This window comes from Emydura macquarii, unplaced genomic scaffold, assembly GCF_026122565.2.
Source record: "Emydura macquarii macquarii isolate MOO-44397 ecotype Brisbane River unplaced genomic scaffold, CSIRO-AGI_Emac_v2 contig_2768, whole genome shotgun sequence".
Taxonomy (NCBI): domain Eukaryota; kingdom Metazoa; phylum Chordata; order Testudines; family Chelidae; genus Emydura; species Emydura macquarii.
The window spans coordinates 21503891-21575979 of NW_027132905.1; the positions used below are offsets into that span (position 1 = coordinate 21503891).

Sequence of the window (72089 nt, forward strand, 5' to 3'; positions counted from 1 at the left end):
TCAGGCCTCTGAGCCTGGGTGGGTCAGAATGAGCCCTCTACCTATGACGAACTGGTCGCCCTGATGGAGAGACAGTTGGCGGCCCGTGAATTGTCCCTGACTCCCCGGGAGAAGACATGGCGGGCCCAGAGGCTAAGCCCCAACCCCAGTTCTGGGACGATTGGGAGATCCAAGAGGACGGGACCCAAATGCCGAGTCATTGAGGACTGGCCCGAGGATCGAAGGGGACTGGTGAACACAGGTGGCGAGGATGGGGGTGGCCGACCAAATAGCCCAGGACAGAGGGGGGCCACTAACTGGTCATACCGGTGTTATGAATGCGAGGAACTGGGCCACATAGCAGCCCAGTGCTCCAATGGGGATGAACCCATGCAGTGCAATCTGGGAGATCACGGAGGGTGTTGCAGTCTCATCAGCCTGGTAGGGGTGGTAGAGGCCCCCCATGGGTACACCAGGCCGGTAAAAATGAATGGCATCAAAACCATTGCCCTGGTAGATTCAGGGAGTGCGGTCACAATGGTCTCCGGGAAGTTGGTGGCGCGAGACCAGATGACCCGGGCCAAGCACACGGGGATAACCTGTGTGCACGGGACTGTGAATTTTACCCTTCGGTCCCCATGAAGATTGCGATCCAGGGGAACGTTACCCGGGTGACAGCAGGGGTGGTCCCTAAGCTCCCCTACCCGGTCTTGATTGGGAGAGATTTCCCTGGGTTCGAGAACCTACTCCCCCCAGTAGAGCCCGGGGTGGAGGGCAGACCCCTGACGGAGACCGAGGCACAGGCAGCCAGCCCTGCCCCCGCTTTTGCCGAATTTGCTCCCGAACTATTTGCACCCCCCGGAAATCCCAGTGGGAAAGAAGGGTGGCTAAAAGTCTGCGGACACGAATACTAGCTGGAACCCAGAAAGCTGCCTTGGCAAATAGGCGAACCCGTTCAGCACACCAGGAGACTGCCCAAACTAGCGAGGACCCAGAGGCAGGTCTCAGTGCTAGCCGGAGCGGCCCCAGGGGCGAAGGTGAGGTTGGGCCCCTAGGGGAGGGCCAGTTGGGACCCCTGCAGGAAAATTTGGGGCAAGACCAGGCCAACGACCCACTATATGTGAATGTGAGGGAGGAGGTACTGGAAATAGACGGCATGCCCATGGAGGGCCGGAGCAAGGGCCCAGGGCCGTACTATATCCCGTGACGCGACCTACTGTACTGGGTGACACAGATATGGGAGGAGGAGGTGGAGCAGCTCTTGGTGCCCCGAAAACATACCAGGGCAGTATTGGAGCTGGCCCATAGTCATTTATTTGGGGGGCACTTAGGGGTAGATAAGACCTTTGACCGAATTCTGAGAAGGTTTTACTGGCCAGGAATACGGGCTGAGATCCAAAAATACTGCCTCTCCTGCCCGGAGTGCCAGTTACACAGCCCCTGGCCTCACTTGCGAGCCCCATTAGTGCCCCTACCCATCATTGAAGTTCCTTTCGAGAGAATAGCTATGGACCTGGTGGGACCACTAGAATGATCGGCGCAGGGCCATCAAAATGTGCTCGTCATTTTGGACTATGCCACCCGGTACCCTGAAGCCATTCCATTAAGGAACCCCACCTCCAAAGCAATTGCAAAGGAACTACTCCAGGTCTTTGCTAGGGTGGGCATCTCCAAGGAAATCTTGACAGACCAAGGGACCCCTTTATGTCCAGATTAATGAAAGACCTTTGTACCCTGCTCCGCATCCAGGCCCTGCGGACCTCAGTATATCTTCCACAAACGGATGGCCTGGTCGAGAGGTTTAATCGCACCCTCAAGAGCATGATAAGAAAGGTAGTGGCACAGGACGGGAAGGATTGGGATGCCCTATTACCCTACCTGATGTTTGCAATACGGGAGGTCCCTCAGGCATCCACTGGGTTCTCTCCCTTCGAGCTATTATATGGTCGCCACTCGCGGGGTATATTGGATATAGCCAAAGAAGACTGGGAGGAGCAGCTCAACTAGGGAAGAAATGTCATCGAGCACGTGGCAAAGATGCGAGAGCAGATAGCCCGGGTGACTCCCATCGTGCGGGATCACCTGGAGAAGGCCCAGGAGACCCAGCAGACCTACTATAACCGATGGGCCAAAACACGGAGGTTTCAGCCAGGAGACCGCGTGATGGTGCTGGTGCCAACAGCAGAGAGCAAGCTCCTGGCTAGTTGGCAAGGTCCGTATGAGATCATAGAAGCAGTCGGAGACCTGAACTATAAGGTGAGACAGCCCGTCTGCCGGAAGCTGGTACAGCTGCACCATATTAACCTACTGAAACCCTGGCGGGACCAGGAAGCATGCCTGGTTGCCTGACAAGCGACCCCCCACACGGATGCTCCACAGGGGGAGGTTAGAATATCCTCTGAATTAACCCCCGAACAGCGGACAGAAGCTATCGACATGATCCAGCGGAACCAGGATGTGTTATCCAAGCAGCCCAGTCGGACAACGGTGGTCCACCATCACATCATCACTGACCCTGGGGTGCAGGTGACGATAAGACCATACTGGATCCCAGAGGCCAAGAGGGAAGAGATTAGGAAGGAGGTCAGAAGGATGTTGGAGCTCAGGGTGATTGAAGAGTCCCACAGCCAGTGGTCCAGCCCAATAGTCCTAGTCCCCAAGCCCGACAGTACCATGCGCTTCTGCAATGACTTCAGAAAGCTGAATGAAGTATCTACATTCGATGCCTACCCAATCCCCCGTATCGATGAGCTAGTAGATCAGTTGGGAAAGGCCCGCTACCTGGACCTGACAAAAGGCTACTGGCAGATCCCCCTAGCCAAAGACCGCCTTCTCCACGCCCGACGGCCTATTTCAATATACCGTCCTCCCCTTCAGAGTCCACGGGGCTCCCGCAACCTTTCAGAGGTTGATGGACCACCTACTGCGACCCCACACCAAGTATGTGGCTGCCTGTCTGGATGACGTGGTCATCCATAGCCCCGACTGGGAAACGCACCTGGGGAAAGTGGAGGCGATGCTCGACTCCCTCCGGAAAGCTGGCCTCACCGCAAACCCGCCTAAGTGCGCAATAGGACTGGCTGAGGCCAAATACCTGGGCTATGTGGTAGAGAGAGGCCTAGTAAAGCCCCAGTGGGACAAGGTGGAGGCCATCCAGGCCTGGCCCCGACCAGTCCGCAAGAAACAGGTCAGGGCATTCGTAGGGATTGTGGGGTATTATAGGAGGTTTATTTCCCACTTTTCCGCTAGATCAGGGCCCTTGACTGACTTGATAAAAGCTCGGGGCCCAGATATAGTGAAGTGGACCGACGCGACTGAAAGAGCATTCCTGGACCTAAGGTCAGCCCTTTGTAGCCACCTGGTACTGATAACCCCAGACTTTGAAAAGGACTTCATCCTCCAAACAGATGCCTCAGAGACAGGGCTAGGGGCTGTACTCACACAACTGATTGGTGGTGAGGAGCACCCGATCCTGTATCTCAGCAGGAAACTCCTCCCCAGAGAGCAGAGATACGCACTGGTCGAAAAAGAGTGTCTGGCGATTAAGTGGGCCATGGAAACCCTCAGGTACTATCTCCTGGGGAGAGGTTTCACCTTGGTGACAGACCACGCCCCGCTCCGGTGGATGCACACCAACAAGGAGAAGAATGCACGTGTGACCCGATGGTTCCTCTTCCTGCAGCCTTTCGACTTCCGGGTGCAGCATAGGGCCGGAAGCCAACATGGCAACACTGACGCCCTGTCACGCCAGCACTGCCTTACGTCCCAAGTAGCCCAACCCCATGGTGTTGAGCTGGGGGGTGAGGGGGAGGATGTGTGATATAGCGAAGGCAGAGAGCAGTAGGAGAGTGGTGGATGGGAGATATGTGAGCCCCAGAATGCTCAGGGCCTTGTTCCCTGCTGCCTAACTCAGAACCATTAGGGGGCAATTAGGAGCAGCTGAGGCTGATTAAGGACCAGCCAGGTGTTCCATAAAAGCCCTCTGCTCCAAACAGTCAGTGCACAAGCTGGAGGAAGTAGGAGTGCCATGCTGAGCTGAGCAGTGTTAGGAGAGCTGAGCTGTGCAGAGGAACGGACTGGAGACGGACTGTTGTGGAGCGGCCAGGACGAAGGTAGCGGCTCAAGAAGCCAGAAGGATTGAAGGAGGGGGAAAATTAGCCCAGGGGAAGAGTGTGCAGTCTGGAAAAGTAGTACCAGCAGCACATAGCTGCCCCTCATAGGGCCCCTGGGCTGGGACCTGGAGGAGCGGGTGGGCCCGGGTCTCTACCCCCTCCCCTGGGAAGACGGGGTGACGGGCAACCTCCCGGCCCACTACAAACAGGAGAGTGCGAGACCCACTGGGGGAAGCCGGCCATCTGCCACGGACCCACACATGTTTTAGAATATTTTATAAATAACCATGAACTGTTCATTTTTAAGAATGAAAAGGATCATTTTGAAGCAGCTCAGGACATTCTAACATGATTTCCACTGATGGAGTGAAAAAGAGGAGGACACAGTCTTGCGTCACTAGAAAAGCAGTTTGGCAAGCTTCTAACCAATTACTCCCTTAAGTGTCAGGCAGAAGGCTTATATGGGATGTTGTCTGCATTTTGGGGTCTCCAGATTTATGGGTTGTGACATGCTGTACCCCTTGTACACCCTTATGGTGTGATTTGTGCATCATTCATGTTCACCCATACACTGCAACTGTGTATTGTCTAATGAAAGTATGTCACGCAGGGTGTTTTTGGAATGCTCATGGCATACTGAACATTATTGTTACGGTAGCGTGTTTCCTGCAGTGTCATACGTATGTGCAGAGATGAAACTCTGCTGTGTCTCATCCCCAAATGTGTCTCTCACATAGTTTGAATAGATACAGACAAACACGCCCAGCAGAGGCATACATACAGGAGCAATGGACTGGCCTAAGCACTGTGACTGCACTTTAGTTCAAATGGAAATCATGCCCATTACCGGACATGGCCGATCTCCTGACCCCAGAGGGTCGAAGACACTTTTTAAAAGAAAGAGACATCTTTATCTCAGGGCTTTCCCTTGGAATCCATCATCTAGGCAACACTAGAGACTGAGAATCTGACCATGGGGCGGGAGGCCGGTTGCTAGAGGCATCGCAGCCAGCCTATGTGATAAGCCAATGTCACAAACTGAAAGCTACTGAAATAGTAATCTTAGTTTATCTTTTAGTTAATTATGACCAACTCCTTGACTCATTATTAATCTTTTAATTTATATTAATCTGATTTATATTTACTTAATATCTCATTTGTTTTATCTAAAACAGGGCATGTGGACTGAGTGTGTGCAGAGACCTCAGTGACAGAGTTCGTGCATATTTCTTTGATAAACTGACAGACAAATGTAAATGAGCTTGCAGGGTGCAGTGTACAGCACTGACCCCTGTAAGACGGCAGTTCCTGGGGTTGCATCTGGGACTGGGGGTGTTTGCTGAGAGTCTATCCCATGAGTGGCTGACCAGAAGCATCCTTCACTAGGTCAGGGACCGATTACTCACAGAAGGATGGGCATGGGCTGACCCAGGAGTGGGTGGTTCACACAGCAAAGCAGAGTAAGTTGGAGCCCAGGAGTGAGGAATTGGGGTGATACGGCTACACACCAGTCTAGATTGCAGGCAGGGAATGTCATGTGGGTATTGCACTATGGTTAGCTGTAGGAGTAGGGGTCATGCATTGGAGAAGCAGTAAGGAGCACTGCTGAGTAGGTTACCTCTGGCCCCTCCTCAACTCGACAAGATGTCCCTAGTACTCTTGGCTTGAGTATTACCATTCTGCAGTGCTGTCCAAGAGCAAAGGTTTGCCCTGAGCCATTGAGTTTCTTGGAGAACTTGAATGATCTTGGAATCACAAGTGTGCTATTGTGAAATGGATGCAGGTCATTTTATTTTGTTATCCAGTTCTTTTTTCCTTTGAACTGGCAGCAACCTTTGTGCTGTAAAATGTGGACTGGATATACAATTATATCCACCTCCTGCTCATAATTTTTTGAAAATAATAATAATAATGATGTTAGGAAGAGTTCAGCATTTGATTTATATGGATATAGATAACCAAGCAAAGAGCAATATTATCTTTTATTATGTGACTTTTATATTTATGTATTTACTTACTTCATGTATTTTTAATAAAGCAATTGTTTGTACCACCTTAATGTGACTATTGGTTAATATGATTCACCCAAAGATATCCTTTTGTCTACTTCTAGCACTTGAATGAAATTCAGTCAATTCTTGCTCCCTAGCTGGAAAGCAACCTGACTGAAACACTATTGTACATATTGATGAACTTTCATTGCATTTTATGGCTTCAAGGTTTTGGATCCATTTCACTGACAACCAAAGTCATTCATCTTAAAGAGCAGAGTAAGACAGTTATTCCTTGCATTTTCTACAGAGGATACCTTACCAGCACTTACACTCCCTCATTATGAGATTCAATAACAATTGATTCCAATTTCTAACATGCACTGTGAATACAGTTTACAGATTTTAGGCCTGAGACCTATTAGCTTTCATTAGATCTTAAGGGAAACCCAAGGGACCAAGGGCCAGATTTTTATACTTATTTAGCCTAATGCCCGTATAAATCAATGGGAGTTAGGCACATAAATATCTTTTTAAAATCTGTGCGTAAGTCCTTATAAAAATATTGTTCCTGGGACCTTTGTTACTCCATCAGTAACTGTAACTGTTAAGGTTGCTAGCTGAGGTAGAGATATAGGCTTGTTTTCACTCAGAGTCTGATTCAAAGTCTACTGAATTCAGTGGAAACACTCTTCTGATCCTTTGGATCATACCCTCAATTACATTAAGTTGCTCTTACAAGCTTAGCATGGCTGGTAAAGCTGTGAAGGTATAGATAAAGAAAAACACTAAAATTTTCTTATGGTAATATCTTCAAATTTCTATTTCTTCCTTTTGATGTGGTGAGTAAATATTTATAGATTAGGTCTGTTGGCTTGTCTTGGTAGACTTAACTGCACAAATACTGATGCAGAATGATCCATAGAAGGTATTAAGATTTAGTGTCATTTATCAGGAGCAAATGAAGTAGAAGAAATGAAATCCAACACAATAGAGGCTTGAAGGCATAAGTTTCAATGTCATTTGTGTACCTGTGATTTTTTTCCATGTCCTTAGCAGCAATATTCTCTACCATTCAAACACAGGATGTAAGTAGATTTCTTACACATCAGATGTTTCATATTTGAAGAATAAAGTTTCGCATATAATCACTGTCCACAGAAAAAAGCTAATGGAACGGTGGGCCAAAATCTCAGGTGGTACCAGATGTCCTGTGCCAACGAGCACCACACAAAATGTTGGATTGATATTTGCAAAACAGTTATATACATATTCTAGTTTTGATAGTAAGTTCACAGTGCTTCTTGTTGAAATTTAGGGGTCCAGAGACAGTCTATTTTCTGGTTTATAAGTGACAATATTTACCTCCTAATTCTGTGTTATAATATCTAAGAGTTTCCTTTTGTATCATGTAACATGTTTTCTTTTTAAGTGTTCTCTTATGCCTTATTTTGGCTGCCAACTCTATTTAGCTCTGGACAGTGTTACTAAAATATCTGAAATATATTTATATCTGAAGCCCCACAGCTTTTTAAAAAGTACCAGAGTAATTATATCCCAAGCTCTTTCTACGTCAATGGGCCAGATCCTCAGCTGACAAGTAACAAGCAGTTACACGGATATACATCAGCTACAGATCTAGTCCAATGTACATACTCTGTTATCTTGTAATACCATGTTAGATTTCACAAAGTGTTTTCTAATGCTGCCTGTCCATATGGCATAAATCAAAGAAAGTACCACTAAGGGGTCTTATAAATCCCTTAAGCCGTATTTTTGTTGCAGAGGAGCAACATCTACTTATAGAAAGGTTTTATTAAAAGATGGGGTTCACTAAAGGATACATAGCAAAACAAAGATGTGTAATAAAAAGATAGTGTCGTGTTTTCCTAAAATGCATAGTTACACATATAAGTGTATTAGAAACATTGCCATATCTATTAATGCAATTTAATATCTTATACTATATAATAACTTTTTCTATTCTTTTATGCTGCGATGGGGAAGATTTAAATGTTTTGAATAATTTTAGAGAGTTACATCTTCAAAGGAGATAATTGTGTGAATGGAGAACAGAATAGCCCAAAGAATCTGTAGTAAAGGGAAGAAAATCTTGAGGAATTTATTACTAAGAAGTTAGAAATGTATCTTTAAAAATCATTCGATTTGTGTGTTCCTAGCAGAACATTTCCTGAATTAAATCTGTCAAGTTTCAGTGAAGTTTTGTTTTAAATAATTGTTATATACACCAAAAGTACCCAATGAAATGTGAATCCTGTTACAGGGCAGATTATGAAACCTTTTTCTGTACAGTGTTGCCAACTCTCAGGATTTATCGAATCAGAAATGTAGAGCTGGAAGGGACCTTGACAGGTCATCTAGTCCATCCCCCTGCACTGAGGCAGCATCTTATGTACCTACACCATTCCTGATAGGTGTTTGTCCAACATATGCTTAAAAGCCTCCAATGATGGGGATTCTACAATCTCTTTTGGAAGCGTATTCCAGAGTTTAACTACCCTTATAGTTAGAACGCTTTTCCTAATATCCTACATAAATCTCCCTTCCTGAAGATTACGTCCATCACGACTTGTCCTACCTTTTGTGTACATGGAGAACAATTGATCACAGTTCTCTTTATAACAGCCCTTAGCATATTTGAAGATTGTCAGGTCCCCTCTCAGCATTCTTCTCGCAAGACTAAACTTGGCCAGTTCTTTTTAACGTTTTCTCATTGGTCAGGTTTTCTAAACCTTTTATCATTTTTGTTGCTCACCTCTGAACTCTCTTCAATTTGTCAATACCTTTCCTAAAGTTTGCTGCGTAGAACTGGACACAGTACTCTAGCTGAGGCTTCACCAGTGCCGCGTAGAGCCAGACATATGACATTCCTGTTATTACACTCCAGAATTATATTAGCCTGTTTTGCAACTGCATTATGTTCTTGACTCGTAATCAATTTGTGATTTACTGTAGCCCCCAGATCCTTTTCAGCAGTACAACTTCCCCATTTTGTAGCTGTGCAACTGTTTTTTGTCTTAAGTGTAGTATCTTGTATGTGTCATTATTTAATTTCATCTTGTTGATTTCAGACCAGTTCTCCAAGTTTTCAAGGCAATTTTGAATTCTAATCCTATCCTCCAGAGTGCTTGAAGATCTTCCCCATTTGGAGTCATCCATAAATTCTGTAAGCATACTTGGTTACCCAAATCATTAATGAAAACATTGAAAAGTACTGGATGCAGGATGCACCCATGTGATCATCAACTAGATACATTCTCCCAATTCAATCACAAATCTCATGATATTGGGTTTTTTATTTATTTTAAAACCTAGCTCCTGGAGTTATATGATTGTGAAACTCTCTGCTTTTATTTTGGACAAAGTCAATTTTTAGCCCTCAGGATTCTGGAAATCTTGAACCTTAAAGGTTCAGAAAAACAGAACCCCTCCCCCCCAATTTTTTTTTTTTTACATCTTATGATTCCATAAATTGTAAGACAATCTCATGATTATTTTGGGCCGGACTCTTCATTTTGAAATTTTTAGTGTTGGCAATACTGCTATTGAGCTATTAAGTAATTCCACTAAAGGCTTACTCATGTAAGTGCTCAGCAATGGGAGCAAGGCATTTGCAATCTTTCCCAGAGTGATGTATTCTCTTTCACTCAAAAATTGACTGTAAGATTAGAGGATCTGCCTGCAAAAATAAACCTACCTTCCTCCTCCCCTTGCCATTCTGAGTGATTACATGGCCTCTCTTCATTTTCTGTAGGAGGCATTGAAAACAGAAGGTAGCTATGGAAGTCAATATTCTCGCTTCCAATGTAGAGCAGCTGTTGTAAAGCAAGACCAGCCTGGCTTCTTTTGACTCTGTTTGGGAGCATTTACCACTAGATTGGATGCCAGAGATTTCTCCCTAACAGCCATGTCTACTCTTCTTTCTTTCTCCTCTCATTGGTTAGATCAGAAGACAAAGAGGATGTGATAATACCCTTAAAATGCATCTCTTTAGCATCTGTCTTCTGGGTGAAAATGCTGCATTTTAGGGCTGTATAGTGGGACTTGATATATATTTATCTTTCTTGCCAAAGCTTCCCAAAAATGTACCCACTTGTTTAAATTAGAGTAGCCCTGAGATGCTCTAACTTTGTGTAAGGGACCAGTTCAATCACTGGTAAGCACCAGTACAAGGGGCTGGAGAAAACCCCTCTATGTCCTCATTCCTTATTATGTAGCCATGCATACATTTGGATTGCACTATGTGGTATCTTTTCACTTTGTTTTGTTTGTTCATCATGGAGCAATTTGTAGAGTACAATTTGAAGTTCATTTTGTTGTTCATCCAGAAAGCTTTAGTTGTGAAAAATATTGTTTAAGATGAATAAAGGAAGCATGGTATGTGTCCTTATTTTACGGACAGCACAGCTAGAGGTCTGCCAAAAGAATCTATTATAATTTGGAAAGTGGCAGGTGCTGGGTTCCTGCCAATCTGCAAATAGACTGGGCAGTTTGCTATTCCTGACAACATGTGGGCAATTTAAAATGACTAAAAATAAGTTCTCCATTGGCTTCTTTGGCAACAGCAGATGACATTAGAAATATCAGACAATGGAAGGCCTTGTGAAAGACGCTTACAATACCTTCCACATTTTGGAACTAGAGCTGTATGTTTATACTAAGAAAATAAATCCATCATGTAAGATTTGTAAAGCATTGGGTGTTTTTGCATCAAGGTTTTTATATTTCACTCTATTTCAAAAGACTACTTTGGGTGAGTGAAATTTGACAGTTTTCTCTATAAATATCACACATCCATATGTTTTGCTATTTGCAGCTAAGTTGCCAATCTTTAATATCATTTGTGAAATGCACATCAATGACATGAAAATATTTGGCACAATAAACTTCACCACCCCCGGAGGGTTAAAATGATAACTGCGTAGAGTTCTTCTAAATATTGAGGCTAGATGAAAATGTTGGATGCTAATTGAAGGCCATTCTTATGTTTGAAAATTGGTTTGTACATTTGTTTTATTCAGTGTAAAGTTAACGTGAATATACGGTATCATTTCTCTCTAACACTGGCTCTCAAAATTCCTTCCCATTCTCAGTATAATGCCCGGGTCTCAGTTCTCCACCTAGAGCATTTGATCACTCTAACAGGCCTTAAATATTGTGCTCTTTCCTCCCCAAAGTATTCTTAACTATTAAAGCAATGGGCAGGGAACAGCTGAAAGAGCAACAGGTTGCAGAGGGCTCACATGGATACTACCTTTGATTTTCCACAAAGCCATGTTTCTCCAGTAGCTTTGCAACTCCTGTTCACTTCATCACTTCCCCACCTCCCTACCTCTTTCAGCTACCACACTGACGCTACATTGTGCTTGTTGTCATGCAGATGCACCTCCTGCCCACAGCTCACCACAGTGCTGCAGTGCTTCCCACCCTGTTTCCCATCTTTCTCCTTGAGCAGCTACTGCCCAGTGAACTGCCATTCCCTGCTACCTCATTCCAACTACAGCATCTTTCACAGCAGGTGCTCTAGATGAGGACTTTGCTTTGTCTGCCTTGCCCAAGACTTAGACAAAACAAAGTGAGCAGGGTCCTGAGCAGTGTATTCAGTCTGGATACCCAACATACTGCATTTCTCCTCCGGGGATGGTAGACCCTTGTGGAGAAGAAGAAAGAACTTGACTTTCGTGTGTGTGTGTGTGTGTGTGTGTGTACACATGGATTTGGGATGGAAAATGTATGGGCTGGAGAGGGCTCAATATTGTCAGTGCCAATCCAAAGTGTTCAAAAATCATGGATGAGAGTCTATGCTGCACCTCTAAGAGAGGCTGCTTTGTCATCTCCAGTGTTATTTGGACAGCCAAATAGGCCATCTGAGGGCACTTCTACACTTAAAACGCTGCATTGGTGCATCTGTGATGCTGTAGCGCTTTAATGAAGACACTCTAAGGGGAGAGAGTACACTCCCATCAGCATAATTAATCCACCTCTCTGAGAGATGGTAGCTGTGTTGGTGGGAGACAAAGCACTATCTACACATGAGGGTTAGGTTGGTATAACTATGTTGCTCAAGAGTGTGGATTTTTCATACCCCTGAGCAACGTAGTTATACTAATATAAATCTGTAGTGTAGACCAGACCTAAGTTGGAGCAGCCTCTTTGGACTACCCTCTATGGGACACAGCACAGCCCAGAATATCTGCAACATTGCATTCTGCAGCCCCAGCCTGCCCTGCCCGCCTCCCCCAACTACTATGCTAGGACTTTTAAGGGGAATCTTGGAAGACAGTCTGCAATGTCTCCCTCATTACTTGCATTGGGCAGGTGGGGGATTAAATCTCTGGCTAGAGTTGGTACTTTTAGATCCCTTATCCATTGCTTCAGCTTATTTACCTGATTTAAAGGGGCTGTCAGGAAAGAGGATCTCACATCCCATGAGGCAGGCCCCCCAAAATAAAGAGATTCGCTTCAAAATAATAAAACTTAGGTTTATTTTACTTTATTTTCCTTCTGGTTTGTGAACCTTTAAGGTTCACATTTTCAATCTTTTTTTAAAATCTTGAGGTCTAAAATCTTTTTTTTTAAATGAAAGCTGAGATTCAGATGTGTTTACATGATTCCAAGAGCTGGGATTTTATGAAAAACACTAGGTATTGTAAGACTCATGATATTTATTTTTAAAGTGAGAATTGACAACACTGTGTGAGTGTTTAGGGGGTAAAGAAGAGAGTATCAGTGAGAGGGTGTTTGTGGGTTGAGTAAAAAAAGGAAATCAGGACTGATGGGGAGGAAGAGATTGAAAGGGAGGAGTGACTGAAATAACCCAGGAGATGAGAGAAAAGGGAAGTAATACAACAGAGGAGGAAGAATGGCTAAAAAAAAACCCTTTATATTACTGAAATATAAGTTTGGGCAGGAAGCAAACAAACGAAAAAGACATGCAAAAGAAACCTCATAAATGTAAATTAAAATATGTAGTGGAAAGCCCTGTGTTACATATTAAGTGTTGTCTCTTTTCTTATACGATTAATAATTTTAATAAATCGCACAGGCACACCTGGGCTCCCAATAATCATGTGCAGTAAATATACACGAACATGCCATGTCTAGTTACTTAGATTCAACTACGCTGGTGGGTTTCAGTGGCTTTCACAGCACAGAACAGGCCTCTGGACGGCTCAGGAACTATTTAGAGAGATACTATGTTATTCCTATACTCGTTATTAAGTGAACAGTGATAAAAGTAAAATTGAGCTTGGATGCAGGGGGATGAAGAAGTGGGCTAATGTGCTGATGCTGGATTTGGACTGAAAAAAGCAAGGCCTCAGAACTAACACTTCCAGTTTCAAACAAACTCTGGAAGTAAAAATGTGATCAGAACTGATGAGGATAGAAAGCAGAGACAAGGTAAACTCTTGATCCTCAAAAAGATTGGGTTTAGTTTTTAAATTGTTTGAGGCAGGTAAACCATATCTGTCAGTATTAGGTCTTATTGTGGCTGCTTCGCAAAGGGAGAGGCATCAGATTCTAGACAATTTCACTAAAGCTTGTTAAAAGTGCTATAGACAGTATGTTTGTTTAGAGGGAGTATGTATGGGACTGTCCCCCATACATTTCATCCTTGTGAACAGTTTGTAAAGACAATAAAGGAAAAACATCTTATTAGGAAATGCTCATCTTGCTTGAGGCTGATCAGGAAAATAAAGTGGGCTGAATAGTCACTATCTGAATGGTTAACAAGTATGTGTTTTTCTTAAAAAGCTCAACAAATCATTTTCTTCTATTTAATTTTGAATAGTGTGCATTAAGCAATAATATCAACAGAACGTGACAAGTTATAAACTTAATTAAAGCATTTTAAAAAGTCAGCAAATACCCTCCTAGTATTTCACTCAGCCTACCATTTGGCACATATCTGGTCTTATTGCAATTATATAAATGAAAGCAATTTTGTTAGAGAAATTTTAATTATTGTTTTGTTCTATGAACAATGATCTCCAAGTCTGTGGACTATTAAATATTCCTGAGCACTTACCACTTGTATTTTAGGGGAAATATTTTAGTAGCAATTGGACATCTAACTTAATGAATGCCAGTGAAAATGAGATACGATCACAGGCTAATATTGGGAAAGAACAAGTTAAAAATTACTTAGACAAGGTAGATGTCTTCAAGTCACCAGGGCTTGATGAAATACATCCTAGAATACTCAAGGAGCTGACTGAGGAGATATTTGAGTCATTAGTGATTATCTTTGAAAAGTCATGGAAGATGGGTGGATTTCAGAGGACTAGAAAAATGCAAATATAGTACCAGTTCATAAAAGGGGAATATGGAGAACCCAGGAAATTACAGACCCGTCAGCTTAACTTCAGTACTGGAATGATAATTGAGCAAATAATTAAGCAATCAATTTGCAAACACCTAGAAGATAATAAGGTGATAAGTAACAGTCAGCATGTCAAGAACAAATGTCAAACCAACCTAATAGCTTTCCTTTATAGGGTAACAAGCCTTGTGGATAGGGAGGAAGTGGTAGATGTGGTATATCTTGACTTTAGTAAGGCTTTTTGATATTGTCTCACATGACCTCATAAACAAACTAGGAAAATACAACCTAGATGGAGCTACTATAAAGTGGGTGCATAACTGGTTAGAAAACTGTTGCCAGAGAGTAGTTATCAGTGGTTCACAGTCAAGATGGAAGGGTATAGCGAGTGGGGTCCCTCAGGGATCAATTCTAGGTCTGATTCTGTTCAATATCTTCATCAATGATTTAGATAATAGCATAGAGAGTACTCTTATAAAGTTTGCAGACAATACCTTGCTGGGAGTGGTTGCGAGTGCTTTGGAGGATAGTCCAGATCATTTTAAATTTTAATCCTAACTGGAGAAATGGTCTGAAGTAAATAGGATAAAATTCAAAAAGGACAAATGCAAAGTACTCCACTTAAGAAGGAATAGTGAGTTGCACACATACAAAATGGGACATAACTGCCTAGAAATGAGTACTGTGGAAAGGAATCTAGGGGTTCTAATGGATCACCAACTAAATATGAGTAAACAGTTTAATGCTGTTGCAAAAAGAGCAAACATCATTCAAGGATTTATTAGAAGGAGTCTTGTAGGGAAAACACAAGAAGTAATTTTTCCGTTCTACTCCTCACTGATTAGGCCTTAGCTGGAGTATTGTGTCCAATTCTGAGTGCCAGATTTAAGGAAAGATGTGGACAAATTGGAGAAAGTCTAAAGAAGAGCAATAAAAATAATTAAAGATCTAGAAAATATGACATATGAGGGAAGATTGAAAAAATTGGGTTTATTTAATCTGGAGAAGAGAATACCGAGGGGGGGACATAACAGTTTTCAAGAACATAAAAGGTTGTTACAGAGAGGAGGGAGAGAAAAAAATATCTCTAACCTCTGAGGAAAGGAGAAAAAGCAATGGACTTAAATTGCAGCAGGGGTGGTTTTGGTTGGATATTAGGAAAAACTTCCTAACTGTCAGAATAGTTAAGCACTGCAATAAATTGCCTAGGGAGGCTGTGGAATCACCATCACTGGAGATTTTAAATAGCAGGTTAGAAAAACACATATCAGGGATGGTCTAGATAATACTTAGTCCTGCTTTGAGTTCAGGGGGACTGGACTAGAAGACTTCTTGAGGTCCCTTCTATGATTCTATTAAAGAAAGGTGTTCTATCTACAAGTCATTTAAAAAGAGAACACAGGTAGTGAGGGACTTGGGTCCGAAGCAGCACCTTCTAGAGCAGGCTTTAAAGTCTACTTAAGTAGTTGGACACAGATCGTCTGGCCCGGCACTGTCCTTCTGAGCCAACACAGGATATTGCTCTTAGCACAAGGTCGAGTGCTTCCCCTATGAGGAAGAGAGATGGTCCTCCTTCCTCCAGTCCTCTGAGGAAGAGGACTCACAAAATGAACTGAGGCCACTCCAGAACTCAGAGAGATTCTTCTTAGTCTTCTAAGAAAAGTGCTGACTGACTCTTCTGGTATACGGGTTAGAGCTGAGCCATTAACCTCTTCCCGCTATTGTACCATCATCTGTTGGCCACCATACCTTCAGTGCCAGTTCCGACCATGGGGCATCTGTTGAATCTGGTAATGATAAAATCAGCAACGGCTGTTTCTATGCCTTTAGTGCACTAGGCAGTGTCAGAACTGCTCTGTCTCGCTGTTCCTGATTTCCCAATAATTCAGGAATATTTAGTGGCTGGGGCTGATGCTACTTCATCTGCTGTGCCGTCAGAGTTGCAGAGTTTCCTTATTTGTCAGCTCTGTATTCCACTCTGCCTAAGAGTCAAAGTTCAGCATTGTGGTCAGCATCCTTTTTAATACTGAGGGGCCCATCAGTGCAGATGCTGTCTTTGCACCAGCAATGTTTTTGCTGTAGACCTTGTCTTTGGGATCAGTATTGGCCTCGGCTCTGGGACTGTCATTTGCTCCAAGTGGATCTGTGATGCATTTTTTGGTACTGAAAGCACCAACTGCTTTTTCATCTTTGGTACAGATGCCATCTTCATATTGGTGTTTTGTATAAGGCGGATCATTTGCTTGCCCCGTTGGGGTTGGCTCCTTCACTATAACTTGAAGACTTCTGTGGCTCATGTTCACAAAATATAAGTCCACTCCCAAGGATAAAGAATTTAAGAGGCTGGACTTGATGGGGAGAATCTTCTTCATCACTGCAGATGTGCATTGCAAATGAGCAGGCACTGTGGTCTAGGTATGACTTAGTGGGGGCACCACGTCCAAATTCACTGATAAGTTGCCAGAAATATTCAAGGAAGAGTTTAAGGTATTCATTGAGGAGGACCATCTGCTGGCAAAAAAATTGTTGCAGTTGACCCTGGATGCGGTGGATGCTTCTTTCAGAATAATGGCATCAGCTATGGATATGAGAAGGGCCTCATGGTTGCAGAATTCTTGCATAGATCCTGATGTTCAGCAGAGTATACAGAACTTACCATTCAGTGGTTGGTTTTTGTTTTGAGACAAAACTAATGAGACTTTACATTCCTTTAAGGACTCCTGGGCTACTTTGGCAGAAATACCTCAGGCAGAAAGAGGCATCACTATGGGAGTTAACAGGAACAGCAACAATACCACTCGGAGTCGTGGGTTTTTGTTTTTTTTTATTACATGAGACAGGAAGACTTTTCCAGGAAGTTTCCTAGGTCAGAAGAGGATGGTTATGGTTCCAGTTTTAAGCAGCCGACTTGTATTCCTTCAGTGTTAAGCAAGCAGACATTTTGACTTTCATGTCCACAACAGTATTCCAGTTGTGACCTCCCCATCCCCATCTCCCCAGTTCAGGGACAATCTGTCTTGCTGTTACAGTGCTTGAGATGCAGTAACCATGGAAAATGGGTCCTAAGCACACTGAAATTGGGTATGCAACTCAATTTCTGTGCATCCCTCCTCTTCAGGGACCCCTCTCATGAGCCACTGCTTCTTCAGCAGGTCAAAACTCTGTGCATTTCAGTTTTAGAGGGGGTCCCTCCTAATCACCCACAAAAGGGATTTGATTCCCAGTAATTCCTGGTGCCCAAATCCAAAGGAGGGATGAGACCTCAACAAATTAATCAGATATGTCAGATTTTGTGTGGTCACACTAGCAATGATTTTTCCTGTGTTAAATAACAACAATTTATTTTCTGCTCTGGATCTTCAGGATGCTTACTTCCATGTCATGATTTTCCTGAATCACAGGAAGTTTCTCAGATTTGTTGTGACAGATCAAAAGGAAGCATAGTGTACTGACTGCATACCTCAGGAAAAGAAGAATCCATGTCTTCCCACATCTGGATGATTGGTCAGTGAGAGGCAAATCAAGGGATCAAGTCCTCTCTTAATTAACTTCTCTTGACTGCATACACTTAAGTGGTCCAGCATGCAGGATTTCATCTATGTTCTCTTCGAGCCTGTTTGAAGTTGATCTATGGCCCAAATTGCCAGGTACTGGAGAGGCTGGTCTGAGTGTCTCCAGCAGTTCTGGACTCCCTCAAGTGGTGGACAGTTCAGAGCAATGTATACTAGGGTGTCCTCTTTGCTCATCCCCCTTCAGACAGGAGCATAGTTACTGATGCTTTTAGGTTGGGGAGTGCATCTGGGGGAAATGAAGGTACAGGGTATGTGGCTGGAACAGGAAGCATCTCTTCACATCAATGTTCTGGAGCTTCGGGCCATTTACAATACATGCAAGGTATTTTGACCACAGATTAGCAGTGCAGCAGTTTACGTATGCACCAACAACACAAGAGCAAAATATTACGTGAACAAGCACAGATGAGCCCACTTTGTAAAGAGGCAACAAAATTCTGGCAGTTCTGCATTAAAGAGAACATCATTCCCACAGCTGCTCATTTACCATGGGCCCAGAATCACTAAGCCGATTGGCACAGAAGGAATTTCTCCCAGAATCACCAGTGGGCTTTGAAGAGCTGTGTGCTGAGGTCCATGTCTGGAAAATGGGGCATTCCTGTTGTCAACTTGTTTTTGTAGTGAAGGACAACAAGAAGCGTCATCGGTTTTTTTTTCTCAAGAGAGTCTCAATCCAGGTGCATTGACCTATGTGTTCCATCTGAATTAAAGATCTGTGCTGATGCATGCTTTCCCCTCTGATCTCATTCATTCTTTAGATCATCCTCAAGCTAAGTATGGATCATGACAGACTGATTCTCATCACACCAGCTTTGCCAAGACAGTGTTGGGCTCTGACCTCCTCATTCTTTCTGTTCATCTACCCATTCCTCTTCCTTGTTATCCTTATCTGCTGACTCAGTACTATGGTCAGATTTCACATCTAGTACTGAACAGTCTGCACTTCACTGCATGGATAGATAAGGAAGAGGAGCATTGTTCCAAAGCTGTTTGGCAGGTTCTACTGAATAGTAAAAAGCCCATGATGGATGCTACCTATCTGTGTAAATGGAAACGTTTTTCAAACTAGTCCCAAGCCTAGGGGATTTAACTGATGCAGTCCTAGACTAACTGTCACTCTTCCAGTCCTCTTGTCTGTCTCTTTGTTCACTGAAGGTCTATTTGGTAGCGATTCTTGGCCTTTCATCTTCCAGTCCATGGGAAGTCCGTTTTTATTAACTCCATCATAGATTCCTGAAAGGGGTTACCCACCTCTTTTCACTAGCAAAGAAAGTGATCCTTCAGTGAGACCTTAATACTGCATTGACTGCCCAGGTGATCCCCGTTCAAGTACCTGGCAACTTATTCTCTGTCTCTGCTATGCCAAAAGACATTGTTTCTTGTAGCCATTATTTCAGCAAGAAGAGTTAGTGTGCTGCAGGCCTTAATGGCAACCCTCCATGTACCCAGTTTTTCAAGGACAAGTTTCCCTTAAAACCTCATCCTAAACTTCTCTATAAGGTAGTGTCACAATTTCATCTTAACTAGATAATTCACTTACCTATATTTTTTTCCCAAACCTCATTCCACTGCTGATGAACAGCATCTTCACCACTTGGATGCGAGACAGTGCTTGACATTTTACTGTGAAAGAGCTAAGCCATTTCGTTCATCACCTCGTCTTTTTGTTCCTTTGAGGACTGCAGGAAGGGTCAAGCATTCTCTGCACACACGTCCTGTATCACACTGACTTATAGGATAGCTCAGATTTCACTTCCACAGAGATTAAGAGCCTATTTGACAATGTACAAAGCAATGTACAAAGTATACATTTCTCAGTGACGTTCCAATATTGGAGATTTGCAGGTGTGCTGCTTAGTCTTCCATACATACTTTTACCAAACGTTATGCTGTTACATCTGCATCAGGTCAGATGCAAATTTTTGGAAGGTGGTCTTGTAGTTGCTTTTTAAATAGATTCTGAGCCCCACCTCCTTCTGATACTGTTTGTGAGTCCCCTGAATGCAATACATGTCTGCAACCACTTGAAGAAAAGATGGCTACTTACTTGTACTGTAACTTGTTCTTCAAGATGTGGGTTCTGGTATGTGTTCCATAACCCACCCTCCATCCCTGTGCATTGGAGTCACTACTCCTGCTGCTGAATTCAAAGGAACTGAAAGAGGTTTGGACATTGCTGCCTTTAAATAGCCTGGGGAGAGGCTAGCGGGCTAGAGGGCATGAGTGCCACCCCTGCAGGAACTGTTAGGCAAAGTTCTCCAGTTTTGATGAGCTCAGAGTGTGTGCACACCTGAGTGGAATACGTCTGCACCCACATCGTGAACAACAGTTATCAAAATTTGCTGCCGACAACAACAACAGATTGTTATCAAGATTTGTATCAAAATCCATAATGCATCTGATCATGTAGTCCACAGCTCTGTCCTTCCTATAGTTAGATTATCCGTTTTCACTCATCCATCCACTACTTAAGACTTGATTTAAAGCCGATTTGAATGAGAGTTTTTGGATCTGGGCCTCATTCCTTTTTCTTCCTGTATATATTTGTATGAATTCTTCCCATTCCCTTTGCTATCTTTATATATCATTAGCTCATTCTGATTTTTTTAACTTCCCTTTTCTTTTGAGCTTCAAGCCTTAACAAATTCAGTATTCTCTTTGGTCTCCTGCACTATTCTCATATAATAAAAGCAGGTAGTCCTCCAATAGTTTCCTTAAATAAAATACAAATCTTAGTAGAAAAGAAATCTTCCCTAGAGGCTTGGTTGTACTTTGGAGCTGGCATTGAGGAATCAGATGCCATGAACAATTGACATGGTGAGGTGTGTGAATATAACAGCAACACCACCATAAAAAGACTTTGCTAGTGGCAAGTAAAGTTCAGTACATTTCCTAAGACTCTTGCAAATTCTTTCTAGCAATGTTCTAAAATGTCTGTACGATAAAATTTGCTGCAAAGTTCTCTACCATGCTTAACTAAGTGCAGCACAGTTTTTGTCATTTAGTGTTATTAGGATTTTATTTGTAAGAAACTATCTTACCTCACACTATTGGATCATATCAGTCTAATACATTTGGCCTTTTTGGGAAAAATCTCACTTTTGCTTCTTCAACATTTAAAATTATGCTGAATTAATGGCTAAAATGTTTGTTGTCACTAGGCTTCAGATTTAGCATAGACAAAGGTTTTGTAAACTCTCAAATGCCTTCAAATACTGATAATGTGCAAGCCCTGGAACCGTTGATGCTTTAAACATTGTTATAAGAGATGATACTGTCAGCATTTTGAGAGCCAGGATCACGTTCACTATCGTAAGTGAAGACTGACATAATTGTGAATAAGTCTCTTGCTCTCGTTCTTTCTCTCCCTCCCTCCCACTGTCACACATAGTCTATCTCCCCTTTATTTCCATCAAATGGAAGAAAATGAACTCGGTTAGGAAGTGAGTGGAGGCTGACGTATAGTGGATGCATTGCAGACTAGTATTTTATGTCTGTTATAGTCTAACTTCAAAGCTTTCCCAGATCTTGCTGTGCTTCTCCTAGAAGTGAAACATTAGCTAGTTTAGGCAAGTTTAGAATTAGTTTAACTGTTAGGGGACTTTTGTTGGCAGTCAGATTTTCTCTACCGATTTTAATAGGGATGAATTTGTCCCAAAAGTTTGAGAGGTGGTTAGCTTCAGATGAGCACTGAAAAATAGTAAGGCCTCATCTGTATGTCTTTGTGCAAAATTGTGCTGGGGCTCTCATGGGAGCAGTTTATCTTGGTAGGTTTCTGCTGTTTCTTCTTTCCATACAGGCAGGAAATATCTCAAACTTACTATTTAAACTAATCCATTTCTAGTCGAAAAGAAATATTTTGCCTTCTACTGCTGTTCCTATTATTGCTTCTGTTTGTTCAAAGTTTAAGGATCTTTTAATATCCTTTCCAACTGTCATACATTTTCCAAACACCAGCTGACACCTTGCTTGGCACTAGTATTTATTGCTCACCTTTGATCTGATTAGTTACACTGAGCTGAAAGTTCTAAAAATACACTACACACCACTAATTGTAGTACATTATCATCTTCAAGACATAATTATGAATTAAGAAACATGAAACCTCAGACTCTGAAAAGGCTATAAAAAGAGAATTACAGTTAAGAGCTCATGGCTAATTTGAACACCACTAAACGGTGGCTCTGGAGTTGAGGATTGTATGCCATTACTGTTCACTGACTGAGCTCACATTACTTGAGAAGTACACAAGCAATTTGGCTTGTGCTTGTCAAAGACTGAGTCATTTTCATCTCCAAATGTCTACTACATTAAACAAGCCAACACTAGGTAAGTGCTATTTACTGATTCAGTCTGGAACAAGTTAGAATAAGTCTTTTGGTTAGAATAAGTGTTTTGCAATATGGAAACACATATTAACACTGGACCTCAGATATGAGACAATATCGGAATAGGATAAATACGGGAAAACAGATTATCATTATTAAAGATACCATAAGTTGTAACTGAAACAAAGACAACTGAAATAAACACCATCACTAAGCCAACTAACTGCTAGATAATTTGACATCCAACTTGACAGCAATAGTGATTGGTATGTGCTGAAAGTTAAATATAAGTGACTAAAGCATAAGGAGAAATCTTCTAGACTTCAATCTTTCTACACTGATTTTAAAATTATTTTGGTGACACCTACTCTGAGGAACATGTCCACAGGTAAAGGACAGTGTCTTAAGCAACCATTTAAACACATACATCTGGCTTCCATTGTATTTGTTTGTGAACTATTGCACAAAATGACATTCTGAAAAAAAATAGTTTTGTCTTTCTAAATTTTCATTCCATTTGTGATTTTTAAATATATTTTTAAAATGAAACAAAACATCATTTCAAAATGGAAGATCAAAATGTTAAATTTCAGTTATTCTTCTTAAATTATTTTTTTGTGAAAATCAACATGTTCCACACCAGGTTTCACTTCTGACTAATCAACTTTTGTTGATGGAAAACCATTCTCTTCTCTTGGAAAATCTTTAAATAGTTATACCTACACTGGTAACACTAATATGCCTGTTCAGTGTTGTAAATATATGTTCTAGTTTGTTAAATTCATGGAACAGTTGGTTAAGAAGTCTAATGCCATGAAATTTTACTAGATATTACATAAATGGGCGGTTCCTAAATCAAAATTTATTCTTTGCTATAACTGGGACTTAATCCATAAATTGCTTTGAAATTTAGGACCAAGGCTTTAAACTGGTATTGAAAAATCACTGGGAGCAGTAGAAGGACTTGAGCATGGCTGTGAGGAGCTCAGGTAAAATATAAACTATGAAGAAGACAGGCAGTCACATTTTGTACCAGCGGAGCCTGTGAATTGTCTTCCCATTCAGCAAAGAACTTAAGCATATGCTTAAACCCATGCCTATTTAGCAAAGCATTTAAGAATATGTTTGAAGCTGAGCTCTTGCTTAAGTGCTTTGCTAATTTGGAGGCTTAGTATAAATAAAATTACTCCATTTGTAATGCCTATTTTATAAATATATATAATATATTTAAACTTACCCATGTTTGTATGTGTAAAATGATTTAGGAGCAGCATGGAGAGCAGGAGATGTAGGAAGAGTACAGGGAACAAACTATGATCCCTCAAAGAGCTTAATGAAGGATAGGAGTCTGCCTTTGATGGTAAACTAATTACGATGAGATGTGTGGTGAGTGAGTACCAACCCCCTCCCCTCCCCAACCCCCGAGTTATGGGGAGCCAGAGACTCCGTTAGCCCATTTAGTGGCACCTGGAGGAGAGAGAAATAATTAAGGATTAGACCAGCTGGGGAGAACCAGACTGGTGTTTCCTATAAAGGAAGAACTGCAGAGAAATGTGAGGAGGAAACCCAAGGGAGAGGTAGTTTCCTCTTTCTGGGAAAGGAACCATGGAGGGGCTGCTAGAGGGAGTTTGTACCCTGGGACTGTTCCTGAAGGGAACAGGTAGCTGGGGAGAAGGAGATTCCTAAAGCAGGCTTGGGAGAGACCAGGGGGGAAAAACCCTTAGGGTCAATGGCTTAGGAAGAGGGGCGTCTCCAGGGAGAAAGTCCTAGAAGGCAGCACGCTGTAACAGAGTGAAATAGACAAAACTCTACAAGCCCAGGAGAAGAGAAATGGGTGTGCTGCACACTGAGCCCAGGAAGGGTGAAAAAGATTTTCTTATTGTGGGTTTTGAATTTGGACACTGTTATCCCAGAAGGGGTAGGACTATTAGTGTGACCTGGCTGGAGGACCAAATCACTGTACACACTACCAGAGGAAAGGAGGAGAGAGAAGCAGAGACTGCAATGCTGGGTCTTGCCATAAGAAGGTGCTCTGGGTTGGTGAATTTATGAAAGGATGCATTTAAAAAGAGTATGCAAAAATATGAACTGATACCTTATCAAAATGTGTGAAGAATTCAGTCAAAAATTTGGGATTGCGAGTGCAAAGAGGCAAGTGAAATACTTGAATTTCCAAAATGATCTTGACAAACTTCCACAGAGGTGTATTATGCATGCTGTAAGGATAACAAAAACCACAGAAAAGGCATCATCCTAAAAGAGAGAAGCAAAGGAGATAGTTTCCCCCTTTAGCTGCTTCTGCATCACCCAATATACCAGATACAGTGTATCCATATTGAACTCTTGTGGGATGTTGACAACTAAGAGAGTTTCTGCTGTTTGAATCACCATAAAAATACCCAAATTGTAGCTGTTATCCTGGACTTTCATACAGCCTTTGGAAGAATTGGTTGGAAATGTCAATTCTATGTTACACAGATTTGGCTTTTAAATTGCTTTCTACGAACACTGAAGTAGCAATTGTTATGAAGGTTAGGCTTTCAATTGTCAGTGGTTTGAATTGCTCCAGACGAGCAGTTGTTAGTATTGCTAGATTTTTTTTCAAGGTCCTTCATGATTTTCAAGGATACCAGAGCAGGCTGCTCTGTGTCCCCCACTATTGTCTGGTGTTGCCTTGGAGCTGTTAATTATAGCAAACAGGCAAAGCTGAGATCCAAGTGAGGAAGGCTAGGGAATAGTAGGTTTGTATGGTGCTATTCTCCTGTTTGTTACACATCCACATTACACTGTACCATATCTGTTTAAATTCTTATTGACTTTGGGTGCATATCTAACTATAAAGCTAATTGCAATAAACCTGAATCCACTGTGGGTGCTGTAAATCTCATTAATTCAGATGGAATTTTAGGGAGATAAGTAATAGGATTAGGTATCTGGGTATGAAGCTGCAACAAGTTTAAGGATTTGGTCATTCATGTTCAATATAGGACCCAATCTAGCGATCTCAAAATGGATCCGGAGTACTGGGAACAGCTACAATTGACTGTGCAAAAAGGTAAGTTTCCAAGTGAATGTCCTCTTAGAACCGCTGTAATTAGTGGGATCGAATCTTCAAAGTCTATTTTCTTAAACTTTTAAAAGAAAGATGAAATTATTTTCTATGGGACAAATGCGAGGGGAGAGAGAGAGAGAGAGATATCAATCATACCCTAAAATCACCCTATCATTTGAAGTCACACACTGTTTTCTCATTACCTACTATTTATATACAGTTGAACTTTTTCCTACATCCTAAAATTTCAAAAGATGCCAGATTATTATAAAATCTATTATTGGTATGAGAGAGTTCTTGTTCTTGAATTTTCAGAACTGGTCTAAGGCAAAGGGATATAGCTAAATAAGAAAAAACATGTGGGAGTAGAATGTTATATGGCACAGATTTGTTTTTAATTGTTGTTACTGAATCAAACGCTTCCAGGGAACAGCCTAAATCCATGTGAGAATCTAGATTGCAGGAGTCTGCTTGATGAAATTTTCATTAATCAGTATTTTCATAGGGCTATGCTTTGACTGCTATAATTAATGGACAGAATTTTGGCACTTCACTGGCTATGTGGCTAAGGGGACGCTGTAGAGGTAAAAGTTCACAGAGTAAAGCAGGGTTGCCAACTGTCCATAAATTTATGGATAGTCAGTAAAAAGATATACAATTTTAACACTGCAAACCCATAAATAAATGAAAATATTTCGTGAAATTGTGTAGAAATAAAACGTTTTGTATTTTGACATTGATTGTCATCATTCAGAATCACTTCTTGTATCATAAAACTACACTGACCAGGATCTATAAATTTCCTGTTTTCTATTATTGTACACGCCCAAAGAACCCGATTGATCAATTAACTGCAGCTAAAACAATTGCGTAATTCCAAATTCCTGTGTACAAAATATCGCAAGTGACTATACATTTTTGTGAAATTATTGTATGGTTTATGGTATTTTTAGTGATGTCAGTAAAAAGTTCACCATGTTAGTTTAAAAAAAAAAATCAACTTCAGATCTTCAATAAAAACTAAATGTTGGCAACCCTGGAATAAAGTGATGAGTAGAATAGGGCTATGTTTACACTGGCGGCGGCAAAATTGCCGCCACCAGATCGATCTTTCATGATCGATTGAGCGGTCAGTGAGATCCACTCAATCGATGAGGGAGTCGACTTAATTAGTCCACCTCCTCAACTAGCATAGCACTGAGCCAACGGGAACACTTTTCCGGTTGGCTCAGCGCAATGTGAACAGCGCACAGAAGCAGTCGATGGGAGTTACGCAAACTACTCTGCGTAGTTTGCATAACTTCCGTCGACTGCCGCCAAATTTCCGGGTAAGTGTGAACAAGCCCTAGGTGAGAGACTGGAATTGCATCTAGTGTTTTCTAGTTTACATATTCATGATCTGGAGAAATCAGACCAGGGAGACTAGATCAGGGTTGTGAATGCTTTGGAGACATGGGGTCAAATTATCCCATCAGCTATGGACATGCAGCTCCCATGGTTCTGTCATGGACTTGCTACATGAACCTGGGCAAGTCATTTCACTTCTCTGTGCCTCAGTTTCCTTATCTTTTATACCATTTACCCACTTTCATAAGCTACTTTTGAAATCTTCCAAAGTTAGGCATGTAAATACAAAATACTACTATATGTACTAAACTGGGTCAGCCAATAAACAATATCTAGAGAATCTTAGTATATAGTTAGAGCATAGGAGACAAATGGCTTCTGAATTACAGTTTATACAAGAATAAAAAAAAATGTGGAGGCTGGAGATAGAAACACTCAGAAGAACATATGCTTAACAGACTACAGTTAGCCCTTCTCTTGTTTTGTGTTCTTCTAAGAAGTAAAAGTAGAGAGAACCCTGAAACTGTCAGCAGATTGTATGGCTGCGATCCTAAATGCAAACAGATGATTGTTCAGACAAATCATTCATATGTATCATGTATTGCAAAGTCTTCAGGTTGTGAGAGAGTATTCTAATGTATAAATGACTCATTATTTACTAAACATGCACCCATTTCAGGTTCTGCTGAAGATAATAGCAAAACTCCCATTGTCTGAAGTGGTAACAAGATATGCTAATGATTTGAGGGTTATGGTAGCCTTTAAAGCTGGGTGAAAGAGCAAAAAAGTACCTGCAGCACTTTTGAATAAAACTTGGCAATTCATTTGGCTGGTATTTCCTGCCTCTTAATAACAAACTTTCAGGTGAGTGAGATTTTAATCAACAATTTACAGACATGAAACAATGTGCTGTGTGTGTTTTCCATGGGGCGGTTCTTCATACTCTCTGACCCCAGCCATGGCAGTCAAGCAGGTCAGTGAGTCATAGAGGGATCTAGATGCAGCCTTCACAACCAACGGGGACTGTGTATGACCATGCACACAATTAGCCAGTGGGAACGTAATGAAAAAACAGTATGTGACGTGTTATGCAACCAATAAAAACCTAGCTCATATCTTTCCTTTGCGTCAGGAAGAAACCCAGATATTTTTAAATGTGAAATCCACATGTGTGGTGAAATACAGAGCCAGGTTTGGACAGATATTGGAGTTGAAGCATTGTGGTAAAGAGAGCATGGAAAGGCACTACTTTCTTTGAATGGCTGATACAATGGTTTGTTACTGATTCTGCTTCTATAATGCTCTGCTGGGGGATGCCTGATGTTCAAGGGTTGGGGAGGTTGGGCCCAATCAGAGAGCAGCATGCAGCAGCAGGCTACAACATCTATACAGTTCCCCTGTACCATCAGGCTGTAGAATCGAGAGGCTCCACATTGGCCCCTTTTGAATCAGACATTAAGGATATGTCTACACTGCAAAAACCAAACAAAACCACCCTGTGGCACCAAGTCTCAGAGCTCCATGGGTTAGGCTTGTTCAGGCTCAGGCTGGAGCCTGGCTCTGGGACCCTGTGATGGAGGGAGTGTCTCGGAGCCTGGGCTTCAACTCAAGACTGAACGTCTACACTACAACTTTGTAGCCCTGCAACTGACCCAGGCCTGCTGCAGCAATGCTGCAAGTCTTTTAATGCATCTACATTGGGGTTAAAAAAAACACACACACACCATGGAAGCAAATCTTGGAGCCTGGGTGCAACTGATTCAGGCTCGCAGAGCTCGTGCCATCAGGCTGAAAATAGCAGTGTAGACATTCCTTCTGGGGTCTAGGGAGCTCTGTTAGGAACATCTACACTGCTATTTTTAGCTCCATATGCAAGCATGAGTTAGTTGACACAGGCTCCAAAATTCGCTGTCATGGTTGTTTGTTTGCTGTATATGCATATCCAAAATGTCACAATTTGCCATATTGTTCATTCTTGTGGATAAGAAAAGACTTTACATTTCTGAGAAGTCCTTACTCCAGTTTATGCGTTGTGTTTATGTGCTTATATCCCTCCTAAACATGGATTCCGTTGTCTAACTTTAGGCACCTAAGTTTGCACATTTTCACCACAGCTTGTTTAAGTAGCCATTGGTATTGGTGAGGTCATACAGGATTTCCTGCAAAATAAACTCTCAGAAACCTTTTCTCCTTCACCCAGGAATAACGCAGTTCTTTGAACAGCTGTAGTGGCTTAGTGTATGTACCCTGCCATGCATTAACTGGTCATTTGGACCCTCCTGCTGCACACTGCAAGTTTCTTAGTGTATAAGAAGAAACTTTTCATTCTAGAATTTTTAGGCAAGTGTGCTGTATCTTCATACCCCAGCTTGCCATGCACCAACTAGTTGTGTAGACAAGCCCTTAAATTATCTTCTTTCCAAGGTGAAATGCGAATTTGCGTCCTCGTGGCATGAACACAAGATCACATGCCACCTGTAAATCTGCCACTCTTTGAAAGTGACTGTACTGGGAATCTTCCTTTCCAATGATAAAGCTCTCATTTCGAACTTTGCATGGTTTTGAAATATTGCCTAACCTACACTTAAAGGCAAGGATAATTTGAGAAATTATTCCATAATTTTGAGGTAATGAAGAAAACATTTTTGTGTTGGGTTGTTTTAGAAGACAGAGAGAGAGAGAGAAAAGAAATAGCTACTGCTTGAAGGTGCTCTGAGATCTGGAACATTAGAACAATTACTGTTGGAGATTAATGAGTACAGTACTGCAGAGGCAGTCTAACATGCAATTTATCATATGTCTCTGTGATTAATCACTGCCAAATAGGGAAATGTGGTCTAGGTGAAATTACTGGAAGCTGTGTACAAAACTGGTTGAAAGATTGTATTCAGATAGTAATCAGTGGTTCACTGTCAAACTGGGTGGGAGGGGGTCTAGTGGGGTCCTGCAGCGATTAGTCCTGGGCCCAGTACTAATCAATATTTTCACTAATAATGTGAATAATGGTGTGGAGAGTATGCTTATAAAATTTGCAGGTGAGATCAAGCTGGGGGGAGGGGGAGTTGCAAGCACTTTAGAGGACAGGACTCTAATTCAAAACAATTTTGGCAAATTGGAGAATTGGTCCGAATGCAATAAGATGAAATTCAGTATAGACAAGTTTGAAGTACATCACTTGGGAAGGAAAAATGAGGAATAACTGGCTAGATGGTAATACTGCTGAAAAAGATTTGAGAATTAGAGTGGATCACACATTGAATCTGAGTCAACAATGTGATACAGTTGCAAAAAAGCTAATATCCTTCTGAGGTGTATTCACATGAATGTCATTTGATACATGGGATACAGCTGTCCACCTGTTCTTGGCACTGGGGAGACATCAGTTGGAGTACTGTGTCCAGTTTTAGGAAAGATATGAAGAAGCTGGAGAGAGTCCAGAGGAGAGCAACAAAATGATAAAAGGTTTAGAAAACCAGACCTATAAGGAAAGGTTTTAAAAAAAACCTGGGTATGTTCAGTCTTGATAAAAGAAGAGTGGAGAGTGTGGGAGGGGAGGGGGAGTCCTGATAAGTCTTCAGATGTGTTAAGGACTGTTATAAATAGGACTGTGATCTATTGACAAGAAGTAATGGGCTTTAATCTGCAGTAAGGAAGAATTAAATTAACTATTATGAAAAGCTTTCTAACTGAAGGGTAGTTAAACTCTGGAATAGGCTTCCAATGGAGATTGTGGAATCCCCATCACGGAGGCTTTTAAGTACATGTTGGACAAACTCCTGTCAGGGATGGTCTAGGTTTACTTGGTCCTGCCATCTCAAGGGCTGTATTTTGATGAACCCTCCATGGCCCGTCAGCCCTACATTTCTGTGACTCTACGTATAAATCAGTGCTGCTTGAATATTACTCACTAGATGAAATAATTGTGACTGTTACCATTTTTATTGCATTCAATTAATATTCCAGTTTTACTAGCTCTAGTTTGTGCTTTTATGTGACACACACACACACACACACTTATTGTGTGACATTCTATTCTCAAGCACCAAAAATTGCTGTGAAATAATAATTTTACTTTTTTTTCCCCCTCCTGAAGTAAATGCTATATGCAATCATTTTGTCTCTGGGAGGCCTTTTTTAAGATGAAAGTTATTTTAAATATTTTTTTCTAAAGCTTCAGTTTCCAGAAACCAACCTCATTCTTGTAAATGATTACACTGGGAATGGATATATACAATAAGACTTCCCCAGGCATATCAAATGATTGATGGAAGTCAAAAGGATGCATCCTATCAGAGAGACTGGAATGTCAGCTAAAGATACAAAAAATAGGGTTTTCCCCCATAATCAGTTAGTGCCTATAGCTGTGGATTAAAATGACATTTCAGATATTTCAAATGAACCAGAACTTTCATAAAATGTAATAAGTACTGGACACTTATGCAAATCAGCACATTAGTACCATATAGTATTACATCACATCTCCTGAATAAGCAAATTAAAGTAATCTAGATAGGGATAAAATTGTTGGTGATTTTGCCAAACCCCTTGGAGTGTACAGTTTTAGCTGTAAAACTAAAACAACAGTGGTTCCAATCTAAATCCCATTTGTTTAACTGACCCACAGTATTCCTGAGTGGGAGGAGAAATTCCAGCCTGAGTTCATTTCTTTTTCAGATGGAATGGGAAAATGTGATATAGGTTTGGTTTTGAAAAGATTTAATCTGCTAGACTTTTCTTTTGTTAAATCCAAACCATTGCTGGGTTTGAATTCTATTTATCCAATGCCAGTGTGATTCAGACGTGTGGCTCCATTTCTGATCTCTCACTAGAAAGCTAAATACTTGTCTTTGCCATTTTTATTAACCACAGGTTTAGATAATTTTATTTGTGCTTTTGAGCAAAATCATTAATCTGCAATTAATAGCACTACTAGTTCCAGAGCCATAGGCAGAATTGTAGGAGGATCTCTTCCTGAAAAGAATGGCAAAGCACAATACATGGGGACATATTGTTTATATGTACTTAAAGGTTATCACATCCTATTCACTATATGAATAGCCCCAACTGACATTTTCCTGCTCTTCTCAAGCGATGCATGTCTTGTTCATTGTGCTATGCAGAGTCAGCTGTCAGTCAGTGCATCAGGGGACCAAAACCTATTTTCTTTTGCTGTTTTGTTTGCACTTCCACTAAAAAGCTTTGAATCTTTGAATTTCTTTGAAGTAGAAAAACTAATACATGACCAAGGATAACAACTTTTATCAGCCTCAGAAATTTTGGAGCAAATGATTTCACATTTCAGCAGTACCCTGTGTGATAGCTAGTATAAAAGAAGAGGAGAACTTAGGGAAAAGCTCACCCATTCAAAAGCGTTCATTTTTATTAACAAACACGAGCAAAAAACCCCCAAGAATAACAGTTATCCAAGTTCACCATACTCACAGTATGAGCTTAATTAAAGTCAATGGAGAGTTTAAAAGCAAGGGGAAGCATGTTGTTTCTTAATTATGTTGTTGACTTAATATATAATGGATCTCACCAACTCATTCTACATAAAACAATTAGCATATTTTGCTGTCTGCAGATAGCTTAGTAATGGCACACAGATAATTGACTATATCTGGCACACAGGTGTTTGACTTTTGGTTGGCAGAATAGGCAGAATTTGAAGGGGGTAAGGGTTATTTGTATGTAGTCCTATATATAAAATATTTGAGAATAGGAATAATCCCTTACTCACTTTCTAGAGGCTCCTTCACTAAATAAAATGTCTCAATCTTCCATCTAGAAACTCTGAACTCTGAGGAAACTGAACGTGTATGGCTCACCCACTTAGTGTATCTTCAACAAAATATGGGCATTAAGTGACTTGTGGTATTAATAGAATTTGAGGTTAACATCTCTCTAAATCATTCTAATATAGAACAAGAACAATAAGGTAATCAGTAATATAGTAACTCATTGATAGTACATACACACATTACAATTGAGGCACATGAAATAATGCATCTAATGGGAACACCACTGTCTTACCCCAAATAGATGTTAAGTTTCTGAGGAAGAATTTTAGTTTTGGCTCTAAGTAGAGTACAGAAAAATTTGCTGGCTTGTGTTTCTTTATACTGGTTCAGAAATTGTATAAGGGACACTTAAGCCTGGTCTACACTTTAAATTTAAGTTGACATCGCTATGATCAGGGTTGTGAAAACTTCACACTCCTGAATGCCATAGTTAAGCCAACCTAACCCTCACTATATATGTTGCTAGGTCGACAGAAGAATTCTTCTGTCGATCTATCTACTGCTCCTCAGGGAAGTGGATTATCTACATCAATGGAAAAACCCTTCCATTGCTGTAGGAAGCATCTAAACTACAGTAGCATAGCTGCACCTCTGTAGCTGTGCTGTTGTAGCACCTGCAGTGTAGGCATGGCATAAGTGAAACAAATCTGTGGATGCTAAAGATTTCAGTTTTCACTAGCCTTCAGACCTTAGCAATTCGGAATTTCACAAAGCTATCTGTGTCCCTTGTTACTTGGTTTCAAGTGCGATGAAGGGGCCAGGAAAGCACTTCTTCTTTGCATGTATGTCAGCATTTCCAAAGTACAAAAGTACAAAAATGTGCAAAAAAAAACCCCAAAACAACAACAAAACAAAACAAAACACACAAAAAAAAGCAAAGAGAGCTTCAGGATTGGACCACATTCAATTTTTTAATGAACCTTTGGGTTTTAAAGATGGGTCTGAAATCAAAATCCCGGATCTGAACTTTAGGAAAGTTTGGATCTTCACAAAACTTTACAGCTTTCCTCTTGCTGAAAATCACAGAACCAAAACCTACATTCAAGGAATAACTCCTGACTTTTGGAAGAACTTTGATCCATTCCTGAACTTTTCCAACTGGATCCAAATAGTTCTTCTGTCCCTCTTGCAGCAAAAACAACAAACAGCATTAGCAGAAAACAGGTTTGATTATGAAATTAAATATAAAGGATGATGTACTAAAGGCCTTCTTACTTCATATTTATGTTTCTCATTTTCATTATATTTATCTCAAGCTTGTCAGTGAGTCTCTTGATCTATATTCAAAACTAATATAAATCTCTTTTTCTATCTTTTTGACTTGTCTTGCATGAAAGCCTAGATAGAACTATGTAGATACTAAAATGAAAATACTTAGAGAAATCATTCTGAAAGTGGTATTTGTTGTATGTCACACAAGTCCTATACACTCATCACGATGGACCTCATTCAAATCATATACAATAAGAGCATACGTCTTGAAGGAACAGTGCTGTTCTGAATGACTCTTTTGTCTCATTTTCCCTCAGTTGCTAAGGCCAGGTCTACTCTAGAGACTTTAGCCAATATATCAATGTCCGTTAGGTATGTTTGTTAATGAGAGTTTTATACCTGCAAAAACCATAGTCTCTATGTGCCTATATCAGCAAAAAAGTGATTTTGCCAATATAGCTTATTATGTTAAGGGAAATGGTGTAAGCTATGCTGGCAAAAGTACTCCTTTGCTGGTATAAGCTGTGTCTATACTAGGAGGATTTGCCAGTACCAGGATTTACTGGTATAAAGAAGATGTGGAGTTGAGTGGCTTCTTTTTTTTCTGAAATCAAAAATTAAAAATGTGTTTTGAGGGTTTAACCGTTTGTTGTTCAGCCAGGAATGGACCTTACATGTAACAACAAAAACTAAGAATATTCTGCTTCAGACTTAGGTTTTGGTGTAATGATTCTTAATGATCTTACTCATTTCAGTGCCTTTGGCTCCAAATCTTGCAAAATTTGATCTATCCACCAGCTCAGAGCTTTTACTTGTTTGCCTGATAAGCACATTGAGTATCTGCAATACATATCAGATGAAGCAGCTAAAAAATCCTGTCCTATTCAAATGGAGAATTTTATCTACCCATTTATATTATTTTATATTCTAAAAATAAAAGAGAGAGATCCAGTAACACAATTCTGATGAATAGGAGAAGATTTAAAGTAACTTTAAAAATAAGTACAAATGAACTTTGGCTAAAGTCCCAAGAACCTTTTATTGTAATAAAGAACTACAACTTCAGCTTTGTTAAGTGGGGAACATGCACTTTCATGCTGTCCTCTTTGACGAGGGAAATATAGAGTATCATGCCCATATAAAATAAGCAAAAATAAGTTAATGCTGCATGTTGGTAAACGTAAAACTACAGAATTTCTCATTTATGCATAAATTATCAGTGTAATATAGTTTTTATTAGGGAAAAATAGCTAAGCAAATCTACTCTTTTATCAAGGTTCCCTTTAAATATTTAATTAAATGAATGCTGAGAAATTGTAAGCAGACCTACAACTAATTGTATGAGAAAGTTATATCCTCCTGATCCTACAATCCTTACTCGGGAAAACCTCCCATTGGAATCAATCAGAGTTTTGTATGAGTAAAAGAAGCAGGATCAGCCTGAAACCTTTTCAATAACAACATTGTAAGAGGATATAGAAGTACAGAGTATTATTATTATTATTACAGTCAATTTTCAGTGTACAAAAGACTCCCATCAAATGATTTAGCTTATATTCTGAAAGAGTATTCTTTTCTGATCTGCTGATGGTGTTAGGCAACCTAAATTCCTTAGACTAATGCATGCACGTGCGCACATGCTCACACACAAAATTACTGCCTCGGAAAGACGTAAAATCTTATACAGTACTTATTCTCCAAAATATGCAGTCAAAGTGCAATGTGAAGACTGTTGTTCTGGAATATGAAAGGGAGATGTAACTGATGGTTTTGATTTAAGCAGCTTTTTGTATTCACTTTTTCTAATGGAATGATAAAAGCACACTTTGTGTAGAGTTTTGTTTCAACTCAGTCTGCCACGAAGCTGTTTGAATCAAGGCTCATGCCCACATTATTCAGATTGCCAAAAACATCAAAACAGCAACAAAGGGAAAAGCTAACCTTGAATTTTGAGTATGTATTTCAGCCCTTGTAAACAAGTTACCATGGAGATGGTACCCAAGTGAGCCATATACTTGACTCATAACTGCTGTAGACTTTGGACCAGCAGCAAAATGTGACATGGTATTGGTGCCATTTCTGACAAAAATTGCATTCCAGATACTGCACTTAAATATTTTTCTGCAAAATACCATGTGAAAGCTTGGGAATTGCTTACAAAGCCTTGAATTGCTTAACAAGAAGGCAAGATAGTAGGTCAGAAGTGAAGTTTTACCTGTTAGAATTTTACAAATTAAGTAACATTTTGTTGGGGATGATGTGAGGACACTCTCTCTGTCTTGCTAGCAAGATGAAGGTTGGGAAAGAACTTGTTTGCAACTTTAAATGGTTTTCACCTGCAAATTATTTCCAACAATCTAAGAAAAGACGCTGGAGTTTTTTTCATTGATTTGGGTTTTTTACACAAAACTAGTCTTACAGACTTGTCATTTTTAACCACAGTTCATTTCTTTTGCCATGTTTTGAATAAGGCTGCAATAGTATCTGAGAATCAGGTCAGAAATAAAAATCAGCTGTCATGTTTATTGGCAAGCTTAGCTCTTGTGGACAAAAGGAAAAAAAAAGATAATATGGAAAAATGCAGGTAGGTTTTCTTGTCTTAAGGATTCTGAGAAATCTCCTTTCCTGAGCAGGAGAGGTTTTCATTGCTAGCTCCATCATCCTTGTACTGCAAAAGTGTGAATTCTAATCATCATCTTCAAAAATTAATAATACTTTACACTTTTACCTTTACAAATACAAATTGTTTAAATCACTTTTCTCCACAATAGCCTGTAAGTAAATAAGGAAAATATTTTTTCCCCCCCCAGATTGATAAACTGTGGCACAGAAAAGTTAACTGACCTTCTCAAGGCCATCTAGCAAGTCTGGCAGAAATGAGAACAAAGTCCAATGGGACAGGTTCTGATCTCATTTGTGCTGGTGTAAATACATAATAGCTGCACTGAAGTTGTGATGCAGAATTCTGGCTCTCAGTCCCCTGTTATAACGTGTAGGGTCAACAAAATGAAGAAAAAATTCTAATGTGCCCACTACTTTTGGAAAACAAGCTATTGCCTTGTAGGCTTGATTTTAAGACTTCTTTCCACTCTTGAACTTGGGTCTCATTTACAGGAATAAGGGATATGTGGTGAACCTAAGGTATATTATAATTAATGGAGCTGTGGTATTATGTCAACTATATATCCAGGGGGGTATCAAATGAGATTGCTTCTTTGAGAATGGATATGTTGGCTTAAATTTTAAGTCACTAGTGGTTTGGGGTGCCCAGCCTGAGATGCTGTTAAATTGCCTGATTTTCAAAAGGTGCTGAACTCATTCTCTGCAAATCAAGCCCCTTTAAGGTGTTTCAAGTGAGCCACTCAAAATCTCATACCCAGCTAAACCTTTAAAAGGGCATGCATGCACAGCAGCTGGAGGTGGAATTTCTAGCTGTAGTTGATGTACACACACACTAGCTTTGATTGAACTAAAGCACTAAAAATAGCAGTGTAGTTGGAGTGGCATTGGCAGTGGCACTGACTAGCCATTCTTGTATTTACCTAAAGTCTCTGATAGGATTATGCTCATGTGGCTAGCCCTGGCCATTGCAGCTACTCTGTTATTTTTATCTCCAGTGTAGTTGTATTCTAAGATTGAAGGAATCCAGGATATGGGGTGGTGCATCTTCTATTTGTTCTCAAGTCTGGCAGTACCCAGGGAAGTTTCTTGGCCATAGACTTCCCATGTTCTTTATGTAGTTAGCATATTAAATGTTAGGATAGTCTATTTCCCCAAAAAATCCAGGAAAAAAAAGGTAGGTGTGTTGTTTTTTTTTTTTCTCCCTTCGGCTAGATGCATTAAGGGATAGAAAAGGGAAACTCCATGGTAGTTTCTAGTTTCTGTTTAATCTGTGTAACATCACTTGAGACGTGCTGACCTCTGACAAGAGAAAGGAAGAGGAAAAAGGAAAACAGACTTTCAGTCTATTCTTTGCCCTTCCCTCTGCAAATATCCTGGCATTTTCCATCTTCTTCCTTTTTTCCTGCTTTCCTTATCTCTCATTTTCTCTGCTCTCCCTTTTTAAAAGCTTCTTTCCTATCTCCTTTCTGTTTCTTGCTTCCTTCTTCTATTGACCTTTTATTCAGAAAAAAACGTGTTTTTTAACTAGATTATTCTGGTGCTTGTGTAGGACAAGTCTAAATTGTAGAGGCATTGAAGTGGTCGGCAAAAGTCCTTGATTTTACTAGGACATGGCACTTATTTCTTTTTAGATAACCTTTCCAAAAGCAGTCAGTTCTCATTGAGCAGTTCAAGCAATTTAACCGAACCAGTACTATAGAATAAACTAGTACAGAATTACTCTCTGTCACAGACATCCAAACTTTACATCTGGAAGGTTTCAAAGAAATAAGTATGAGCATAATAAATTGCATCAAACATGATTGTCTCTCAAAATAAAACGACACAAGTGAAATGTTGTTGGAAAAAAATCCTGTATTTCTAAGGTCCTTCATTTTTGGATTTTATCTTGTTTTAAATTTCTGGGGAATTTATCAGCGTTCATGTGAAAAAAAAGAGGGTGAAAATCAGTAAAAACTGAAAACAAAGGACCAGTGGGCAGGTGGTGGGTAGGTGCCCAATACTCCCTCACTGCAAATGCAAATGAATGTGGCTGCCCTGAAGAGCCAGGGTCAGGAGGGGGTTATCACCAATCTTCCTGCCTGTCTCACTCTACAACAGCGCAGCTGCAGCTGGTAACTGGCAGCTACCCTCCTCTGCATAAGTGCTGTGTGTCATCTGGCGGGATACTCTCACGTGACCTTAACAAACTAGGGAAATACAATCTAGATGGAGCTACTCTAAGGTGGGTGCATAACTGGCTGGAAAACCGTACCCAGAGAGAAGTTATCACTAGCTCACAGTCAAGCTGGAAGGGCATATCGTGTCGGGTTCCACAGGGATACGTTCTGGGTCTGGTTCTGTTCAATATCTTCATCAATGATTTAGATAATGGCATAGAAAGTACACTTATAAAGTTTGCCAATGATACCAAACTGGGAGGGGTTGCAAGTGCTTTGGACTATAGGACTGAAATTCAAAATGCCTTGGACAAACTAGAGAAATGGTCTGATGTAAATAGGATGAAATTCAATAAGGACAAATGCAAGGCACTCAACTTGAGAAGGAACAAACAGCTGAACACATACAAAATGGGAAATGACTGCCTAAGAAGGAGTACCGCGAAAAGTGATCTGGAGGTCATAGTGGTTCACAAGCTAAATGGGAATCAACAGTGTAATGCTGTTGCAAAAAAAAAAAAAAAAAAAAGCAAACATTCTGGGATATATTAGCACAGTGGTCCCCAAGCTTTTGGGGTCAAGCTTTTGGAGCTGCAATTGGTAGCCAGGGCTGGGAGTGGGGCCCAAGATGCGGTGGGGGGTCGGGAGCTGGGACCCTAGCTGTGGCTCAGGCTGGATTGGGGACAGGAGCTGCAGCTGCAAGACCAGGGCCCAGAGCTCCAACAGGGCTGTGAGCTGGACCCGGGCCACAGCCAGGAGCTGTGGCCAGTCAGGAGTGGGGCGTGGGGATTGGGTGCAGATCCTGGCCAGGAGCAGAGCATGGGGCCAGGGGGATGGGCCTGGAGTGGAGATGGGGGTAATAATTGGTAGAATGTGAATACTTGCTTTTTCAAAATGCAGTATTTTTTCATGGAAATTCAATACAACTGAAAATGAAGGGCCTCATGCCTACCCTACAACAAAAAAAAGTAAAAATCAGATTTTAGCTGAAACTCTGTTAATAGAAATAGGTGATTTAGAGCCAACAACCTGAGATGAAAGGAATCTTTCTGCTGAAGAAATTGTCTGGCCATGTATGCTGACAGCTCCCCAGTGTTGTAAAATAATGCAAACAATGTTTTTCCTACCCAAAACAAAGTGGTTAAAATTATATTCTCCCAAGATGTATGGAAATGCACTAATTTGTAACTTCCTAAAGCCAACACATTTATGCTTTGGAGATACATAATTTAGTAACAAACAGCAAACTGAATTTTGATCAGGTTTAAAAAAAATGGGTATAATAGCCTTCAGACTTCAAATGAGCTGAGAATGCTCCCTTGGTATTTTCTTCCATCTGAAAATTAAGGGGTAACATTTTCCTTGAAGTTGCCTCCAAGAACCAATGAACAAACCTAAAAGGTCCTGTATCAGTGTAATTATCTAAAATCCATTTAATACAGCATTCTTTATCAGCACAGAGACAACAATTCAAACCTTGGTTTCTTCACAGTCTTAGAGAAATGATACTATTGAACTTATGCTACTCATGATTAGAGATGGACAAACTGGCTTGGATAAAATAAAAACTTACCTGAATCAAATGTTATCTTGAACTTTATGAAATCTGATGTTTTTTCCTCAAGTGTTCAGTTCTGTACAGTAAAAAGAAGCAGAAATACCAAAATTCACAAGAAATTAGAGTTTTCCTTAATTTCAGACACACACGAAACCAAAAGCACCAGAACAGAACTAAGAAGGAAATCTTTTACAAAGAAATTTACCCAGTTTTCCAGACCAGAGGAAGTTAGGTAAACTTTAGGCATCTGATTTTGGTGTGCTTAATCCATGATAAATTCAGATATTTCTGAAGCTGACCTTTTAGTAGTTGTATTATCACCACCTGAAACAGGTAAGAAAAGGAAACACCTGCATTCTAAGTATAAGTAGCCAATTCTATTTTTTTTTTTAATTTGTGAGCATGATTACTATGGTGTAATAGTGGAATTAGACTTCAGAGAAGAATTTAAATCTGAAACATATGTCAGGGTGGAGGTCTGTTTGGATTAGCCTTTCATTTAAGTGACATTAATCTTAACTTTCCATTGGCATTCAAAGTAGACTGTCTTAATTCTGAACTTCCATTCTGTAGCTAATGGTACTGAATGTTGTGATTGTCAGAGGTGCCTTCCTACAGTAATACAGTGGAGTTGTGACTGTATCAGGGTTACCTGCACCTCACTCCCCCCAAAGGAAAAATTATTTTGTAGCATTTCAGGCTGTCTGCATCTTCTCTCATCCAAAATATTTACTTAAGAATCCTACTGACAAGAGTAGTAAAAGAGATTACTTTATTATAGTGGTCAGGCTTTGGCAAGGCTGCAAACCACAGTAGGATCAGGTTTGTAAATGTGGAAAAGCATTGAAAGAACCAGAAGGAAGCACAAAGTGCCGGTATTTCTCACCAATTCATATTACTGAATAGAAGTCATTGTGCTTTATCTAGCTGTATGGAAGACATTTCTTTAATATCTGGACACCATTATATGTATTCAGAAGAGTAGCAAGTCCCTTAAGGAAGAGGATCACAGTGGCTATCTCTTCCCACCACAGATAACAGCTATAGATATAAGAGGAAGTAAAGTAGGCAGTATGTTTGTTAAAACAGATGGGCAGGACTATTTTTCAATTCAGTTCTTTACTTGCTGAAAGAAGCAAATTTTGTATCATGAGGTACACCTGGCAAGACTTGGGCTTTTATCTTAGGTTACCTCTACACTACAAGTGCTACAGTGGACCAGTTACAGCACTGCAGCCACTGTAGTATAGACACTACAGCAACAGAAGTGGTTTTTCCACTGCTTTGGTAAATCCACCATCTTGAGAGTCAGTAGCTAGGTCAATGGAAGAATTCTTCTATTGACAACTTTGTCTACAGAGGGGGGTTAGGTCAACCTAACTACATGACACAGAATATGAAAATTTTCACAGCCATGAGTGAAGTCAGTAGATTGACCTAAATTTTGGGGGGACCAAGCCTTAGAATATCCATTATTGCTCTCTGTAGGATGTACCTCCCCATTTCAATGAGAGTCCTCCTTAGGATATTGGCAATATGTCAAGAACCCTTGGCAAAAACATTTTATTTTTCCTTTCCTCTCCCTCTCAGTTATTCATGCCTTGCTCACCTCAAGGTTAGATTACCATAATGTGCTGTACATGAAGCTACACCTTCAAACAATTCAGAAACCAAAGGGAGTTCTAGAATGTAGTTTTTCAGTAATAAAGGAGCAGTGTTTTTCCACAGAAACATGTTACACCAGATATTAATGGACTGTCAGTGTTTTGATTTATTTTCTTAACCTATAGAATCCTAAATCCATGTGCTTGAGACAGCACCTTTCTCCCTGCATGAGTCAAGATCATCTGAGGTGCTTGCATTTGCAATATCTTCTTGGTATAAATGGGAAGTGGCATTGGTCTGGAGCATCTGAGTCCTTGGGCTCTCTCTTGCCTTTAGCTCACCATAACCCTGGTTTGGTGTTACTTTCAGAAGACTGTGTAAGATCCTCTTCTTCTCCCTTGCTTTTCTGATTGGAGACAGGAAAATGAGATGGGTTAGCACCTGTGAGTGATACCCTCATTGATAGCCATGAAGTGATGTTTAGGCATTCTGCCTTAAGCCTCAAGTCTTCTTGGTGCTTCCTTGATATATTTAGAATTTGTAAAAGGCTTGGCTTTAGTCTACATACTGCACCTAGATTTTTCATCCTTTGACTGTCATTGCAGAAACAAATCTGATCTTATTTATTTAAATATTATTATGCATATTAATGGATAACAAGCGGAAATAAAAGGGAATTCATTTATTTCCAGCCCTATATGAATTTAGAAGGGTAGCCATTCTTATCTATATGCCCAAACCCAACATACAATATTCATTAGGTAGATTTCCTTCAGGCTTCTTTTGCTATGGGGCCATGAATTTCCTTGTGGGAGGGGGGAAATTGCAGAGTTTTCAGTGCATTCTCTTGTGTTTGTGAGGAGGGGAGCCAATAATGAAGCAAGAGATCTGCCAGAAGGAAGACTCCCAAGTCACATCAACAACCCTTCAAACAAAGCTGAGTGTCTCCAGCATCCTTCCTACCTCAAGTATAGATTGGAGGGATGTTTTGTCTTTCCTTCATATTCTTAACGTTATATAAGGAGCATCCACATGGACCCAACTGGCTTCCAAATAACCATGTTTACTAACAGTATATAAATTTACAAGGCTGTGTGTACGTATGTACATGCCGCTGCTCTGTAAGCTTCTAGTACCCTTAATCTAGTAGTTTTTGCTATCTGTGGAAAACAGGAAGTCCACTGGAGGGCTCTCAATAGAGCTGGTCAGAAATTCTGTGAGAAATGAGCATTGTTCAATGAAAATAACTTTCTGTCAAAATCAAAACATTCCACAGAATAGAAAGCAGACATAGTTTCCATCAGAGAACTGTCTGCTTTCACCCTAGCTTACCCACCTAACTCCGTGGCAGTGTGTCTAGTAGGCTGCTGGGGAGCCTGAGTTTCTAGGCTCCTAGCTCTTTGTTGGGCTGACAGAAAGCCTGGGAGCCTGAAATCCCTGGGAGTGCTGTCTTTCAAGCTTCCAGGTTCTTTAGCAGCCTGTGGACCCAGTGCTCCTGTGTCTCTTTGACAGGCAGATAGAGTTCCCTGGAGTCACTGACCCTGGGGCTTTCTTTGTGCAGAACAAAGCCAAAAATTGAAATCCTCCATGACACGGAATTGCCTTTCTATAACTCTCAAACTGTTCATAGGGATAATTCCTATACACTACAGAGGGAAAAATTATTGGCCCCAAAAAGTGAAGTGAGGAACCTTATAATATTTTCTGCCTTCATCTGTCTTCAGTATGTGTTGAAAAGTACTAAATTTGACTTCCTTTTATAGATGCACCCCTTCTAATTTGAAACCTTAACCCCACAAAAGACCCCACAGAAGCTTTTCCCATTAAGAAATATTCAGAGTATCTTGTGTTTGCAAAAGATTTAGAAATAATATAAAATGCAGCTAGACTTAACAAACCTTGTGCTACCTGTATACAGCAAATGGATTTATATTTTTTTATTCCACAGCTCTAGCACGAAACAAGGGAAAATGTTTGTCTCCCAACAGTAAATGCTAAATTACAGTGTGTTTTATGATCAGATATGTGTGTGTGCACGTACCTGACCATAAATTAAAGCCTCAAACTCACCTTAGGAAAGTTGAAAAGAAGTGCATTCACAGGAGACAAAAATGCATTTAGAATTACTATAGCTATAAAACAAACTGACATAAACCAAAGCAACAAATATGGGGAAAAAATCTTCTGGGGCCACATCTACACTTCTGCAAAGCTTTTGACTTTTTGATTTTTGTTTCCTGTCTGAGATCCAGTGTGGTTTTCAAATTGTATAAAATGCATTCATTATGCCCCTGATAATAGAATCCTTTCTTCTTTGAATCTTTTTCTCGCAGAGACAAAGATAGCAATAGAATTTGGTGAAAATTACCCTTGATTTCTTCTCTCAGTGATTTTATCTGTTGCAGCCAGGTGTTCTCCTCCATATGCAGGAGGTGCAGCAAACTTTTGGGGTTGGCTTATGTGGGTTTCATGATTTTTCATTTTAAGTAAAAAAACCATTGAGTTTCACCTGGTTTCTACCTAAAAATTATCTCCCTTCACCTCCTAGGTTAGGGATTTATAGTGAAATGTTTTCACAGCTCTCATTACATCATGACAAGAAAACTATTTAATCTATTTGATTAATCCAGTTAAATCTGGTCAATTGTATCCACTTGGTGCAAATGGTAGGGCTCAGATATGTCTTCATTTCTGAGACAGGATTGTTCATATACGATTAAGTTCATCCTCATTTGTTAAAATTCTGTCAAAAAACAAAGTCATTGATTTTTCCATTTAGCCATTACTGCTGCTGCTCACCTTCCTCCCTCCCTCCCTCTGCCCCAACTAATTGTTATTGTAAAAAATTTGGTCATGACTTTAAATAGCAGTAAGTAAATCCCCATGAAATGTAGTGTTAGTACTGTAGTTAATGAGAAGGTTAAGACCACAATGGCTTTTGACTGTTATTGAGTATTCAGCAATAGATAAGTATAAAATAAGGAATAAACCAGCAAACATTATCAGCCACTGTGAAAGCTGGGTTTAGAATAGTGCATACTTTTATTTTTTTTCTTTTCCAAAATTAATGAGTGAATTTAGTGCTCATGAAAGGGAAAGATAAATAGCATTGGCCTGAGTCAGGCATGGCATGAGCAGGTGCTGTATAAGCTTTCCTACTCATTTGACAAAAATCCATTGAAGCTGTAAAGGCTTCTAAATGTTGTATTATAATTCAAGGCCACCCACTACTGATAAAACACCCTGGGACGCCCATCACTTGCTGGGCAGAGATTTGAAGGCCTTTAGAAAGGGAAAGTTCCTCTCTCCCCCCCCCCTCCCCCCCCCCCCAATGCTGATAGTGACTTAATCTGAAATCAAGTTACCAGAGCTGAAAGTCTCAGTGGACCACTGTGACAGATAGCATTATATGTAGACATAGTAGAAATCTATTTTAATAGGTAATGGTTGATAGAGATCTATTTTTCTTGCACCTCCTCCACAAAAGAATTAATCTGCTAATAGAAATTTGTAGCAAGAAAAAGTTTATTTTTAAAGTATTTAAAATAAAATAGTATTTTAAAATATTAGTTTAAAGCTAATAAGTGTCTTGTGTGTAAATCCATAGTGTCTGATATTTAATGACGTTAACATAATAGAATTCTAATTGTAAGGGCAGATTCATTACTACAGAAACAGATTTACAAAGGTATTTAGGGGCCTAAAATGCAGATAGGTTCAATTTACATAAATTCCTAATCAAGTTAGGTGCCCAAACTACTTGGATGCTTTTGTAAAATCCTCTAGCTACGTATCTGCATCTTAGTTCCTGAGTACCTTTGTAAATCTGGCCTTAGATGGTTTGCCCTACTCTAGTGTTTGTACTCTGTGTATCTGGTTGGTAGACTTATTATATTACTATCTTTGCTTTGCTGGAGCTGCACAAAGCAAGGAGTGGTTCTCTACCTTTTTGGGCTCAGGACCCATTTGATGGTCTGTCGTGACACAGTAAATAGGTCCTGGTGAGGGAGAGTTGCAGAGCCCACCTTTCACTTATCCCACAGCAGCAGGTCCTGAGACTCCAGTCCCAGCTCTGCTCTGCTCACTGCTTTGAGTGTCATGATGGAGGGGTGGCTGGGTCAAACTGGAGCAGCACTGCCACCCCATAGCTCGCAACACTCATAGCAGAGAGCTGATCCCAGCCAACCCTCTGAGAGTGGAACTGCAGGAGCTTCCATGCAATTCTTTGAAATAGTCTTGTGACCCAATTTTGGGTCAGAACCCACTGGTAAAGCACGCCAGCGAGCCCTATGATCAAATATTAATCTAAATTGTAATAAACAATATCTGGATTTTTTAAAATTGCCAGCTCACAAATTTGCATTAATCAAAAAGTAAAAAAGTAAATATTAATATGACCCCATCAAAATTCACAAGGATCAGAATCTCTCAAAGCCTAATGACTTTTATTATTTTTATTATGTGTAGTGTAATCATCACTGATGATGATGATGGCGGCCTGCACAGAGATAAATGACTGACTTGAATAATGTCCCAAATGAAAGGAGAGGCACAGAGTGGTGACAAGGCCAGCTATCTAAATGAGGAGGACTATTGTAATTTGAAACATTAAACATATTTCAAGACACAGATGTTGATAGTTTGTTTTCTTTCTCAAAGATGAGTTAATGCTGCATCAGAACAAATAAGGAAATACTAATACAATTGTTCAATGTGCCAAGCATTCCATTCGGCTTGTAACACAAGTTAGAAACTGCTCCAAACACATGTTTGGCTGAGTTCTCTTATATGATACAATATCACTGAGACATAGAATCTTATTGAGTAATAGAATAAATAATGAGCAACTCTGAATTATGGGCTATAATTCCGTCCAGAGATTCTGGTGATATTATAAGATGACAAGAGTAAAGCCTAAGTGTCTTGCGTAGTTACAAGAACTCTGTAATTGAATCTGATCACTGTAATTTAATGTTTGCTTCTTTCTTTATTTTATATGAATTCAGTAAGACTTCTCAGTCTGCTCCTGCCAGAAGATTTTTTGGTTTTTTATAGGATTTTTTTTTTCTGACTGTTGTAAAATCATGACAGCATCAAAGTTCTCCCCCAACACCTGAGCAGCAAAGGCTACCAGGTTGGTTCAGTGGTGCATCCACATCATAGTCAAGTGTAAGTTTACTCCTGCAGATTGGAAAGGTAATGGGACATCACACATGAATTGTATTTCTATGGTTCCAAATAAGCTTTGGGGAAGTTCAGATGCCACTCTCAGATAACAGTCTTGAAATCTGATAGTGAAAATGAACACCTGCCAACGTTAGTAGTTCACATCCAAACTCTGTTAATCCTTACAACATTTTGACTATAATTGTCACTTGCGCTTGTATTGTAAATATCTTATGGCTCTGTGTGGCTTTTTTGTTTGTGTTTTGTTTTTGTTGCATAATCGTATTCTCAAAGTCATACAGGATTGTATCTGGCGAGTTCCTATTTTTGATAACTATTTTCTTTTTATTTCTTTTTTTCTGTAGTCAATAAAGGATGGAAAAGGCTAACCCTAGTGCTTGGCAATTCTGATTTCAACAATGAAATCACCCCTTGCTCTCATACCCACCAGCAATATACTCCAAATAGAAGAAACAACCAGGTAGTTGACTTGCAGATTCATCATCCATTGGATTCTTCAGTCACAACAGCTTAAAGTATTCCTTGAAATTAGATATGAGACACAGAGTAAACAGGTATCATCTGAAGTCTGTAAGGTTACATCTACACTGAAAAAAACCCCAACTGCAACAGCAAGATTCAGAGCCAGGGTCAAATGACTTGGGGTTGCAGTGCTCACTCACTGGGGCTAAAAATACCTGTGTAGACATTCCTGCCTGAACTCTGAGACCCTCACTATTTCTGGGTTTCAGAACCTGGACTCCAGCTCAATCAGGAATGTCGACAATGCTATTTTTGGCCCCATAGCATGAGCCCAATTCAGTTAACCTGGGTCCTGATACTTGCTGCCATGGGTTTTTGTTTTGTTTTTGCAGTGTGGACATAACCTAACTGTTTTGTTCCAGCTGATGGGGATAAGAAATGTTACAAAAGGAAAACTACAGGGTTCCCTCTATGAGGATCCCTAGTCCAGTGTCTCCTCTGTGGAAGAGGGAGGGAGAGCGCTGGCTGCACTGGAAACATTGTGAATTGGTTGCACAAGCAAGTAGGCTGTGGAGAGCTGCCACAAGGAATGTGTCTGCTTTATGAAGCCCAGTTTGGTGAGGGCCTCCTATGCTCCAGTTTGCAGCATTTATTTGTGGACAGAGTCATTGGAGGATCCTCTGTCATGTGGGTTCACAAGCCATTCCCCCACGTGAGGAGGAACATTGCTTTTCACTATTGCCTGGTGTCAGATTTGCCTCCTCCCGCAATGCACACCCTAAGCTTGACAGCTCAGTCTTTGTGCTTATGATAGTAGTTGGGCTTGTAGCCTGTCCAAAGTGGAACTACTCATTCTCTCCTCATAAAGGCTGATTCACTTCCTCCTCAGCATTTGCAGCTGTTGCTAGTCCAGGGAGCTTGGAATCAGCTCTGCTTCTGTGAGTATAACAAACTGCCAGATAAATAACATGTATAGTGCCCAAAAGGGGCACTTCTCCATAGAATCCCCCCTTATGCCTGTCAGGTACCAACCCCACAGTCGTGTACTGAGGACTGGGTTGGAATTGTAAGCTATCACTTTGAGAGAGAGGCAGTCATTCTGAAGACTGCCAGCCTAATGTAACCTGGGATTACTTCTAGCAAGAGTATTTGTTTTTTATCTAACTCCACTCCTGTGTGAACGTAATACCCCCCTCAAAAATATCAGTTTTTCCTGACCCCAAATTCCAACAATGCCCCCATCAGTCCACCAGTTCTTTCGTTGGACCTCACAGTCCATCCATTCCCCCCCTCACCCTCTGTCCCCCATTATTCCCCCCCGTCTCCTCTGTCCACCAGTAATACACTCCTTTTGCTGCTATAAAAAAGTAATACACCCTCAGTTCTTCCCACATTCTGGGCTCTGTTTTTGTGCTGCTGCTGCTCAACTTCCTCCTCGCACCAGGTGAGGCTCAGCAGGCTGCTGCAGCTCTTTTCTCTCTTCCTTATGATCTAACCCCTCAGCTTTTCTACCATCTCTGTCCAGGCCGGTCGATGGAGAAGCTGAGCCAAGGGAGGAAGCTGATTGTCTATCAAGGTAGAGAGAAAGAGGTTTAACCACTGGCCTCCACCCATCCTGACAGTAGACCAGAATCTGTGGAAGCCAGGGAATCAAATGGTTCCAGAAAACTGGGGCATGCTGCTTGGAACCCTAACTGAAGTCTCCATGTGACATGTTCCAAGACATGTGCCTCTAGTTAGTGGGCAGTTTTGACACAACACCTTGCTGTTAATGCTAGATGTAACTCTGTGATAAACAAGAGGCATTTGGGACCTCTTAAAATACGTAAAGCTGAAACCATTAGATACAGCTATGTTGTCAGATACATGTCTCCTGAAACCAGCCAAACAAAGAGTCCTCTATAATGTAATGATAGACTTCAGCTATCTGATGATCTCTCTCTCTCCCAGTGGTATGCAGGAGTTAAATCATTTCCACACTCTATTTTCAGTCTTTAAATGTTATTCTCCAGTGTACTCATGCCTTTAGAAAGATGCAGAAAATCTTCTCTGAATCCCGGCTTAATTATTATTCACTTGTCACCACTTTCAGATCCCTTAGGAACAGGGTGGTTTCTGATGTTGCTTTCAAAGGGGAAGCTTTAAAAGAACATTCTTAAATGTATTCTGTGTTTTAATTTAAGCCCGTGATCTAGTTTTAATTTTGCAGTGCAGTTTCCTTTTGTGTTACATATTTCAGGTTGCATGTTTCATGCTACTTGTTTTATAACTGTCTTTTTGGATGATTCTGTTTAAGCCTATATTACAATTAGAGCTGGGTGAATAATTCACAATGGGCAATTTATTGCACAAAATGCAGAACATTATTTGCAAATTTCTTCCGTGAATATTGCTATGTCTGTAAATTTGCCAATGACTCATTGAAAATAACTGAAATTGGTAATTCTGTACATTTGTTAGTTACATAAACAAAATGAATTGTTTCTGTTTTCTGGATGATTTATATAACTAACCAGCATCTGTTGACAACTGCAAAAATCAAGATTTTCACTTTTGTTAACTGGTTGTAAAAATCAAATTCACCTTTGGCAACAGATGAGAAAATATTTCCAGTTCCTTAATGGGATGGATTTGTCGGGATACTAATTTGCAATCTTCCTTTCCAACTAAAGCATATTAATGTTTTCATATTAATTTATAATGCAGTTCTAATTAAAAAATCACTGTTGAACATGTATGGAACACAGTGGAGTCATTACCCAGGTGAGGGATCTTCCAATTCTCTCTTCAAGGACCACACTATTTTTTACCTGGATTACTTCCCATTCTGAAGTGTAGAACGGTAATGACTGACTTAGCTCTCTGGTTTTAGAACACCCCTCCAAAGTCTATCAAGAATAGTTACGTGTCACTAAAGGGCATTAAGTGTCACACTCCCCTTCCCTGCCTCTCCTCCCTCCTCTCATCCTTCTACAGCTTGGAGTGAAGCTCATTGCCCCTGCAGAGCTCCTATCCTCTGCCAGCTCAGGAAGTAATAATTAGTGCCTAGCAAGGATAATATCTGCAGTTACGTTATCTAGTATAAAATTACAATGGCTATCAATCCTCATGCTGAAGGTTTTAAGCTGATCACCAGCTGGAGTTAGGGTAAAATTTCCCCCTGTAGTATCATATTGCACAATTAGGTGGGAAGCATGATGCCTTTCTTTGAAGTGTCTGCATTTGTCTACCTTCAGAGATGGGATATTGCAAAATTCACAGCATTTTTGACAGCTCAATATTATTTGCTATTTTAGACTTGAGTGAGTAAAAGCCATTTTAGAATGGAGAGAGTAAACAAATGCTAAAGTAAGTCCATATGACAGAAGTCCTCCCTGAGACTCTATTGAAAAGGAAGCATGAGCAACAGAAAAATTGAAAATGTGTTAAATAAATGGGACTCATTGGACAATTATTCTATTTTGATAGATGTTAGTACTCCTGTGTGGCAGCACATACTCTCATACTATACCACGCAGCTGGCCAGCATGAAACAATCTAAATATTATGACATACTAACTAGCTAAAGAAATGAGATAAAAAATTACAATAGTCTTCCTGTGATTATAAATGGTTGGGACAAAAGTTGAAGGGACTGTTAACCAACACAAAAAAACCCTCAAAAAAACCACTCCCCCACATACATCCTTAAGAACTAAGGTTAAGATTTTCAAAGAGGATGACAGAGCACATCTGTCATTAAGTGTCAATGGGATTTGGGTTCTTAACTTCCTGAGGCCTTTTTAAAAATCCAAACCTAAAATTTTAAGAAAGGTTAGTGCAATTAAAATGATCCAAATCATTGTTTGGGTGGAGGGTAGTAAAGTTGGAGGACAAGCGGGATAGTGAGGGAGGATATCAAAGTGCTAAATAATTTCTAAAACAGTAGTTAAATACTCAGTATAAGCCAAGTAAACTGCAAAAGCATAACTGGATGGGGCTGCCGACAGTGGCGCATAGCCTATCAGCGATTGCCAGTAGCAAAAATCCCCAATGGCCAGAGATGGGACGCTAGATGGGGAGCACGCTGAGTTACTACAGAGAATTCTTTCCCAGGTGTCTGCCTAATGAGTCTCACTCACATTCTCAGGATCCAACTGATCACCACATTTTGGATCAGGAAGGAATTTTCTCCTGGGTCAGAGACCTTCATCTGCAGCATGGGGCACTTACAGGTTTAAACTAGTGTAAATGATGGAGTCTCTGTAACTTGAAGTCTTTAAATGATGATTTGAAGACTTCAGTAACTCAGCCAGAAGTTAGAAGTCTATTTCAGGTGTGGGTGGGTGAGGTTCTGTGGGCTGTAATGTGCAGGAGATCAGACTAGATAATTGTGATGGTCCCTTCTGACTTTAAAGTTTGAGTCTATATCTGGACAAAATGACTCCAACACTGGAAGCTTGTTGTCACCACAAATTAAGAGGAAGACAATGACTCATGGGTACATGTTTGTTTGTTTGTTTGTTTATTTAGATTTTACTCCCAGTGGAACTCCGAGCATTGAATTTGAGTTATCCATGATTTATGAACGTGTAAAAGGAAAATCAGGCTCAAAGACTCCCTAGCTAGTAGAGGGATCTTTTTTGGAGTAAAAATGGGAAATAGATAGCAATAAATATAAATTAGAAGTGATAAAGGGTAGAAAATTGATAAGAAAAGCTAAAGACATCATGAAAAATCATGGCTGCCAGGGCTAAGGGCTAAGGACAAGGAGAAGTTTAAGTGTATTAGCAACAAAAGAAATTCTTGCAGTTATGTAGGCAAGAATTACCAGATGGAGATGGTCAAATAGATAATAGTGACGCAGAAAAGGCAAACATGTTAAATAAATATTTTGCACTTATATTTAGAAAAAAGTAGGATTATCTTGTATCCCATGAGGATGATGAAATACTTTCCAGACTATTAGTAACTAAGGAGGATGTTAAATAACATCTACTAGGGATAAACTTTTCAAAATCAGCAGCCCTAGATATCTTGAAGTAACTTGAAACAGCTAGAAGAAGATAAAGAAGAGCTGATGGAGGAGATAGCTGGTCCACAAATGTTAATTTTTAATAAATTTGTAATATCAGAGGAATTCCAGAATACTGGAAGAATGCTAATGTTGTACCAATATTCGATAAGGGCAAACAGAATGGCATGGGTAACATATGCTGAATAGCCTGACATCAGTCCTGGGCAAAATAATGGAAAAGGTGATACAGGATTCAATTAATAAAGAATTAAAGGATAAAAATATAATTAATGTCAGGCAACATCTTTTTATAGAAAATAGGTCATATCAAACATTTTTTTGGAAAGGTTATAAGTTTGTTTGACCAAGGTAACTGTGGAGATGTAATGTACTTAACTTTTGTAGGTCTTTTGACTTGCATTCTAATTTTTTTTAAAAGCTCTACACAATATCAGTAAAGCCCACATTAAATAGATTAGGATCTGCCTAACTGACAGATCTCTAAAAATTATAATCAATGGAGAATTGTTATAGAACAGGTGTCTTTTTGGGGTGGATTTCTGCAGTTATTAGTACTAGCCAAAAGCTATTCAAATATTTTTATCAGTTATTTGGAAGTAAATATAAATCACTGCTGATAAGATTTGCAGATGACAAAGATTAGCAGAATGGTAAATAATGAGGACAGAGGAGTCATACAGAGCAATCTGAATCTCTTGATAAAATGGGCCCATTCAAGCTAAATATGTTTAAAGACAGTCCAATAAAAATGTATATATCTAGGAAACACAGAATAGGGAACTGTATCCGGGAAAGCAATGCACAAGATTTAGGGTTCATAACAGACAAGCCACTGAACATGAGCTTCTTGTGTGATGCTGTGACAAAAAGGGCTCGTGCAATTCTTGGATGTATAGATGGGGGGATAATGAGAAGGCTTGGGAGATAATTTTACCTTTGTATACAGCATTGGTGAGACCAATAGCATAATGCTGCATATAGTTCTGGTGCCCAAATTTTCAAAAGAATGTTGAAAAATTGGAGAGTGTGCAGAAAAGAACCATGAAAACAAACTGAGGACTGAAGAAAATGTTTTACAATGAGTCTTTAAAGAGCTCAGTTGATTGAGCTTATTAAAAAGAAGATTGAGAGGTGACTTGATGGTGAGAAAATGCTGGGTACTAAGGAGGGTCATTAATCTAGTGGAGAAAAGCATAACAAGAACTAGTGGCTGGAAGCTGAAACCAGATAAATTTAAATTAGAAATTAGGCACACATATTTAACGGTATGGTTGATTAACCACTGGAACAAACAACCAAAGGGAAGTGTGGATTCTCCATCTCTTCAAGTCTTCAAATCAAGACTGGTTGTTTTTCTGAAAAAATATACTGTAGTCAAAACACAAGATATGCTTTAGTCAAACAAGCTATTGGACTCAATACAGAGGTTATTAGATTAAATGTAATGGGTTGTGCCATATGGGAGGTCAGATGAAATGATCTAATGGTCCCTTCTGGACTTAAATTTATGTCAATAATGGTTATTGAAAGTACTTTACAAAATTAAAAAGGCTGTTTTCAGCAAACAAACCTGTATGGATACATTCCATTTTATGGTATATAACATTGGTAGCATTAATCCCCTCAAACATAACAGGTTGGGGTCTTCTCTTAGATTTAGAAGTCCAGTGATTAATTACGTCTATTAAAATAGACTAGATGTCCCTTGCAGTCCCTTCTAACCCTATGGTTCTTTGAGTCTATGGAAATAATTAAAATGTTGCTATTTTATGTTTATATATAAAAATTTTATAACAATTTCAGCTATGTTCCTTTTACGTAAGATGCATGTACCAAAACTTGTTTTCTTTCTTATTATAAGGCACCCTTGTCTGTGGGATCTTTTTTTTTTTTCTCTCTACCTGCTTCTAGTTTACAAATCTCTACAGCTAAATATTAATTATATATATTTATATTTTTTTTAAAAATACCCTCAAGAAATTCTAGATACTTCCTAGTGGTTCGGACACAGGCATAGGTTTTGTTCCTGATTTTGCCATAGAGGTGTCGTATGGTCTTGGGCACTCACTTAGGTCTAAATTTTGCATATGTGGTGGTCAAACAAGTACATGCACCCAGCTCAGATGACCAAATTTAAGTTAGGCTTTTGCATTCACCTTTCATATGCCTTTCTGTGTGCACAAACCCGACTTGTGCATAAGCACCAGATATTTTGCATGTGCACCTTGCAAAAGCATACATGTTTTTCAAAATGTGGTCCTTATTATCTCTCTGCCTCTTCTTTGCACCTGAAGATAAGGATAGTTCTTAACTGGAAACTTAATGAATTAATATTCTCACAAATGTCTGTGACTCCTTGTTTTTCTGCAAACACTAGTCTTATAAACAAAAAATTACTCTAATGAATGATCTCAGAAAATAAATAAATGGATGGAGGCATGAATTACCTTTAAAGTATATTTATGCTTTTTATTTGAATGACTGTTCCCAAATAATGTTTTGCAATATTTGCCCAGCTCTTGCTGTTAGTGCATTTGCTTATGTATTTTTGTATGTGTGTGTATGCCTAAGACTTGTAGAATCATTATTTTGGATTTTTAAATGGTCGACTGAATAGAATAAAAACAGCAACTGTATCCACAGCACGTAAAACATGCTGTATGCATATTATTTATCTGTATCTTTACATAAAAGGCACAATTCTCTTTCCTCGTTTTTATAATTTTTTAAGGTATATTGTTCAGATTACAGAATCCTCCATCCTTTGCATGCTCTATTACAGTGTTAGGTGTAAGTGCCAGAGAGTATCCTGTTTATGAATTCCAGTCTCAGAAGCTAATTTAATTGGTGTATTCCAACTACTATTGCTTATTTCACACTTCAGTAGGTAAAGATGCATTAATAATCGAAGTTTCAAACTGTAATTAACATTAGCTTTAGGCTCCTGACAATGAAATGATTACATTTTTATGTATGGCTTGATAAACAAAGTTAATCTAACCTGTGAATGAATAACAAAAGGAACTCACACTTACTCTGTAATGCAAATCACTACATATAATTGTGTGTTCCTGGAACCAGAAAAGTGTGTTGTATGTTCCCCCCCTCCACACACTTACTAGTTTCTATAAAATCTGTACTGATGTCTCTCAGACATCTACTTCAACACTGTATTTAGTTACAATGAGCAGCAGATGATGTGATTCACCTGACTTAATTTAGTTTTCATACTGTTACTTGGCACACTGAGTTATGGAACAATTCTTTTTTTTCTTCATTCAAGTGAATCTAAGATTGTTGAAAGGTGTTGGGGAGACAGCCCTGGAGAATAAAGATTGAATTTATCTATCATACTGTATAAGTTTGTCTCACAAAGTCCCAACAATGCCTCTTGATCAAGGGTTCATACTCCATGACCATTCAGTTTTTGGCCTTTCTACTGAGATTGCCTAAAAACCAAACTAAAAGAACACCACGTCCAAAATCTTCCCAGTGATTTTTATTAATATAGACCTTAGACATTAGGAACTTGTTGATGTCTCCTTTCACATAGGCCACTGAATCACTACTAACCTGGACCAGATTTGAACATATGACAAAGATACCATAACTTTATTATTTTCTGAACAATACTTTCTGCATATTTTCTTGATTAGAGTTGATTTAACCAACTTGAACTTCAGTAATTTGACAGCTTTTATTGCAGTCACCAACATGAACAGTAACAATGTGGCTAAAAGCAAAGTGTTATATTAATGTGTATTAGTACCTTCTAACAATAAAGCTTTTGATATGATTACAGATGGGAAATGAGAAACAGAATGATTCAGTGACTAATGCAAGGCAGTTGGGAATAGCAGCAAGACCTGTGTTGAACTCATTAGATCATGCCACTTTTCCAAAATATGACCCATCCAAGCAAGTTTAATGCACTAAAGCCAAATTTCACAGCTTCCAGCAGGCTCAGACTTTAAACCTCGATGGTGTACCCTGTTATGATACAATCAGAAAAATATATGCTATGGGAAGCCATGGATGGTCTCTTACCCATAGGAGAGGACTAGCTGTATATAATAATTTAATGTACATAATTTAATGTTTGTGAATACAAAATATTTTATTTCCTGAGGTATTCAACCATCTCCACATTTTTACCCAAATCTGACCAGTGAAAGATATTACAGTACTCCATTTCTTCCACGTGCCCCTAAATTAGGCTCTTTCCCCCACCTAGTTACTTTATCTTAAAATGGTGATATGGAAATCAATATGTGGAAGCATGTAACAAAGTTAATACACAAACAGTCTAAAGAATTGGCTGTTATGATATCATCTGTCGCTTCACTGACAGTCCAGTTGTTATGGTGATGACATAATCTAAAATATTCTTTTTAAAGTTGCATTTGATTTATTATGTTTTAATTCAGAGTGATCGCCTGTGTTAACTTTTAAGTCAATCTGACCAGATGGCGTAAGGAATACATTAATTAAATTAGGTGGCATAATAAAGATATACAATTCCTTTTCATCTCCAGAAAGACATTACATGTCTTTCTTTTTCTTCTATTTATGTTCAATAATCCCAAATGTCATGAATAATTACATGTTGTTAATAATAATAATGTAATAATGAAAAAAAATTCTGTTGAGCTGAAGTGTTTTAAACCAGATACCATGGCAATTGTTTTGACTTGTAAAGATAGTTTGGAACCAGACACCAAGTGAAAGATTAAGCTATTTTGTATAATTCTCTGAAATGCTAATACATGCATTTCTAGTCAAATAATTACAGCCTAATTTTCAAACCTGGACACAATAAGTATTATTGCTAGAATGTGATTGCCAGCACCTACAAAAGATCACATTTTTGTGTGCAAATCAGATAACTGTGCATTTAAATATCAATTTGTTGAACAATTAATCTGATTTGTGCATGCAAAGACATCTCTGCCATATTAGATATAGGGCTTTAGGGATTCAGCCAGGTTTGAAAATCTAGTTGCTATTTAGTCTCTTCTATGCTTTTAAGTATTATTTCATACTAATTGTTCAGCTATATGTTAGATATGGCATGTTTCCTCTTCATTGTGAATGAAATAGAACTGCATCTGAAAATGGGGGGAGGGCATTATTATTATTATTATTTATTATTTAATTTGGTACATTAATAGGGCACATTGTAAAGTTGCTACTTTCATATCTCTAAAATCACTACAGGATTCCATGAATGCTACATTCATTCATATTTTTTTCATAGTCAAGGTGTATATGATTTCTTTAAATCTGTTGCAAAAAGGTAGGCCTGAGGGACTGAAGAAGGGTCTGTATTGAATTAGAGAAGATTTAGAGTTAAAACACTTTTCCTTATTCCATTAAATGTTCTTGTTCAGTGTTGGAAGAAAGTTATTCTTTCTGTGATTTTTTTCCATTGTCAATATTAATAGGTAAGATACATACACACACACCACACCCCTCTGGTACAACCAATTTATATGATATTCCTTCTAGATACTGGTATTAAAAATGTATATTACAACTAATCCATGATTATGAACTATCTTAAATATTGAAAGGTAAATAATAATATATCTGAGAGATGGGAAGAAAAACCTTCAAAACAATATTCTATTTGCATTTGATTTATGTTTATTGGATAAATTAAAGTAGCCTGTGTTTGTAGGATGATGGGTATGTTCTCTGATTCTCACAGCTACTTCCAAATGGGTGGCTTCTGGTGTCTTAGATGATAAGATTTCTGTTCTTAATGTCTTCAAGACTGATCCCCCAGGACACTAGAGAGACAAGGTGGGTGAGGTACATATTTAAGTTGTGCCTATTACCATAGTATCTACTGTACTAGTAGTCTCCTTAGAGAGGACAAGATATACCTAATGGACCAACAGGGCTGCAACAACACTGCGTAACTCCTGGAAATGTCATTTGTCACATGACCACTATTCATGTGACCTAATTCCCTCCTCACCCACCAGAAATATTATTTATTGGGTTGATACCATATTTCTTAGAGTAGACCTCCATTGCTTTGCTTACCTGATAAGTATCAAGGACAGAAAATACAGACTAATACATTTTTTGAGTGACATATATTGTAAGAAGACCATAAATCTATTCCCATGAAAAATTAAAGAGAATGGAAAATAGCACAAAAAACCCCATTCACATTATGGTCTTTAAACAATAATCATCTCCACCTATTCTAATGCCATAGCACGGATGATGAGCAGTTGAAATCAAATTTGAATTCATAATACCACATTTAATTTACACTACCACCTGTCAATAAGAAATAGACTGAGACATAGCTCCTGAGATATCCATAGGGAATGTTCAATTATAATTAACCTTCCAATGTTTTTGTTAAATCTTTGTCATAGTAATGCATTGTTTGTGCCATTTTCCATTCTTATAACAATCTGTCATGAGAAAGTATTTGAATTTTAATATATTTTCTGTGAAATAGAACAGAAGATGTTTCCTCTAATTTTCACACTATTGTGATCAGATTGGCCATCCAATCCATTCTCCCTTCCCCCATACACATTAATAACTAAAGCAGAGTAAGAGCAGATGTTCCGTTTTTTAAAGATTTAAGTAACTTCACACACCATTATAAATTAACAGAATATATGGTATAAAAAATGCGTCTGCAGCATCCCATTCCTCTGATAGAGATTGTCACAAACATATGAAATGAGAATAAAAACGGGTATTGGTACAGACTTAACCTAGTCATTATTATCAGTAGCTTGTAATCTTGATCGCCTCTTCAGATATCACATAGTTGTCATCGTAGTTGACACTAGTTGACATCAAATTTGAATTCATATTACTACATTTAACTTTCATGGCTCCTACCAGTACCCAATACCCTGAGTGTATACATCTATGCAAACAACATTGTTTTAAAAAATAAATGGATTATGTAAATATCTTCTAGCAAAAACTAGTGCAGATGAAATAATAATTGGTCTAAATCTGAACCTTTATTGAGGTTTGGACAAATTTGGCTGGCTGATTTGTGGTTTTGGTTTATTTATTTTTTTAACTTACATTTTCTGACTAGAATGAAGAAATATAAATGCATTTCAATTTGGCAGATCCAAGAGATTCCAAATAGTTTCATTAAGCTCCATATAGGCTTCTGAATTTCTGAATGCTTTTCTTGAATCAAATGTTCCAATTTTTTAGGTAGGAGCACATTCCTACTAAAAGTTGTATTACACGCATCTGTTGTCAGAATGACAAAATATGGTTTGGAAATACTGCAGCTTCAATGAAGGTTTTTTCCCTTAAAGATTGTGAGGAAGAAAAAGAATGTTGAAGAAAGCTCTCTCCAGCAAAATGATTTGGTGTTTTGTCATACAAGGTAATAAAACAAGCAAAACTTGTTTCTATTTGCAAGGGTTTTGTTTGAAACTGTATTCTGGTTTGGTCCTACTCCCTATTGCCTTTTAATTTAAATATTGAAATGAAGATGAAAGAAAAGCATAGCCAAAAAAGCCAGAGTGTTTCTTGGTTTCTACCAAAATCCATAAATCTGCCCCCAACACTCAGCCAAAACTCATTGGCCGAGGATCATGAGTCAGGTAAATCTGGCCTGAATTTTGGGTTTGAAGAAGAAGTTTCATATAAACCTGATAACCTTTTGTTAGAAATAACCAAACAGGTTGTCCCGGGGGTGGATTGGGGAGACGGAACCCTTTATTGCCTGCTTGTTCCACCTTGACGCTGCAAGTGAGCAACAAGGGGGTTACTCTACAATTCTTTTATCCATAACATTATGTAAATATATATATTTTCAGCAACTCCCCATAGAGCCTTATTTGGTTACATTGACACCTATAAAATGAATATTAACAACTACATAATTAATATAAATATACCCGCCGCTGTGTGTTGTTTACAGGATTACCATACAGAGGTCAGGCACATCACCTTAAAACCTATAAATTTTACACTAACGTTCTTTGAAGTAAAGGCATGCCAGGGGGAGAAGGAAGATAATGCTTTCTTCCCACCAAAAGGCCTTGCACAAAAATGGCAATAGACTCGTTCCCTGCGCAGATGGTCAGGAAGGGAGGAGAAGAAGAGAGATAACAGACTCTAACTAAAATTCACACCAATTAACAGAAACAAGGTTTGCCCTTGCCTTAACCCTGTTCCCTGTAATTTAGGCCTGACTACTTGTCCAGCTTTTAACTCTTTACTCTCCTACACCTTTGAGGCAGTATGGTCCACTGGACTCAGAGTCAGGAGACCTGGTTCTCCTTCCCAGTCTACCACTGCTATGTGATGTTGGACAAATACTTTTGTTCTTCACATTTCCCATCTGTAAATAGGGGATAATATTTTACCTTTCTTTGTAAATCACATATGAAAGTTATGGATGGAGAGTTCTATATAAAACCATGACATTAGTTACAGTATAAATATTCAAAACATTCTGAAATCCATAAAAGTATAAAATAGAAAGCAATATAAGGGCTTTTCCATTTTGAGGTTCTGTTGGCATCCTAAACTATTGAATTTTAAATTAACACCTTGAATTAGTCAAAGAATGTAGCTATCCAGGAAGTACTCACAAAAAGTTCCCCGGTTTGAAAGTTTCTACCAGTTACAGAAAAATCTTTAAAGTGGGGAGTTCTGGTAGAATCTTTCAAACAGCAAGCCTTTTCAGGGTACTAATTCTAGACTTAAGTAGTACAAATCTCCTTTACTTACTTGCAACAGCTGATAACATTACAGTGAGCAATGGCCAAATATTAGAAGGTGGGGAGGTTTGATTTGGATAAGCGTCCAAAACATCTGATGCTTGTCCAACGTAAACTGAGCTTAACATTTGAGACTCACCCATGGTCACCTGCCTACACACAACCTCCTTCTTCCTGATGTACCCCTACTCCCTACCAACTGCAGAGCTGTTTTGGAGACAGCAAATATCCACCAGCCATTCTGCTACCTACTACAAACATGCTCTCATCTTCCAGGTTGACCAGTGTGCTTAGTCGCAGTAAAAATCCTCCTCTGAGAACAAATGGACAGTCCACTCTGGCACAGTGGGAACAATATGTGTCCTACGGTGGTGTTTTGTGATTCATCCAGGCCGGTGTCAGGTTCAGTCAAAATCTGCCTTGTAACTCTGGGTGTCTTGTGGTTGTGCAGCTTTGGTTCAGAACTTTGACCCCAACAGTCTGCCAGCAGCCCACAAGCCTCCCCTGGCTGTGCCCAGCTTGGACACACCTTGCAGGCTGACCTTAGTACCCTTCCAGTCCAGAATTTGTCCTGAAATTGTCCTCCTGCAGAGTCCAGTCCCATTCACTGGACATTCACAGAAGAAGTATTAGGTTCACTGTCTCTACAGAGGCAATATGACATTCCAGCCTGTCAGCTTATTAGAAGTGCATCACTTCACTGATGATTTATCATGGGAGCAAACCAAGTTTATTAAGAAAAGAGCATGAATTAAGTAATACTAAGCTAAAGAAAATAAACCTAAAGGTTGTTACAAGCAAGTAAAAGTGCAAATACACATTTAAAAGTCTAAAACTTAATCTAGCAAGGTACAGTCTTTGTTCAAGATGGTTTCTTTCACACAGTCTCCTTTCCAGATTGTTACTGGCCATCCTGGCCAGGATCCATCAAAGATATGAAACTGTTTTTTTTCTTTGTCTCCTTAAAGTGAAGCAAATGTAGGAGTTAGCTCCCTCCCTCTCTTTACAGTTCAAATGTATTCTTCTGAAGGGTATGCCAGAAGAAGTTCATTAGTTCACGCTGGGTAAAGAGCCCTGAGGCCTGGATGATAAGGCTCTATGCAGATTGCTTCTATGTGAATTAGCTCTTCCTGCTGCAACCTCCAATATAAATGAATAGCCCATTGAATTTGGGCCATACCTGGTTTATGAGGTTGAGGTCTTTCCTTTGTCTGGAGAAAACCTGTTTAATTTTCCCCAACCTCCCTGGTTTAAACACCTTCTACTCACTGATTTTAAAGCATAATATCAGTGAGTATCACAAATTTCACATGCAACATTGTTACATATATTTGACAATGATATTATTGACCAATGTATTACTAGTTTTCAAATGATACCTCAGAAGGCATACTTTCTACACAAATCATTGGGGTAGTGTGAATACTGATCTGCTTTTTCAACGTCTTAAAAGCACAGGAGTACAAAATATTAGGAAGACTGATGAGAAGTGAGGCTTTTTTTTTGCCCATCTTTAATCAGATCACTTTAATCACAGTTTTAAGTGGTTGTGATGTTAATTGTTGTAAGAGAAATATGGAACAGTGACCTAAGATTTTGACAGAAAAAGAAGGAATAGTCAGATAGTCTGTTAAAAATTAAACAAAATTTGAAATTTCAGTACCTGCTGTTTAAATCTTAGATATGAAATTTCACATGCAGAACATGCATGCAATTTTGCATCTAATTTACATAGAGAGTTATTGCAAGTGCATGTGCAAGTTGGATGAGTGTATATTCAAATGACTACTGTCATTTTTACAGGCAGTTACTCAATTTGTGAATGTAACTGAGGTGGCTATGTGGACATTGGGATGTACTATTCTTTGCCTGTTAAAACAGAATGTATGTGCACATTTGTTTTAATATTCTGTTGCTGGTTTGTAAATTTACAAATTTGAAAAATAATTAACATAACTGTATAGCTCATCTTTTAATATGTGATGGATGTTTTAAAAGTATGGCTGAACCTTTCATAATCCAGGATTATATTATAAAATAATATGGGCCTGACATGAAAGACTGTATAGCATGCTTGTTCATTTGATGCACCATTTCATAACTAATGTATACAAATTACTTTCTAGTGGCAGGGGAAAGCACATGCCTTTCTTGATGATCAGTGAGTGCATTTCCATGCTGACATTTGCTATTATGGAAGGGGAAAAGATGCTAGTCTTGTTTTGGATGAGATCAGCAAGTCTGTTATCAACAGGAAGTTGATTTTACTTGGGAGCAGCTTTTACCCTGAAATATCACATTTATTATAATTAAATAAGAGGTGAAGTTCTATCCCTGATCTCAGCACTATTGAAAAGAGAGCTCACAGAAGTGGGGACAGAGAACTCTATGAGGAGGTAATAGACTTAATGCATCAAATGTAATGGTGTGAGTGATCTCATATAATTATTTCCAATGGGTTTGAGTCCACACACTATCTGCATTAGTGTGCAGATGCCACGAGAAACCTGAAACTACAATTTCCACATCCTATTCACATAATGGATATGGAAATAGAAGTAATTTCAGATAGTAGATAGGTATCCTAAGCCAATAAAAAACATATATAGCTCAATTTCCTCTCGAGCACTATAATAGGAGGTAAACAGCTGTTCAGATGCAGGATAGTACTTTCTTGGATTGCTTTGGACATATGCAGCATGGTACCTTTGGAAGATTAGTGTAGAGCTCCTGCAACATAAAAGAGCTGTTTCTAAACTTAGAAAAAAAATAGTCATTTTGGATTTGTTGTATATTTGTGACCTTTCTTCTCCATGGATACCTGCACTATTTGTGGCATGTGATCTCCACTTTGACAAACTAATTTATTCATCTGTGATATCCAGATATGACTGTTGACAGAGACAGGAGTGCAAATGGAAAAAAAACAGAGCACTTCTGGTCCCAAGGTGATCTTTGCTCATTGAAGCTAACCAACTTCCATCTGTGCTTTCTTTTCATGAACCTGCCACTGAATAATGTAAAATCTTCTCTCTAGGTTGCTAGTGACTGGTGAGTTCAATTATGTATCCCTCTAGCCTAAAGGATTTTTTTTTTTTTTTTTGGTCAGACCCAAGTAGAAAGTGTTAAATCTTGGCTGTTTTATTTTTGTGGAGATAGGGCAATGTGAAGTTTTTCAACAATGTACAAATATTTTATAAGTGACAAGGATAGTTTGTTTGCAAGTACATTTTAGTCTTGAAGAATTGGAGGATCTCTGCTTCTATGTTATACCTCTTTTTCCTACCCTTTGTCTATCTTTCTATTTAGATTGTAAGCTTTTTGTGGCAAATGCTGTCTACTATGATTGTACTAGTACAATTGTGATGCCTAGCACAATGGGATCTTAATCTTAGTTGGCTCCTAGGCACTACCATAATAAACATGATTAATAGTTCAAATATTTAAAGAATTATTAATTTTGGTCTACATTTCAGCATAAATAGTAAATATGGTCCATTTTCATAACAAGGATTTCCAGTGCCTGCTCCCAAATCTTTGCGAAGATAATAAGTATCAGTTTATGTGGTGATAATTTGTAAATAAATATTTTTGGGGTAGGAGAATCTCCCTGCTGAGTAAACTGAAATTACATGTTTATGAAAAATAAAACAATCTGATTTAGCCACTTTCACCTTCAACTTCTATTTTTTGTAGAGATGAAAGATATTTTTCCACAATGGAAGGGTGTCATTCTTGCATATGAATACTTATAAAAAGCAAATAGAATTCTTACAGCTCTTGTGATTCCATAGCTTGCTGTTTAATTTGTTGATCTTCATCTAAAATGGCCAATTAGATTTTCAGTCCTTCAGAAGAACATGCAGATTATTTCTATGGATATGTGAACAAAAAAAGTATGGTTTGGGATCAGCAAAGTTTACTGTGCTTTTCTGCTCAAAGTCAATTTATTTCAGTCTGCAAAGTGTGTCTGAAAATTCTCTTTGGAACAGGATTTTTCATAAGATTCCAATTTCCTGCTTCTGGTCTGGAAAAATATATAGTGAGATACTGTTTGGAAGGCATTTCAGAAATTCCAGTCCCAGACAGAGCTAGTAGGTGCAAAGAAGTGTGCAAATTAGTGATGGTCAAACCTCAAAAGGCTTGGAGTTCAGATTTGGTTAAGTCAAAATTTTGAATGCTTGAGATTGCAGAATTTCCTGAGGAGTACTGAGCATCTAAGACTTATATTGACTTTGATGGGAAATTATGTTGTCCAGCATCTTTAAGAATAGGGCCCCAAAGCAAAAGTTTTCTCACCAGCTTTTCTGTACTACTTGCTCACTTTTAGGGGGACATTAATTTGGAGACCAGATTTGTCCTCTGCTTTTTCCACGATGAGGAAAGACCTACTTCCTACCACTGTAAAACCTCCAAATTTCTTGTCTCAGACACAGGACTAGACTATGTATGGGCCAACAGTTTCTAACATCAGTAACAAATCTGTAATATCACCAATAAATGAACTTAGTAAATGCAAAGACCTTACACAGAGAAAGTGTAAAAGCACAATCATCCGATACTGAGAATTTTTAATTGCACTTTACATAACTCTCCTTATTATCAAAAGTTCTCAAGAGTTAATACTCTGCCTAACATTTTGAAAATATAGCTTGGAGTTTCATAAATATGGATTTTCTCAATTAGCATTAATATCTGAATTCTGTCTCTCATTCGGTCTCTGTGACCCAAAGACCTTCGGATGCCAAATTGCAGAGGGTACAGGGATGCATGAGAATTACAAGGTTCCTCTGGTTGTGGTATTTATATTCTAGTTCACCAGAGAACTAATTGTCTATGCAAGTTTTCTACTGAAAGTCTGGGTCAGAGTGGCCATTATGTTCTTTACAAAATGTATGTGCAGATAATGTGTAAGGAGATAAGTATATATTTTGGAAATTATCTTCTTAAGGCCTTGTAGTTAAAGGCAGCTCACCCAAAGGTAATATGCCTTAAGTTGGGTTCCACCAAATATTAGGCGGGAGAGACATTTCCTTGGTTGATCATTTTGTATCGTGTGGCTTATAATGGGTGCCTATTTGTATACTGAATCAAATACTGGAAGGGATTGTGGGGTTTCAGAAAGAAAATTAAAGGAAGAGAAAAACAGCAGTGGGGAAGGACCCCTGTTTTAGTGATGAAGTACAAAGGACAGGTCTGGTATATCTAGGGGTGCAGAAAGATGCCCTGGCATTCTTCATGAGGGGAGACAAGTTACTGGCAGGCTTGATCTCATGGAAGGAGGGTCTCAGCTAACCTGGTTGAAAAATGCTGTGAGAAGGACGTTGGGGTAAGCAGTACTTTGTTAGACAAGAAGTCATCTTGTTAGTTTAGGCTCCAGGATGCATGTGATGATTTTATTTTATATATAAAATAATTGGTTTCCATTAATCCATGATTAAAATCTCTGTTCTTTATTAAATAAACATTCTTGTTTTCACGATCATTTTTCACTGTTAAGTGGAGCTGTGTTCTAAGGTGTAATTAGTACGCTGTGGTGTACAGTGTATTTGTGGACAGTGAGTCTAGTAATTCTATGAGCGTCCAGTGGATAAGGGGCTGGACGCTCAGAGGACTGAGGGCTTGGAACATGCCCATTGCAAGACTGTTAGGGCGAGAGTGACACGCTTGTGCAGCCTGTGGCTGGGAGAGTCAAGGAGCTGGCCTTTGGCAGGCATTGACAAGGCTTCCCCATGCTAAAGTGTATATTAGCAAGGTGCCTCACTACCCTGGGTATTCTTGGGGAGTGTCTCAGTCTCCTATGGAAAGCCTTATCTACTATCTAAGCTAGATCAGCAGAAACAGCGCCTCATTTGGCTATCTGCAACAAAATCTTGCATATTTATACTTGTTTAGTTCCCAGTATAAGGGAATTGTAGAGGTCCATCAGTATTCTGAACCGGTCTCCATATGAACTCCAGATCTGTAATGATTGGTAATGTATGGTTTTGCTCAAAGAGCTGTATAATTTGTAACTTTATTATATTCAGTATAGATTAATAGATAAATATTGACTTATTCCATAGACTAAAACCTGTTTTGTTACACCAGTATAAATCATCTACTTAAAGGAAGATAATCAGATTGACACAGGTATAAGTGAGATCAGAATTTCAACCATTTTAGTTGATTCATTGCTTAGAATTATATAGAAAATATTTGCTCACAATCCATTAGCAGAACTCTACAGGTTATTCTCTTCATTAACACAGCACACAAAATGTCCTGTAACTACAGACTAGATCCTCAGCTGGTTTAAATCAGCATTGCTCCACTGGCTTAAATGGAACGATGCTGATTTACACCAGCTAAGAATCTTCCCCTATGCCTTTTTTTCATAGTGTTCAGGGGGAAAAATGGTAGTTTTAGTGTAGGATAATAAAGCCCTCCTCACTACATAAATTAAAGTACAATACTAGGTCTAACGGATGTTAAGAATTTTTTGACTTACCTTAGATTTTTCATTGCTTATAAATGATTGATTCTTTACACTTCAGCAATTAAAACAGTGATAATTAGCTTATTACCTCTATAATCATGCACTGAAGAACAAATGCACTAAGAGAATCTGTTTAACATAATAAAATAAAAAACATCTTCAATCATTTTATGCCAAAGCCAGCACCAGTTTGACAGTAAGTTTCAAAGCAATTGAGGATCTTACGTTCTAATAAAAGCAAATAGATTTTCCATTATTGCAAACCACTCACATAATGCCAGCAGGGTATATGGTGATTCTAAATAGAAAATAAATAATCACACTAACACTGTCCCCATTTAAGTTTGAAAAGTAAAACAATTATGGTTCTTCCCCTCTCTTCTCTTACTGTGGGCAGGGAATGATTTATTAGATGTATTTGGAATTATGTTATGGTAAGAAAAATCTTTGATAGTGCATCTGTAGTATCCAATATCTTTTCTGAAGAGATTTCTTCCTCTCCTGCCCCCAAAACAAACAGTATTAATAAATTACTGGTCATGTATAGTCAGTCAAATGCTATCAACTTTATTCCTAAGTCTTCTAGTGTCTACTAATGCCACTAGAATCTATCAAATTCTTTGCCGTAATTGTTGTTGCTGACCCAATGACTGTGAGACAGAATTTCCACCTTCCTTGGATTTTGCTTCAGTAGCATTGTAATCTCATTTTGGACATTTTATCTCAATACAATTAGTTTCATTTCTCTACCAACTTTTGCTACAACAATAAGTAATTTAAACACCAGTGACATAGGATATTTTTATTCCAGGACTGATGCATGAAATTTGCTTGCTTTTTATTTGGAGGTCCAAATACCTTGGCAGAGTCTGTTTTAAAATTCAGGGATTTTGTTTTTTCTCCCATCCACCTTCAGGTGGGTTAAAATTTGGAAATAAAATGTATAGGTCACTAGATTTGTCTGGGATTATTTTCTGAACTTTTGTGCATTTTGGAATTGATTGCACTTATATATTGTAGGTATCATATCATGCCTGTATGTCATGGAGTCTGTGATCTGCATTAAGACACAGGTCAGGACCCTTTCTCTGTGTTTGTGGAAGAGAGAAAAGGACGTAAGGAAAAAAGGAGAGCTCCTTCTTTTCCTGCCCAGTCCACAAGTAGCAATCTGTGGGGAGCCCAGCTGTTATTCCCCCTCAACTCTACTAGGCAGAAGTGGGAGGGGGAAGCTAGCTGAGTCAGGACTGAGAAGAAAATAAGCTGCTCCAGGAAAAATTCTAGTGCAGTTTACTACTTCCCTCTCAGGGATCAAAGGGGAGGCAAGGACCAAATTGTGACTGTTCTGCTTTCAGAGCAGCATGACAATGTGCTGTTCCTTATTCAGGGCAGAATATAAGATTACGGTGTAGTAAAGCTGGTTGGAAAATGTTTCTTTTCTCTCTGCAGAAAATTTCAATTTTTAATTGAAAAATCAAAATTGTAATTTTTCCAACCAAAACCCCAGAATGACACCTTTCCCCCAAAAAAATTGTATTATCAAAAACACAATTTCCACTATTTTTTTAAATGGAAAAATATAACCAGACCAACAACCTTGCCCTTTATGTGCAATTTTATGTTATACATGCAGAGGTGTAAATGACAAGGATAATGAAGTTCAGATTGGAATGTGCTGGATGTTTTGTCTTGTAGATTGTGTTGTTATGAGTATGTTGTAGAATTTATATTGTAGAGCTGCACCTGAGCCTTCTGATTTTTGAAGCAAACTATTACGCAATGAGAAATACAGTTAAATTAATGTAGTAGTTATTACTGACACCAAGACAAAATAATGCAAACACTGAAATTTAATATTTTACTCTTATTAGAATCATTGGCTTTGCTGATTAGGCAAAATAATTAGTTATTAGACTGGTCAGCATACCAAGAGGTCTTATAACAAGCTAAAGCCTTATTGGAATTTAGCCCATGTGTTAATAGCGATGCTAATGGTGAATGACACAGAAGTCTTAAGTCACTTACAGAAGGATTTCCCAAAGCCATTTAAAAAAAAATTGGATACATAGGGCCATTTAACACTATCAAATGCATTTTCTGCATCCTTTGATAGAAAAATGATCCTTCACCTGAGCTTGATGTGGGAGACAAACAATTCTGTGAGTCCCATTTTTTGTGTGAAGATTGGCATCAGCTCATTAATCTTATCGACGAGTATCTTCACAAAGAATTCCCATTCTATTTTCAGATAAGATATAGTGCGAAAGCTTCTGCCTTCTTAAGTATTACAATAATTTAGACAGTTTTACTATCTTGGGGAATAATACTTTTCTGGAATAGTTCAGGGACGAGTCTGTTGAGGGTAACGCAACTACTGGATGAATTTCTCTTCTGACTTCTTGTGTTTTCAGTGTGCCATTTCCCAGGTCTCAGGCCTCTGCCTCTCACCCGACTCTGGGTGTAATCAAGAGGTTCTCTCACTCTCAGACCAGGACTTGGCTGTGCTTCCCTGTAGTAACCATGATCACCTCAGCAGGTTTGATTTAGGGTATGTCTGTACTTAAACACCTATAGCAACACAGCTGCAGCATTGTAGCACTTCAGTGTTGTCACTACAGCAATAGGAGGGGTTCTCCGATTGGCATAGGTAATCACCCCCCCCAAGAAGCATTAGTTAAGTCATTAGAAGAACTCTATATTGGGGATTAGGTCAGCATAGCTACATCTCTTAAGGTGTGGATTTTTCACAGCCATGACAGATGTAGCTATGCCTACATAAGTTCCCAGCATAGACCAGCTCTTAGGCTCCAATCCTGCAGTTCAGTTCTTTTCTGGGCAATGACAGTGGAAACCAGCCTCCTTAAAGCAAAGTTATTTGTGTAGAATAAAAGCATTTCTTAAAGAAAATAAAACTGACTGTGGATATCTAGCTTTTCCATACATCTTACTATGTCCTGGATCTGGGAAGGCCCAATTCCTTAGATTCCCTCCCAGACTCTCTCTCTCTGTATCAGAGTGTCTTCCTAGACAGCTGCTGACAAGTGACACCACCTTCCCTCTTCAGAAAGGCTTTTTAACTCTTCAGTCTTCTTTTGATCTCTAGTGTCACAACTTAGCAAACCAGTTGTGTCACTTCAGCTTGAGAGCATGCCCTGGTAATTGCCCCCATGTTTGCTGGGAGATCGCTTTTTTGGGGAGCATTGTGTGGTTCTTCCTGCACAGTTGTCACTGAATTCCAGCATTATAGGCATATAATAACTATTCCACCCTATCCCACCCAACAATATAAGTTAGATGAATGCATTCATATAGTAAAGTCTTTTAACACCAGTATATAATAACATCTGCTCACTGACCAGGCCACATCCAATGTTCACAAAATGATTACATCTCAGCATCCATAACATTATTCTATATCAGCTCCATGTCTATCACATGGTTGCAATTTAGTAAAGATGACATCATTCATGAGTCAATTCAGCTTCATCAAAATGCCTTTATGAAATACAAAGAGATCTGACAAAATGTACTGACCTGACATTTAATGATTTCAGGGTCTACTGAAACTTTATTTCCTAGAGTTATACAGGAGATGGAGTTGGCAGCTTGCTCTGCTTTAATTGTGTTTGCTAATATTTTGCTAGCTTTATCCCTCCATTTTTAGTACAGTTACTTAACTCTATGGATCATAAATTTAATCTGGCCTGATAGGCAGTGACCGTGTTTTATATTTTGTATAGATAAGTAGCTGTAAAACTTCCTCATTATTCAGGTTATTTTATGTGTTTTTTCTACGTTTTCCATTTCATCAACTAATTGGCTAAGGGCTTCTGCTTTTTTTCCCCCTTGTAAAATCATTCAAACATTCTTCCATGTCCATGACTTTCATAGCTTTAGCCTGTGAATCTATGCAAACATAATTTTCTTCCATGTAGCAAGATATAATTGTTGAATATTTTCTAATGTTGAGTACAATAGGCTAGAGGTATTAAGTCTCCATTTTGCTGTTTTAAAAATTTTACATGTCATCAAAATGACCCAATATTAGTATATTTTCCACATATATATTTTTTCCAAAGATGATGGAACTAATGAAGCAGAAATAAAAAGTACCAGTCTGTTTCTTCTTATGATGAGTTCATGTTTGAAAAGTAAGAGTAAATGTAATCATTTGGGCAGCTGGTTTGTCAAATGTCCTTTAGATTTGTTTTCTCCATAAAGAATTTGCACTGGCTAAAATCTCCACTGATGTTGGATCTTGTGATCTTGGATCTATCTAGATACTTGTTAACAATAGAGTTCCAAACTCCTGCCAACACCACTGGTATGTTTTTTTGTTTTGTTATCTTCCAAGGGGTAAAAATTGTGAAACTTCTCTGAAGAACTAAGTTGTTGCCAGTTAGGTAATATGTGATGTCCAGAGGGAATTCTTTAGATTGGATGGTATCGTCAGCTATGACATATTTGCCCTCCAGGTCAGACCAAGACTTAATAAACCGATATGGTACTTTTTGTTAAGTACTGCTATTCTTGG

At 39.2% G+C, this 72089-nt stretch overlaps 1 long non-coding RNA gene across 1 annotated transcript; it reads left to right on the top strand.

The window, feature by feature from the left end:
• The first annotated feature begins 23902 nt into the window (after nt 1-23902).
• Nucleotides 23903-46376, top strand: LOC137165532 (uncharacterized). The gene is made up of 3 exons (XR_010923414.1): nt 23903-24477; nt 25314-25381; nt 46150-46376. It is a non-coding gene; the product is annotated as an uncharacterized lncRNA (long non-coding RNA).
• Nucleotides 46377-72089: the final 25713 nt, after the last annotated feature.